At 41.8% G+C, this 72,089-nt stretch overlaps 1 protein-coding gene across 8 annotated transcripts; it reads right to left on the bottom strand.

Moving 5' to 3' along the window:
* Nucleotides 1–16,436: 16,436 nt before the first annotated feature.
* Nucleotides 16,437–58,946, bottom strand: PNPLA4 (patatin like domain 4, phospholipase and triacylglycerol lipase). Of its 8 annotated transcripts, none has more exons than XM_073354407.1 (9): nt 58,723–58,946; nt 56,107–56,455; nt 54,703–54,820; nt 45,001–45,185; nt 39,633–39,727; nt 39,314–39,449; nt 27,719–27,784; nt 20,467–20,619; nt 16,437–17,255 (listed from the first exon to the last, which is right to left on the bottom strand). In XM_073354407.1, exons 2-9 carry the CDS (start codon nt 56,263–56,265, stop codon nt 17,124–17,126), a joined length of 1,044 nt encoding a protein of 347 aa, XP_073210508.1. In that variant the 5' UTR covers nt 56,266–56,455; nt 58,723–58,946; the 3' UTR covers nt 16,437–17,123. The 8 variants fall into 8 exon arrangements, with proteins under 8 accessions (XP_073210508.1, XP_073210575.1, XP_073210519.1 ...); XM_073354474.1 differs by lacking the exon at nt 58,723–58,946 and adding an exon at nt 44,468–44,611 and having other exon boundaries at nt 56,107–58,697; XM_073354418.1 differs by lacking the exon at nt 58,723–58,946 and adding an exon at nt 57,602–58,694.
* Between the last annotated feature and the right edge of the window lie 13,143 nt (nt 58,947–72,089).

The raw sequence follows: 72,089 nt of genomic DNA on the forward strand, positions 1-72,089 counted from the left end.
ATAGCTTTCTCTGTAAGTAACCATTCAAAAATAAGTATTACAAAACTAAGTGTGACCCTGGGGTATTTCTGATGAAAAAGGGAGGGGGGAGTATGTGGGAACTCTGTATCAGGGCACTCCTCAATATCCAGCAGGTGAAAGGCTACAAGTAGAACCCAGATGCCTGGCCCATTTCACGTGTGATTTGCAGGAGAGACCAAGGCATGTCTTTAAAAGAAATGGGGTGCTGCCCCCCACCACCTGCCCTGTTACCTTCGATGCCTTTAGGCTGTGCAGCTTTGGCTCAGAGTCCTGACACCACTAGTCTCACCACAGCATAAAAGTCTCACCCTGAGCTACCACCAACCCACTGACTCCTTGTAAGGTGACCCCAACAGCCATTCTGGTCCTGAGTCTCCCCAAAACCTTCTCCTCTGCCGTGTCCATTCTCTCTTACTGAGGTAACACCAAGTTCACTGCTCCCAAAGAGCCAGGACACACAACAGCTTGTTAGCTTGGCTGGGGTGATAGGCTTCAACTTAATACACCATACTAAGATGGCAAAAGTAAGAATAAGTTTATTAACAAAGAACATAGATTTAAGTGATTTCAAGCAAGACTGAAAAAGATATGACAGGGTTACAAACAAAACTAACACATTCTAAAGTGTCTAAAAGTTAATTCTAACAAAATGTAGCTTTGCCTAACATAATCTCTTACTCACACCAAGAGTTCAGCATTCTCCAGCTTGCTTATCCACCTTTCCTAGCTACAAAATTCTGGCTTGCCCTGCTCCCTATCAGCAAGGAAGCAGCTACTGCTGGGTGGTCTTGGTCCTGCCTTTTGGTCCTTGGAGAGCTCTATACAGCGAGACATGAAACTATTCATTTTAATCTTGCTTTTCTCTTCCCAGCTCACTCGGTCTACAGTCACAGGACCTCTCTAAACAAAATACATTTAACAGAATGCTGGTCCTTAAAGGTGCAGAATGTGGAGCTGGGATGTATTGGACCTGTGCCCGCCCTGAAAGGGCCCAGACAACCAGTGACATTTCTTGACTGTACAGCATTTTTCTTTTCAAGGCCAGTTAAGAATATACGAGTAGATGTTCAAAGACTAAACTTTACAGCAAAAGCTTGAAAGAGTACCTCTTACTTCCCAAACAACTCCCTTGTCCCAAACACCATTGTGAAAAGAAGACTTGTGCAGTGTAGCAATTTTGAAGGTCAACAAATTCAAGCAAGGACAGGATTGTATTCCTAACAGCACCTTATTTCAATGTGACTAGTTTGGAATGTGAGGATGTGTCCGGTTGCTTCCCAGCTTATGGCTGCCTCTGCTGCTTTAGACTAAGAACAGGGCCTCAGACTGTCACAGTAAGAGAAGGCCCTTACACCAGCAGACAGGGATTTTGATTCTTTTTTTTATACCTCTAGAACTAGCCAAGTGATAAGAATACACCTATATTCTTAGAGTATAGGCCTTTACAGACAGGCCTGAATATCTATATCCTAACACCAACTTCCAGGGTGCATCATATCACTGTGCCATTTGGCTTTTATTGTTGTTGCGCCTTTCTGATTTCATGGCTTTTTTCCTGTGCTGATTGGCCAGCTATAGATGGCGTGTGGTTGGGTTTTTTGTTGTTTGTTTTGAGTTTTTGGCTCAGGGGACAGGGCAAGGAAGGGGCCCCATAAAAGTTTTCTGCCCTGTCCAATGGAACCGCTAGGCCCACTCATGTGGCTGGTGATCTGAGTCAACCTTTTTCCACAGCATAAAATTCACTGTCACAATTAGCAACCTTTACTAGCAGTCCCAGCAGAGGCCTAGAAATGAATTTTCATGGAGACATGAATCACTCCGGATCAAGGCTGAGGCATATTGGTGGGATGGTGTGGGAAAACCTACAGGATGCCTTTGCATTTTCTGTGCATAAAAGCCTGTGGTTTCAATCCAGCATCTTTCATAAGCCCTAAATCATCCCCCTCCCAAATACAGTTTTTTAAAGTTCCTAAGAAAACCCCCAAACCGCTACCTTTTTTAAAATGATAGTACAGAAATACGTTTTCAAATAGTAACTGGGGGGAGAAAAGTATTTAATAAGATCACAAACACAATCCAGAATATTAATTCAGTCACTTCTTAGTTGTACAATATAAGCGAACACTTTTCCTGTTGCCTGGAAATGCTTTGCATTTAGGATTGGTACTATATGGTTGTGTTAATGTAATGTATTTCATTGCAAAATTTTAATGCAGGAGCAGTTTTTAGTAATACGTCCTGTTTTTCTTTCTGCACACGTTTTTAGATAGAAAGTACCTCCAAAAGTCCCCAAATTCCATCCACTCACCCCCCTTGTGGTGTCAGAAAATTATATAAAAATTAGCCACTGTATGGTAGCCAGTATATCACCCTAAAGTCATCATGATAATCTTGATATTCTGCCAGTTTTTAAAGGTTAAAAGGATAAAGGATTGCATAAAGGAACTGAGTATCTTTTAGACAGGTTTCAGAGTAACAGCCGTGTTAGTCTGTATTCGCAAAAAGAAAAGGAGTACTTGTGGCACCTTAGAGACTAACCAATTTATTTGAGCATGAGCTTTCGTGAGCTACAGCTCACTTCATGCAGCCGATGAAGTGAGCTGTAGCTCACGAAAGCTCATGCTCAAATAAATTGGTTAGTCTCTAAGGTGCCACAAGTACTCCTTTTCTTTTTGAGTATCTTTTATTACACTTGCAATGTTCTCAGGCACATCGCAAGTAGCACGGAATCCAAACACAAATCTTGGGGAGCCATTCTTGTTAAGTTGGGCTGATGGTCTCTAAGGCAATGGCATATCTGATGACAATGTGTTATTTATTGCTTAATGATGTGGGTTTTTTTAACAGATTCTTCAGTGTTGTAAAAAGCATAAGAACAACTCAGGAAATACAGAGGGCATCTGTACTTTGCCAAGCGAATGGATTTATGATAAACCGTCCAGGGCTGTTAATAATGAATTTAATCAAGAATATGAAGATATGAGACTAATGAGGACTTTTACTCACAGTGGAAGTAAGATATGAAAAAGGTGGATGCATTCATAATTGGATTAAATTAGTACATGTAGTAAGTACTTTTCTACCCCCACAAAAAACTTGGTTAATTTAGAGTTAGCGTTGCTGAAGTGAATTTCATATCAAAACAATCACTAAAAATCAAAGAAACCACCAGTTAAGGCAACATGAACATCAAAGCCCATCTCACTGTATATGTCTTACCACCCAAAGGAACTCAGAATCCTCTGACAGATCTAATTCTTCTTAATCGCAAGAACAAAGGTAGAGCATGAACTTTCACCTTCGGTTAGATTATGGTGCATTCCCCATGAGCACAAGTGTAGTGGCAAAATCTGCAATGTGTTATTTCTCCATTAAAAAGTAGGATGTCAGATTTAGAATTGTGAGTTGGAGTGTGCTTGGGAGGAAATCCCATACCTAACACCAGCCTACTATTTTGCCCCTACTATATTTCCCTCTTTGGTGCCCCCTTTCACCTCTTAACTCCTTTCAACCTCTCCCACTCTCAGATATCCAGCCATTTCCCTCACTCTGATCACCTTGGATATATACACCTCCCAGCAAAATGAAACAACAAAATGTAGCTTGTGAGGGAAGGAAAAAAAACACCACCTACTTTAAAATTACTGGAAACATACTGATGTGCACATAACATACCTGAGTGAATGCATGAGCTAAGTCCTGTAACCCTTGTCCTGTCTTCCCTGATCCTCCTTACTCACTCATGTGTCAGGTCCAAAATTAGCTTGTAAGCTCTTCTGGGCAGGCACAATGTCATTTATATTTTCTAAGGTACCGAGCACACTTGTAGAGCCTGTATAAATAATTTAGTGAGGCTGCTTAGAAATAGTTTACTTTAATTTGCATTAAATTTGCATTAACTACTACTTGAGGTAGTCCTATAACAGAATGGATAATGGCTGTATATAAATGACGTGGGAAAAATTAATACTTCTGGACAAAATCTACTCAAATTGCCCTGAAAGAAAGGGCATTTTTTTTTGCATAAGTTGATATTGTTTTGACTCTGTATTGATGAGCAGATATCACACCAAGGAAAGTAACCATTTTGGGTCAAAGGAGGAGATTACTATAACTGAATGGCAGAAGCTACCACAGACATTCTCTCTAGAGCAGCAGTTCTCAAACTGTGGGTTGGGACCCAAAGTGGGTCACGACCCCATTTTAATGGGGTCGCCAGGGCCAGCCTTAGGCTTGCTGGGACCCAGGGCTGAAGCTGAAGCCCAAGCTCCACTCTCACCCAGGGCAGAAGGGGGTCGTGGAGCAATGAAGTTTGAGAACCCATGCTCTAAGAGTGTCTTCTGCTTAGCAGGTTTCAGAATGGTAGCCGTGTTAGTCTGTATCAGCAAAAAAAACGAGTAGTACTTGTGGTACCTTAGAGACTAACAAATTTATTTGGGTATAAGCTTTCATGGGCTAAAATCCACTTCATCAGGTGCATGCAGTGGAAAATACAGTTGGAAGATATATATACACAGAGAACATGAAAAAATAGGTGTTGCCATACCAACTGTAATGAGACCAGTTAATTAAGGTGGGCTATTATCAGCAGGAGAAAAAAAAATTTGTAGTGATAATCAGGCGGATGGTCCATTGCAAACAGTTGACAAGAAGGTGTGAGTAACAGTAGGGGAAAAATAACATGGGGAAATAGTTTTTACTTTGTGTAATGACCCATCCACTCCCAGTCTTTATTTAAGCCTAATTTAATGGAGTCCAGTTTGAGAATTAATTCCAATTCTGCAGTTTCTCGTTGGAGTCTGTTTTTGAAGTTTTTTGTTGGAGAATTGTAACTTTTAGGTCTAAAACTGAGTGACCAGGGAGGTTGAAGTGTTCTCTGACTGGTTTTTGCATGTTATAATTCTTGATGTCTGATTTGTGTCCATTTATTCTTTTGCTGTACAGATTGTCCAGTTACTCATACCTTCTTGTCAACTGTTTGAAATGGGCTATCCTGATTATCACTACAAAAGGTTTTTTTTCTCCTGCTGATAATAGCCCACCTTAATTAATTGGTCTCGTTACAGTTGGTATGGCAACACTCATTTTTTCATGTTCTCTGTGTATATATATCTTCTGACTGTATTTTCCACTGCATACATCCAAGGAAGTGGGTTTTAGCCCACAAAAGCTTATGCCCAAATAAATTTGTTCATCTCTAAGGTGCCACAAGTACTCCTCGTTTTTTTTCTGCTTAGCAGACTCTCAAAGTGCTGTGTTCTCTGACTGGGGTAAAAGACTAAACAAATCCCCACCATGCAATAAATCATGGTGATTTTGCAATATTTTGTAACACTAAATTTAATGCCAGTCTAGTGAGGCTTTCTGCACTATTTGTCTAGGCATTTAGGTGTTTATCTTTTATTTAATTGTGCTCTCTCTCTCTATTTGTAAGCTTGCCAATAAAAACCACTTTGCTTTAAGCCAAACTAAATTGAGAACCTGACTATTATTTGGGAAAGCTGCTGTCTGATATACTCAGAGGAAAATGAACATTGACTTTGGGGAAAAGGAGAGAAAAATGAAAGAAACTTTGCCTACGCATTGGGTCATGGGGATGGAGAAGACTTATCTTCTCCAAAGTGGTGGTAGGCAAGTCACATACAATCATATTTTCAAATTTGTGTGCCTAACGTTAGTCAGTTTGTCCTAAAATCATTCCTAAACATTTTCTTTTAATAGATATGTACTGAAATACATGTGTCAGCGCATCTGCAAATAAGGTTCTTAGATTTCCAACAGACAGTAATTGCACCCATAATTGTGTTTGCAAAAAAGGGAGCCTAGTTATAGAAAATGGGTTTTCCCAGAGAGACTAGATTCTTTAGCTGTGTACTCCTGTACCACATAAAGTTCCCAGTTTTCTTCCAGAACTATTCCTAATCCTTTGAATACATTTTATTCTCTAGTATTTATGAGCTCTGGGCCCTTTATCCCCAAATCCAGCTGACTGACTACAGCTTGAGGGCATTAGTCATAGTGGAAAGTCATTTCCCAGGTTTCCCTTATCTTCACTAATTCACAGAGGCTGATTTTCTACTTCTCAGAACCTTTTCCACGAACCTAGACACATTTGATAGGTCATTAAGGCTGCTAAATGAAGTTGGCCCTTAAAAAAAGCTTTGAGGAGCCCTGCAGTGACTTCACACACTATGGCAGACAGAAATGATTTATTATGCCACAAGTTAGAAAGGCTTACCTTGTCAGGAATGAAGACCAAGAGTCTTCAGTGATTTAGTGCCTGACAATAGGCCAAGAGACATTAGATCTGTCTGATCCGCCTACACAGTTAGCTCCTCTCTCCCCACAGTAGTGCAGAGTTCAGCATGTCATTTGCATCTTCCACACTCCTAATCAGATACTGCTTGCTGAAATCTTCTGAGTGAAATTCACCCTTGTGCAGACAGCACACAGATCTCAAAATAGTCCTCTGCACAGAGGTGAATTTCACCCTTGGAGAGAGGCAGAAAAACTGTCAACAGGATATTTCATGGAAGAAGAGACCAGCAGAGGGTGCCAAATATCCCTGTTGTGGATTGATAGTTGCTGCTCTCCAATGGATGATATACAAAAATTGAACTACTTGTTCCGGAGGGGTGTATATTCTCTCCTTAGTTATGGATGAATCTCAACAAATAACTTACATTTTGTGAGAACCATTCATGTAGTGTAGTATAACAGAGGGCCATCATACACCGCTCTGTGCAATTCACCCTTTCTTTGTTGTGCATCTTATTCTGAGACAATGAATGTATTTACTAATTCTCAATGACAATTTTAGTTTAATGTAACTAGTTCAAGTGTGCAGCGATGTTTAAGATGTAGCTCTTAAATTTTAAAATGTGAGTTTTGAAACTTGAAATGTAAGAGATCTCAAAGTATTTTCATTTTGTTCACTTGGGTGATACCATAGTGATATTATTTAATACTAGAACGTGTAAGGTACAGTAAAATATAGTCATTCAGGGCCAGATGGTTGTCCCCATTACTCCCATTGGTGAGTAGTTATTTACATGAGTATTCCCAATGAAGTCAACAGGACTATGTAACTCACGAATGTAAGTAAGGGGGTCAAAATCCAGCCCTTAACCAGAACACTGTTAAACAAGAACAAACAAGGTCAAGCAGTTCAGAATTTCGAATATAACTTTATAGGTACAAACTGATTTATACCACAGAGAAATCAAATTCAGGCTCATCTGTTCCTAAAGCTGACAGATTTTATTTACTCATTTTCTACCTGTGTAATTGATGGGCACTGTGATAAATAAACACAAAATAAAGCCAGTCCATAAAAGTAGTTCTTCTGCTAAAGTTCTGATAGTTACAGGTCTGCCCCAACATATAAGTAGGTTTCAGAGTAGCAGCCGTGTTAGTCTGTATTCGCAAAAAGAAAAGGAGTACTTGGGGCACCTTAGAGACTAACCAATTTATTGGAGCACGAGCTTTCGTGGGCTACAGCTCACTTCATCGGATGCATTCAGTGGAAGGTGCCACTCGTAGTCCTTTTCTTTTAACATATAAGTAGGAAGCTGTGAAATCTCTGTGTTTGAGGGACACCGCGTATTCATCAGTCAAAAAAAGTAGTTTTGAGTGGGGGAAGGAAGTGGAATTCTTTGGTGTGGCTCAGATGTGAACACACTAATATTCTAAGTCAATAAAAAGGAGCTAGAAACCCCATCTGATCTTATTTGAGTATCTGATTTGCTGACATAACTGAGCCTGTTCTCTGACCTCTCCTCTTGGAGGTTTTGCCTCAGACTCCTGTGACAGACCCAGACCAGTTGGGTGCAGGAGTCTGGTCCTGTTGGGATCTGCTAAAGGACCTTCCCCAGCTTACGGGGAAGATCCACAAAGTCTGGGATCTCAATTAATTGCAGGGGACAATTAAAGATATAACAGGGACAGGAGTGAGGTCACAGGGCTAAACAAAGGGAACCCGACGGGGTAACCAGAGAACCCCAGACAACGCCCACTGCTCCTCAAAGCTATCAAGGGAGTCAGCGGACGCTAGCCAGAGGATCTCCGCCTGGAAGCGTGAGTGGATGGAGTATCGGAAATAAGCCCAACAGTCACAGGAAACCCCATCAGCCAACCTCCTCTCTCTGGTCTTATAGCTGGCCATTTTGGCCAGTGCTAGAAGGACGTTGACAAGAAGGTCCCGTGCGCTGTTTCCTCTAAGCTGTGCGCATGCGCCCAGAGATCCTAAACCCCGTGCACATGGCGAAACACCGCACACATAAAATTTTGCACAGAAGCACAACAATTTGCACAGAAGAAATTTTTTGCGCACATGGCCTGTCAAAAATTTGCACAGAAGAAACTTTTTGCGCACACGGCATGTCAAAAATTAGAGGGAACACTGGTCCCATGGATAGGTAGATAACAAGGTGAGGGGAAAAGTGAAGCCAAAAACGTAACAGGATATCTAAGAGGAGCTGGAATAGGAGCTGCAACCTGGCGCATTCCAGATACATGTGAGCCAGGGTCTTCATCAAGCTGCAAAAGGGGCAGGTGTCCGGGATGGGGGTGAACTGCACCAAGAACACAGCCATGCTCACGGCTCCGTGAAGGAACCGCCAACTAATATCTCCGGCTGGCTTCGGGACCAAGGTGGAATATAGGCTGTCCCAGCAGGGTTTCTCGCCCTCCAGAGGAGCTAGGAGGTCCTGCCACTTTGTGTCAGGGCAGGACGCGAGGATGAGGACATGAAGGGTGTGGAGCGCACGCGTGTACAGATGTCTCCTTGGCGCGGTCCGGAAACGAATTGGCTGCAGTTCGTGCAGCTGGCTCACGGTGAAGGGGTAGGATGGCTGGGTGGGGCCACGGGGCAGGGAGCCGTGAGAAGGTCCGGAGGGCCTGGGGTATAGGGTGGGCGCCCTCCCACAGGACCCGGTCGAGGTAGACCCAAGCAGTGGGCGGCAAAGCAGCCCTCACCTCTTGAAGTATGCACCAGGAAGAACAAGGGCTGGAGAGCCTCATGCGCTGAGTGAGCATCAGGGGATCCAGCCAGTCTCCCCACCCCCTTGGTGGCCACCACGGACCTGGTCACCAAGACCAGTTTCCAGATCCGGAGGAGATCCTGGTAGAAGACCAGCGGCCCGCAAAGGTCTCATGGAAGACCTCTCAGATGGAGATAAAGGAGCTGCCGGTTGTATCAGAGTTCTTGGAAGCAGCGCCAAAAGGTGTGCACCAGCATGCTCCATGCTGGACTACCTGCACCATAAAGGAATCTCTCCAGGGCCTGGAGGCGAAGACATGGACCTGAGTGCGCAGGCACTTCAGGCTCTGTCCTACCTCCTCCAGGGGCAGGTGGAGGATCCCTGCAGAGACCCAGTGCAGTCCCAGCCAAAAGAACTCCAGAACTAGCATCCGGAGATTGGCCAGGAAACTCAGGGCTGGGACCAGGGTGTTGAGCTGGTGCCAGGACTAACTGATTAAGCACCAGTGCCCTCCCTCAGAGGGAGAAGCACTGGAGTAGTCCTGTCCACCTCTGCAGCCGCTCTGACACCCTGCCCTCTAAACCTTGCCAGTTTTCCAGTGGAGATGGGTGCGTGGCAGAAAGGTAAATGCCGAGATAGAGCAGTCGACCCACGCTCCACCAGATGGCCTAAAGTGTGGGTAGGAGGAAGCTCACCTGCCACCTGTCCCTGACCACCAGGCCAGAGCTCTTGACCCAGTTCGCCTGGGCGGAGGAGGCTGCCAAGTAGATGGCCTGGCAAGCCTCCACCAGCACCAGGTCGCCTGGACCACAAGGAGCACATTGTCGGCATATGCCGACAGGACCAGCCACAACTCCAGCTCATGGAGCACCAACACCGTCAGCCGCCGACAGAGGAGAGAGAGGAAGGGCTCGATCGCCAGAGCATACAGCTGGCCTGATAGCAGACACCCCAATGCACCCTGCACCCGAAATTGACTGGCTCGGTTAGGGTCCAGTTGAGCCTGACCAGACGCTCCATGGAGGCGTAGTGCACCTGGAGAAAACCCACGAACTGGGGTTCAAAGCCGAACACCCACAGAGTGCCCAGGAGATACCTGTGGTCCACCCTGTCGAACGCCTTCTCCTGATCCAGGGACAGAAGTGCAAACGACAGACCATCCCTACACCTGAGCTCCAAGAGATCCTGGACCAAATACAGATTATCAAAGACGGTATGATCTGGGACAGTGTAGGTCCAGTTGGGGTGGACCATGTGTGCCAGCACGGACCCTAGCTGCAGTGAGATGGCCTTCGCTACAACTTTGTAGTCTGTGCTTAGGCGCGAGATGGCACACCAATTCTGAAGGTCACAGGTCACAATTCTGAAGGTAACAGATGGCACCCCCTTCTTTGGAAGCAAGGTGAGCATGGCTCACCTGCATGACAAGGACTTGGCCCAAACGATGACAAGGTCTGGGCTGAAGACTTCCCAGAACTCCATGGTCAGAACTCCATGGTCAGCCCGTCTATGCCCAGGGATTTATTCATGGGCATGCGGTGGAGGGCTTCCGAGAGCTCGGCCAGAGTGAAAGGCAGCTCTAGCCATCCCCGGTTGCCCTCGCTGACCATTGGGAGTCCATCCCAGTGCACTCTGCAAGCATCAGGATCGCTCAGATCCATGGAGAAAAGGCTTGCGTAGTAGGCCCTGGCCATGGCCCTCCAGCACATCTCCTCCGGATTCATGAGGGGGGTGCCGTCCTTTGCCAGAGGGCAGGTGACGTGTTTCTTAGCCCCCCTCTTTTTGTCCAGGGCATAGAAGAAGTGGGAGCCATGGTCCATCTCCCGAAGGAGGTGGATTCAGGATTGAACAAAGGCACCCCGGGCCCGAGGGCCCTCGAGGGCCCGGAGTTCCTCCCATTTCTCCCGGCATGCTCCACAGAGGGATGGATCTTCGGGGCTGGTGTCCAGACGCCTCTCCAGCTCTAAGACCTCCCATTCCAACTGCTCTATTGTTGCATCTCTCCGCTGGCTGGCGCACTGGGTGTAGTCACGGCAGAAGAGCTGGGAGCACACCTTCCCCACATCCCACCACTCCCACACTGAAGCAAAGGTGCGCCTCTGCCCTTGCCAGGCCAGCCAGAACTCCTAGAAGGACATCACAAAGCCCACATCCTCCAGCAAGCTGTTATTAAAATGCCAATAGGTCAGCTGCGGCCTCTCCACACTGAGAGAGGCCATCACGGTCGCCATGTGGTTATCCAAGAACAGGGAGTCCCCACAGACACAGTCAACACCCCCACCACAAAAGCACAGTTTGAAAGTTACTCAGTCTTAGAAGGCCCCCTCCATGGTGGTCTGCAGAGTCTCTGCATGCTTCCCCAGCAGCAACCAATCCTCTTCCTCCTCAAGGCTCCAGCAGCTCCCAGGCAGCAAACACAGCAGCTGCTCCAGCAGACAGTCCAGTGGCCAGGTAGGAGGGACCCTTCGCAGGTGGTAGTGGTGCTGGTAGGACCCACAGCAGCAGCAACAGCTGGAGCTGGGACAGGGGTCCCTCACGCCTCTCCTCTGGGGAGCAGCCCCCCCCAAGGGGCTGCAGCAGGATCAGCAGCAGTTGGGGGGTCCACCAGCCAGCCAGCAGGTAGCAGGGAAGGAGAGGAGGGGAGTAGCTGGAGCAGCAGCAGCGAAAGCCCAGGGCCTAGCAGCAGCAGCTCCCTACCTCCCTTCCGGCTAGAGAATGGCAGGAGTCTGGTCGAAGGAAATCACGCTGGCCACTGGAGGAAGAGGTTTCTGTTTCCCGAATGACCAGGACAGGGGCTGCCCTAGAGCAGTCAGGAAGGTGCTAGAACCAATTAAGACAGACAAGTTAATTAAGACACCTGGAGTTAATTAAGAACTTACTAGAATCAATTATTGCAGGCAGGCTAATCAGGACTCCTGGTTTATAAAGGACCTCCCATGAGTTAGTGTGGGATGTGCAAGGAGTGAGAAGGTGTGCTGCTGGAGGACTGAGGAGTACAAGCATTATCAGGCTCCAGGAAGAAGATCCTGTGGTGAGGATAAAGAAGGTGTTGGGAGGAGGCCATGGGGAAGTAGCCCAGGGAGTTGTAGCTGTCACACAGCTGATACTGAAGATGTTGTAGATAGCTGCTATCCACGGGGCTGTGGGCTGGAACCTGGTGTAGCGGGCGGGCCTGGGTTCTCCCCAACTCCCTATCTGACACAGAAGGAGTTGACCTGGTCTGTGAGACACACCAGAGGGAAAGGTCTAATTTGTCAAGGGATCTGGCCTTTCCCCTACCCAGTAGGTGGGACAACAGAGACTGCGGAGATTGTTCTCCATTTCCCCCATGCTGGCCAGTGATGAGGTTAGCTGAGTGAATGGCAGGTATGAGCCTCTGGCAAAAGCAGCCAAACTGAGGGCTGCCATGAACCTCTGAGGTGAGCAAACCTGCCAGAAAGCACAGGACCCACCAAGGCGGAGGAAGAACTTGGTCACATTCCATATGGCTAAACTGAACTTCTCTACTTCTATCCAAAATCCTCTCTTCTTCATTACCCTCAGCAACTCACATGTCCTTCCTGACCCAAAGGTTAGTAAAGAAAATACAACTGTTCACTCCCTTCTCTGCCTCCTCACCAACAGGATCAGTATAGGATTTCCTCTGCTATACCTAAAATATCAAGCTATTCCCACACTAAAATATTTGACAAGTACTTGATCATGTCACATCTAGATTGTCCTCATCTTCAAAGCCCCTCACAAATCAGCTCTCCCTTTCCTCTCTATTCCCATCACTTTTCATTGCCCTCCAACCAAATCTAAGCACCACAACTAACCAACCAGTAATCATTTCCCCCTTTCATTCTGTTATGGCTTCTTCCCCGCAGCCGTCTATGCCTGAGAAACTCCTGAAACCATCTGAGTCTGTAGATTAGATACCACAATAAGACTTGTACCTATTCCCCTGAGTGACAGCTTTTCTACTTTTGTATTTCTTACTTCCATTGGTTAAACATTTATTTTCTAGTCCCATAGGCTGGAAGCCATTAAATCAACTTGTATTTGTTTAAATACTTTACAGTCAGTTCACTTTGGTTTTGTATGATCTCTTGTCTTAACACAAAGAAAACAAAATGAGAGAAAAACAGGAGAGTGTCAATGCTTTTGTGCTTGTGGAACTATGTTTGACACATATTCTAGACAGACATGTAACGAGAAATCTGGATTTAAAAGTGACACAAACTACCGCTCAGTAAGACCAGATCCTATCTTGAAACTATATTTAAACTTAAAAGCTAAAGAAAATTGCTCACCATTCCCTTAATGAAATCCAGAAAACTTCAGCAGAGTTACCTGAAGAAACCATAGCCCTTTCCCAAAAAACAACTCATTCGAAGAAACTTCAGTTACATATAAAAACCTACCTCTAAATAATCTATTTCAAATTTAATTCTTGATATATTCAAATAAATAAATACATATTTTTGAATTAAATATTAATGGTGAGATACAAGAACAGTTTTATATTTTAAAAATATTTAAAAAAATATTATGAAGATATCACTGTTCAGCACTTTAAACACATTGGGTGAAGTCCTGGGCCTATTGAAGTCAATAGGAGTTTTGTCAGTGATTTACTGGCAGAAGAACTAAATAAATGCACAGATATACTGCAATTATTTTAAACAATGCCATATTGGTTGAAACAAGGGTCTATAAACTCAGAGATCTGTGTCTCATTTTGAGTTCTATCATAAATTTTTTGTGTAACTTTGGCCACATAACATAACATCTCTTATAAATTTATTGTAAACTGTTAGACCAAATACAGGCCAGTATATCAATTAAAGCTCCGAGCAATTTCTGTCTTTCTCCAGAGTTTTCTTTATTTAACAAAACAATTCAACTCCATGTCAAATGTTTCATAGACTCTATAATTCCTTGCTGAAACCCTGGATCTGCTCCTTGGCCTTTTCCAAAGCCTCTCCCCATTTAGGCTTCTACCTCTTCTTTCTGCATGTATCTTCTAGTAGACCTTCCACCTGCCTGGTCACAGAGGACAAAAGCTCCAAATTCCAGCCTGTCTCCTTCTCTGACTGAACAGGCCCTTCCTCTTATAGTGCTGCCTCCAAGTAGTCACATGAACCTAGTCACCTGACCCAGTCAGTCAAAGCCTTCAGACAGGGCACTTTATTTTATATGTACATGCTCCAGGACCAGTGACCTGTTATATTTATCTATTAAAAATGGAGGGAAGGGAATATTAGCACCCTATATCCTAGGGAGCAGTGTGAGGCTTCAGTAAATAGAGGTTGTGAAATACAGTGAATTATTAGGGCCAGTCACTAGAACTCAATCTCCTGGCTCCTATATTTGATCACAAATTTACATTCCTGCTAGGTTAAGCAGTGGAATGTTGTCAAAAAGTAACAGACGAAGGTTGTCAGAAGTGCTAACAACTCATACCCAATTAACTAGATATACACAAAGGGTGAATCAAAAGCAATTGTAACTGGAATGTTCAATGATTCAGTAACAGCTGGTTTCCTGCCAAATTCTAATGTTCTGCTTCACCCACTTCAGTCCTATCGCTCTGCACATAAAGGTCACAAAGAATATTTTTGAATGGGAAAAGTGCACTTTGAAAGGTGGAAGGCACCTTGGATGACAGTAATCATGAAATGTTGTCTGTAACTCGACTTTAGTAAGGCTTTTGATACTGTCTTAAATGACCTTCTCATAAACTAGGGAAATGTAGCTAAGAAGCTACTTTAAAGTGGGTGCACCACTGCCTGGAAAACCATACTCAGCGTAGTTATCAATGCTTCACAGTCAAACTGGAAGGGCATATCAAGTGGAATCCCACAGGGAACTGTCCTGGATCGGGTTCTATTCAAGATCTTCATATATGGTTTGGATAATGGCATAGAGAGTACATTTATTATGTTTGAGGATGATACCAAGCTGGGAGGATTGCAAGCACTTTGAAGGACAGGATTAGATTTCAAAATGACTTTGGCAAACTGGAGAAGTGGTCTGAAATAAATATGTTTACATTACATAAGGACAAATGCAAAGTACTACACTTAAGAAGGAATAATCAACTGCACAAATACAAAATGGGAAATGACTGTCTAGGAAGGAGTATTGAAGAAAAAGATATGGGGGTTATAGTGGATCACAAACTAAATCAGTCAATGATGTAATACTGTTGAAATACTATCCATGGGACCTTCCCAGATCCGGGAAGGGCAAAATTTGCTGCTTTAAAGAACATATAAGCAACATTTATATTTATTTTTAAGCTGGTGTTCAAAGAAATGGTGTTTTATCTCTAGTTAAAGTAATTTCTTTGTGCTATAAATGAGGCAACACAAAAAACACTTGAATCACAACATTTTGTTTACACCTTCCAGTTATTAATTTATTATTTGCAGACTCCAGTCTCAATTAGTCTAAGTTTCAACATAAATATTCTGTGATTGTGCAGTATTTTCTTTGCTAGGGCTTGGTTTATAAACAACTGTAGTAGATGCTTTCAAATTCTCATCTATATATTTTCCATTACAGAGACAGCAGGATATTTGCCATTGTTCATTTGAACATTATATAATTTACATACAGTTTAATTTTTATAGTGCAAATAGACTAATCACTGCATGTGATCCAAGCCAGATTTATTTTTAAAGAACAAGGAATGTTACTGAAAATGCATACATAAATATAAAAAAAAGACTTGTGACCATTTCATAATATATTAGGGTCTAAAGGCTTGATCCTTCACCCAATGAAGTCAACAAAAAAGCCTTCAGAAACTGAACCTGTTAGTTATTGAGCTACCTGAATTCCAATTAACTCTAATGGGAATTGAGACCCTCAGGAACTGGCATTCTGTCTCTGCCAACCCTATCAGAGTAGGTCTTACTGAAAAATCACAACTGTCAGAGCTTGTCAAAGAAATCTTGCTGAAATCAGTTTAGATTTCTTTAATTAGCATCATGTGAAATAGTATTTTAGAGATATGGTAGAGATATTGGACTAGACTATAGTTGGAAATGTATGGTTTGAATATCTAAATACTAACATTTGAGATATATGCTGATCTCAGCAGAACATTTCAGATTAGGTCTCCAAAATGTTGCCTCTTAATTTCCATAAATGATTCACTAAAAAGTTATTAGGGAACCTCTTATGCCCTGGGCACTTCATCCTGCTCACATTTAAGTAAATGGAAAACCTTCCATTAGCTTCAATGGTGCAGGATCACGCCCTTAGTGAAAGGGAAAAACATGCATTTATGCAAACTTTTCAAAAATATCGATCATTTGTCCAAAATGGATCAATGAAGTATAACACCATAGTACTGAGAGATTTACAACAAAATAAATACCCGACAAATTTCCAAACATAAATTATTTTATTAAAATTTAGTAGACAAAGAACCACTGCATAAATAAAATTAATAATATCTGGTGCAATCTTTTTTCCAACATATTTTGCAGAAAAAATGTTCTTAAATTTTGGAACAGATGGGTATTTCAGGATTTTAAAAGTCCTAGAACTGATTTAAAGGACAAAAAGTTCTAATGGTGAAAAAATACATGTATTATAATTAAAGAAATGCAATTAAATTGTTTTGTTTCTCAGAGTCTCTTTGTAATTGGAGTTCATGCTTGAAATATTACAACCAGTCAATTACTGTGCACAAAAATAAGATTAACAGAGAAAGTACACAACTATTCAAAGCTTAAGAGAACTAGATACAGTGCACATTTTCAGGACACAACCTGAATGAGTATCTCATATATGATTGTCAGCAATCACATTTTCGGTATTTTATGAAGTAATACACTAGTCTGTTCTGTACATCCTAAATGATGACCTTCTTTTAATTTTAATAGATTTTACTATTATACCTATTTGAAACAGCAGATCCTTTTACCATGTAAGTACAGTTTTCCATTCTGACATGCTGACCAATTTTAGCAAAGCACCTGGATATTTTCTTGACAGATGCGATACCTCTGGAATTTGTATTTTAATAAACAAAAATCATGGCAGCAATATCTTGGGTTCTGAGTGACATATGTACTTTGTTTTGACAGCTATCAGACATTGTTAATTTTCCATGCACATAATCTATTCAAACCAGTTTTCCTTTAGTAGAAAATGTACAGCATCATCAAATCCATTTTGGTACAGTGATTCCATCTTTTTCTGGCTTGGTGGGAATAAAGCTTGATTAAGTCTTACCAGGTTGGCCACAGACAACTGCAACAGAGAAGTATTCTAAGTTAGGCAACTGTAAGGACAAACTATTGTATTTATTTTTCTTGTTCTCTTCATCTTTCCTACCCCCTTTTAGGATAGATAAATGATGTTTCCAAAATCTAAAGACTATTGAAGACCTCGGTTGATCATTCTGATGGTGTAATGATTGTCTGGTTATAGGCTTGCTCTCCCTCCTTATATTTTAGATTCTTTCACTAAGACCATTTTATTTGTAGCTAATTTAATCCAATAATAAATAAAATTACAATGAGTAAGATTAGACATTTATTAGTTTAAATGATTAACTCATTTAATATATATTTTATTTCTTACACACTTCACAAATGGTGCAATATAGAATAATAATTACCTTTTATTTGAAATAAATAATTAATCAAATGTTGCAACCATGGAATCTCTAAGCCTCTGGAGCCTTGTTTGAGTTGACTAGGGCAGTTCAAAACTCTCAAAACTATTGTTTCAGGTTGACTGCAGATTCAGACACACATCACTGCATCTGTTTACTTGGTTAACATTTTCAAGGTTGTCTCTAACTCTGAGGGCTAGAAACTGTTTTAAGTGACACCGGAGATTCTGGAACACAACTGTGGTGCAGGAAGTGACTTCTGTGGCAAATTCCAGAGATGCAGAATCACAGAAAACAAAGGGCCTCCAAATAAACTCTTTAGCATGTACGGATGAGACACCAAACTTTGTTTATTCAACCAAGACTCAGCTAGATGACTCAGTTGGTCAATATCAACTTATTTTCTATATGGATTCATGGTGCAAATAGTAGCCAAGTAACATGTGAAAGATAGCATATACATGTTAATTTCACCTACAAAGTCATCTTTCCAAACCATTCCTACTGCTGAAATCCTTGTCCATATTCTAATCATCTTACCTTGAATAATGCAACCTTTTCCTATCTGCCCTCAGTACTCCCTACCTCCATTAGTTCATAATGCCATTGCCAAAGTAATCTCTCTCTCATCATTTCATCCACGTCCCTGAATCTTTCCATTGGTTTATTGTATCTCAGGATGATTTCACTCTTGTATAGAAGACTAGCACATCACTAAACTTCTAGTTAAGACCTATTTTAAGTCTTAATTAGGACTTCGGTGGTACAAAGGCCTTGTGCTGGTCATCTGCATAGGAAAGAATTTGTCATACTGCATATGATTCAAGTTCCTCATTCTCATCACAAGTAAAAAAGGCAGAAAACACTGCAAGTGAACTGTTGGCTGAATGCCTGGCTTGGATTTGTAAAACACTGAACCACATAGCTCTGGGAGAGAGGACTATACGAACAAGACAGCCTGCATCTCACAAGCAGGGAGCTAATCTTCCCAGTTGGAAACTAACTGGGCCAGCTAGGAGGGCAAAATAGGAGGAGGAGGCAAAAATGGTAGAAACTCAAATCCAGTGCATCATAAATAAACTGAACTGATGTGACATAGAATATGAAGACACAACATTTTTCAACTGTTCTATGGTAGGAGTCTGGACAACAAGCAAGAGAAATTGGAAGTTTCCATTGGTGAGAATAAATTGGATATAATTGGCACTACTGAAACAGAGTGGGATGATTTGCATGACTGGAATGTTAAAATCACTGGTTATAACTGGTTTAGGAAGGACAAAATGGGTGAAAGAATTGGGGTGTGATATTAAAGATACCATTACTTGTTTTAGAGTTATTGGTAACTCAGAAGAGAATAGGATCTTGAATGCATATGGATCAATGGGCTAACAAATAAAGCCCAGGAGAGTTTATTCGTGGGGATCTGTTATAGACCACTGAATCAAACCAGAGAGCAGGATCAGTTACTTCCTTAAGCACCTGTCTTTAATATGAGGAAGGAAAAATTGTGCTGTGATGGGGGACTTTAATATCAGCAATGTATACTGGAAGTCTCAACCAACAGAAAAAAATTATCAGAGTGTCTAAAAATTATAATTTCCTAACACAAAAAGTATTGCACCCAAAAGGAGTTAACTCTATTTTGGACCTCATTATGATGTGTCCACATTTTGAAAAGGATGTGTGCACAAAAGAGCCACAAAATTTATGACAGCTTGAGAAAATGCTTTACAGTGAGAGACTAAACAAGCTTAAGCTGGTTAATTCATCAAAAATAAGATTGAGAGGTGACATCATTACAGCGCATAAACGTAGAGAGAAAATACTGGGTACTAAAGGGCCCTGCAGTCTAGTGGAGTAAGGCACAACACGAACCAGTGGTTGGAAGCTGAAGTCAGACAAATTCAAATTAGAAATTAGGCATACATTGTTAACAGTGAGGGTGATTAACCACTGGAACTAAATACCAAGGGAAGTGGTGGATTTTCCATCTCTGGAGGTCTTCAGATAAAGCCTGGATGCCTTTCTGGAAGATATGCTTTAGTCAAAGACAATTTATGCTTTAGTCATACCAAATTACTGGGTTCTATACAAGGGTAACTGGGTGACATGTAATGACCTGTGATACACAGGAGGTCAGACCAAATGATGAGCCAGTGATTTCTTCTGGCCTTAAACTCTATGAATCTATGAAGAAGGTCCTTACGCCTTGTGTACACAAGGAAATCGATCAATCAGAGTATAAGGTTGCCACCTGTTCAGGTTTTCCCATGATCATCCTTTTTTGAGATGGCTGTCCTGGAAAATCTGTAAGTGTGCTCAGTACACATTGCCAGTTGTCCAGTTTTGTGGGCTCAGGATCATCCTGGATGTCTTGGATTTTTGTACCTCAGAGGTGACAACCCTACTGGCACAGCTACTGCAGAAAAACTCCTTGTGTGGACACTATTCTGGAATAATTACTCTACTTTGGAAGTTGTAGGTCATGCTGTCTAAACTTTCCCCAGGCCTTTAGTGGAGGAATTGTATTAGGATAGAATAACTTCTTTATCTTCTTCTATGTCTCCTTTTTTTTCTTAACATTGCTCTATAGTATGGAGTTTGTAGCCCTTTTTAACAAACTGTGCATGTGCCAATTGAGCACATTTTATAAACTGAAAATCCAACACTTCATTTTTTTTAAAAACACCTAAAAAAGATTAGGTTCTCAATCCCCATAAAAAGTCAATGGGAGTTGGGTACCAAACTATCCTAGCTGCTCTTGAAAATCACATAAAACAGCTAGCAAAAATAAAAATAATAAGGCTATCACCAAAATTAGTTTAAAAACAAGTCACTCACCATTAAGTCTTGCTTTGCAACTTTAATATAGAGATCTACATGTCCTTTGTCTTGTGGACAGATATCTAATCGACCACTGAAAGGAGAAACAGTGACTGTTCGTCCCACAGGCAGAATAGGGAGGCCATTGGTAAGGCCACCATCAATCCATTTCTATTGGGAAAAAAAGTCAGAGTTTGTTATGTGCTGACTAGAGCTGGGTCAAATTTTTCATAGTGAATATTTTATTTGTTGAAAATGCCGTTTTGGTCAACCTGAAACTATTCATGAATTTGACATGAATTCACTGAATAGTTTTCTCCCTAAATATATTTTTCTGAATAGAAGAGGAGGCGGCCTTTCCCTTATAACTGCCAGCCCACTAGTTTGATCATTCACCTAGGATATGGAAGACCCAAGATTAAATTTCCCCTTGACCTGATGTAGAGAAGAGATTTGAACTTGTTCTCCCTCATTATGGGAATGTTCCCTAACAAATGGACTGTGGGATACACTGAGACAGATATCTCATAATCTTTCCCACTACGTATAAATAATGAAGTAGGCACTGGAGTGGGGACTTGAATTTGGGCATCCCACATCGTAGATGAGTGTCCTAACCACCAAGCTACAGAAATATTCTTACTTACTCTTTCTGGCCCAACGACTATTCTCTGTTCCAATGAATAGGACTGGGCCAAAAGGAGAGAGAGAGAATATCTCTGTAGTCTGGTAGCTAGGGAATTCATCTACAATGTGGGAGACTCAAAACAGATTATTTTTTATTTGCCATTTTTTTTTTGGCAAGTTTTGAATTCAGTTCGACCCGAATCAATTTTTTCAATTTTTCAAAACTGCTAACAAACAAAAGTATTTGCCCAGCTCTAGTGCTGAACCTTCTTCATTGGCCCCCTTAGATCACATAAACAAAAAAAAAATGTTAAACATGTTGAATATATACTGTCCTTCTTAGAACACTATAAAAGCAGCAGTATGTTTTCCTTACTACCAAATAAACCAAAATTCTAAAGTCTGGACAACACAAAGAATCCATTGTTCAGTGGGTGACATTATACACACGTATAAATTTATTAGTGAATGTTTCATATATACTTGGTAGTCTGGACTTGTCTTAAATCTTGACTTAGTGCTAATTTTGGTTTGTTTGTTTTTTAGTTAACAGATTAATATGAACATACTCATATCAGTAAAATAAAAACCTCAAAAGCATGATACAACAGAATTCCTCAGAGATTATATAGAATTTAGAATACTAATAATTTACAATTTTGCACATTGATATAATGTACATGTGTGTGTATATATACATCTATAAACAACAAATGTTTTATTTATATGTGCATGCATATATCTATATAATAACTATAAGATCTAAAAGGGTATTATAGATCAATTACTCTAAACAAAACAAAAAAAAATCACCACACTTACACAAATGTGTAGCACAATGAAAATATGGATGCAAATGAACTTTTTGCAGAAAGTTAAAAGATATAACTGGAATTCCAATTTCCATTGTTCAAGATGGAATTTCTATCTAATCATACATATGAGTGCTTTTATATAACAATTCTTTTATTTAAACTATTTATTATTTTTAAAAGACCAGTTTGTTCAACTAGTTAACAATACAAGTAATAACTACAACAGAAGGTACTGCTGGTTTTATTTATGAGGGCTATGAGCAGCATAGTGCACAAAAACTACGTAAGTGGTCAATCAAACTATAGTTACAGATAAGAAGCCAACATAAGAGAACTTGTCTATCCCATCCATGAGACTTCTCATTACTTCCAGAGGAGCAGTTCATTGGTATCTATCATAGAAAGGATGTAGATAAAACACCACTAAAGTGTGTAATGAAGTTATTACTGTCATAGTGTTCGAATAAACACATTACAACTCACAATCAAATACTTCTGGGGAAATTCTGCACCATTGTGCAATGCAGAATGTTGCAGAAATTAACACTGTGTATGCAGAATTTCTTTTCCCCCATACAAATGGGCTGCAGTGCTGCTAGCCACCAGTAGGGGATGCTGGACCTGGCAGAGCCCAGCTCGCACACAGAAGGCACTGCTGAGAGGAGGAGGAGGAGGGAGCTAGAGGGTTCCTGGTAGCTGCAGTTCCCAGCATGCCTTGAGGGAAGGAGAGGGCAATGCACAGGAAACTCCATGCAAGTCTGGGACTGAGCATCAGGCTGTATGGAAGGGGCTGTGGGTATCTGGTTAGGAGGGACCCGCAGCTAGGGTCTGGGGGAGGTAGGGGTTTTGGGTGTATTGGCTAAAGGGGCCCCCGCAGCTGGGCCTGGGGGGGCAGGGTTGTGGGTGCCTGGCCCTCCAGCTTGGCTCTGGGGGGGGGGGGGGGGGGCGGGGGAGGAGAGCAGAGAAACAGGAACTGGGTTGTCATAGGGGTTTTTTTTAACTCTCTATTCCTGGGGGAATTTTGTGTGTGTCTGTATTGTTACAGACACACTTGCTGACAGGTATTTTGAAATAAATTACCAAAATAACTGAAACTAGCATGATTACATAGCATTATTTTGACAAACAAATTGAAGAATTTTGCAGAATTTCAAAATATTGTGCACAGAATGTTTAATTTTTTGGCGCAGAATGACCCCAGGAGTAAAGCTAACCAGTATCAAGTTTTTAACACACAAATACAAATTCAGACGTAGTTTCAGAATTCTCAAACAAATAATTGAACACTAACGAGATTGTATACATGGCCTTTGTCACATGAAGTGAAACCAGTCCTTAAATTAGGAGGACACTGCAAGACCCTTGCAATAATCAATGATGTGACTAATGTATAGCAAGCATTACCTCTGGCTATAATATCTGTTGGTTCAGCATCTCTTCTGGGGCTCTCCATATTCCACCATTTGGCTGCAAAGCTACCTCCATAGTGGACTGGTCTCTGCTGTAGGCCAGCCTATTTTTCAGCTCTACAAGGGCAGTTGTCCTTGGTCCAGCTCCCTATCTGCGACCAGCCATGTGATTCTGTAATCTGGCCTTCCCTCCATAGCCAACTCCAAATCTGACAATTCCAGAAGACTGCTCCCTCTCTCACATGCCCACATATTGTGACTCTATGATGGTCTTCTTTTTGCCTGGTCCCCCAGAACAATTGGGTTGTCACCAATAATGTATTACTTACTCTACTGCATTTCTAATAAAAATCTCTCACCCTAATTTATTTAAATTCCCATTTTTCTAACAGTTTAACATCTCCAGCTTTGTAATTTCACAACTCAAACTTTCAACTTTTTTTCTCTAATTCTGTTTACACTGCAAAATGCCCCTCCTCAAAACGTCAACATTTGTGATACCATACACATAACTTCTAAAAGGGGCTGAATTACAAATCCTTTGTTCCATAGTCTTAAGCACTGCAGTCCCTGTTCCAGGTAAGTTCTATGCCATCACACAAAAAGAAAAGGAGTACTTGTGGTACCTTAGAGACTAACTAATTTATTAGAGCATAAGCTTTCGTGAGCTACAGCTCACTTCATCGGATGCATACAGTAGAAAATATAGTGGGGAGATTTTATATACACAGAGAATATGAAACAATGGGTTCACCATGCAGACTGTAACAAGAGTGATCAGGAAAGGTGAGCTATTACCAGCAGGAGAGCGGGGGGGAGGGGGAGGAACCTTTTGTAGTGATAATCAAGGTGGGCCATTTCCAGCAGTTGACAAGGACAGTAGGAGGGGAAATAAACAAGGGGAAATAATTTTACTTTGTGTAATGACACATCCACTCCCAGTCTTTGTTCAAGCCTAAGTTAATTGTATGCAGTTGGCAAATTAATTCCAATTCAGCAGTCTCTCACTGGAGTCTGTTTTTGAAGTTCTTTTGTTGAAGAATTGCAACTTTTAGCTCTGTAATCGAGTTACCAAAGAGATTGAAGTGTTCTCCGACTGGTTTTTGAACGTTATAATTCTTGACGTCTGATTTGTGTCCATTTATTCTTTTATGTAGAGACTGTCCAGTCTGGCCAATGTACATGGCAGAGGGGCATTGCTGGCACATACCACATTGGTAGATGCGCAGGTGAACGAGCCTTTGATATTGTGGCTGATGTGATTAGGCCCTATGATGGTGTCCCCTGAATAGATATGTGGACACAGTTGGCAACGGGCTTTGTTGCAAGGATAGGTTCCTGGATTAGTGTTTTTGTTGTGTGGTTGCTGGTGAGTATTTGCTTCAGGTTAGGGGGCTGTCTGTAAGCAAGGACTGGCCTGTCTCCCAAGATCTATGAGAGTGATGGGTCATCCTTCAGGATAGGTTGTAGATCCTTGATGATGCACTGGAGAGGTTTTAGTTGGGGGCTGAAGGTGATGGCTAGTGGCGTTCTGTTATTTTCTTTGTTGGGCCTGTCCGGTAGTAGGTGACTTCTGGGTACTCTTCTGGCTCTGTCAATCTGTTTCTTCACTTCAGCAGTTGGGTACTGTAGTTGAAAGAACGCCTGATAGAGATCTTGTAGGTGTTTGTCTCTGTCCGAGGGGTTGGAGCAAATGCGGTTGTATCGTAGAGCTTGGCTGTAGACAATGGATTGTGTGGTGTGGTCTGGATGAAAGCTGGAGGCACGTAGGTAAGTATAGCGGTCAGTAGGTTTCCGGTATAGGGTTGTATTTATGTGACCGTCGCTTATTAGCACCGTAGTGTCCAGGAAGTGGATCTCTTGTGTGGATTGGTCCAGGCTGAGGTTGATGGTGGAATGGAAATTGTTGAAATTATGGTGGAATTCCTCAAGGGCTTCTTTTCCATGGATCCAGATGATGAAGATGTCATCAATGTAGCGCAAGTAGAATAGGGGACGAGAGAGGAGGAAGCGTTGTTCTAAGTCAGCCATAAAAATGTTGGCATACTGTGGGGCCATGTGGGTACCCATAGCAGTGCCGCTGATTTGAAGGTATACACTGTCCCCAAATGTGAATGGGGTTATGGGTGAGGACAAAGTCACAAAGTTCAGCCACCAGGTTTGCCGTGACATTATTGGGGATACTGTTCCTGACGGCTCACCTTTCCTGATCACTCTTGTTACAGTGCGTATGGTAACACCCATTGTTTCATGTTCTCTGTGTATATAAAATCTCCCCACTGTATTTTCCACTGTATGCATCTGATAAAGTGAGCTGTAGCTCACGAAAGCTTATGCTCTAATAAATTTGTTAGTCTCTAATAAATTTGTAAGTCCTCCTTTTCTTTTTACGGATACAGACTAACACAGCTGCTACTCTGTAACCTGCTATTACACAGTATCTTTAGAGCTATGAACATTGATTGAAAATGCAAAAACTTCTGAATAAGTGGTTCAAAGTGCAAAGATAGGGGAAATTCTGAAATAGTGAGCAATGAAAACCAACCCAGAAACTCAAACTGAGGATGCAAAGCATGAGGACTGGGCTTAATGGAAGCTACATATACCAGTAAATGTAATTTTCAAAATATATTGCATCTGCAGAGCCATTCTTTAAGAGTTACATGCTTTGCTTCATAAGCCACAGAACCATCACCAAGCAGTAAAATTTTTGCACGTCTCATCCACTCTTTAAGAATTCTGGAACAGACGGTGAAAGACCCCACACTCTCTAATTGCCTATAAATTCCCCTCCACATCAAAGGCAATAATCTTCTGTTGCTCTCTACTTGTTGATCAGCAACAAGTTTCAGGAGGAAGACTGAGTACTCCTAAACAAATGAAGTATTACTTCCCCCGAACTGTCCACATATTTAGCTTCTGAATTGAGAGAACAGAGCTACAGAAAAGTCTGAATTGACCACGAAGCAATAGCTGTGCATATTTCAGTGACTGGTATAATATATAGGCAAGCAGCAGTGGCTGCCCTTCCTTTAGTGGAATGGAATCTAAGTCCTCTTGGACAATGTTAACTGAGCTACACCAGGTAACTTCTGAACTGAAATGGCCTAGCCTTTCAACTTCTTGCCAAACACCAAAAAAACTAGGTAGATCCACACTGCAAACTTCTTAGTGTAGAGAATATATAAAGCTAGCCCCCTAGCAGGGGTAAAATAGCATTGTAGACCATGAGGGACTGATTAGACACACCTGACGCCTGTGCGTATGTACCCAGATATATAACCTACATGGCTCTATAGTTGCCCAAGCAGTGCCTCCCCATCTACACTGCTCTTTTTAGCAGTGTAGCAACCTGCTGTCTCCCCCCTACTGGAGCCTTCTCTGGCAGCAGAGAAAGACTCCAGCAGTGGGGAAAGGCTCTGCCAGCTCTCTGCTGCCCGAGGCTTTCCCCACTGCCTTCCCCTTGGCAGAGCCTTTCACTGATATGTGTAGCTACACACTACAATGTGGACACACTGTGGTACTGTGGTTTTGCACTGTGGCATGTAGCTACACATACCCTATGTGCTGCCACAATTGATGCAGTATAGACATAGCCTTAGATTTACAAAGAGATTTTGTCCCTTTCAAGTAATAGAGAGTGCTTCTGACATCCAGTGTATTTACCCTAAATTGTGAAAACAAGATCAACATCCAAATGACTCCATCTGGCAAAAAGTGAGGCTGCTACTGAATTTCTGGGGGACCTTTCGTCATGGTCTGACCCCCCTGACTCAGGTTATTGCCTAGGGTGGTGCTCTTATGTGCCAGATATGATGTCAGTGGAGTTGAATTGTACAAAACACTATTACATACATCATTCCCACAACCAGGAAATGAACTCAAGCTTTCTTTTGGCAGCCAGAAACTAAATTGCCAAAGATGAATCCATTTCAATGAAGGGCAAAATGATTTATTTGAACTTATTCTGGAAAAGATCTGATGGGAGGAAAAACACTAAACGTAACATTAACATTTTGGTACATCTCAACTGAATCCAACTACAATGTTTAGAAGGAAGAAATTACCTAGAGATTTTTGTGCGTCAAACAATACTGTAATCATTAGCAGCCCAGCAAACTACATAAACAACTGGATATTATATTAACATTTTAAGAATGCTGCTTTCAGGTCACTACCATTTCCAAATGCATAGTGTCTCTGGCATTCGCTATGTTTGTATAAGAATGGATTGCAATGACTTCCTCGAATGCTCTTTTCATCTACAGTGTTAAATATATAACCCTCAGTGTGTAACAAAACAACAGGCTTGTGATTCTCCCTTCCCTCCACCCCGCAAATTCATCTGAGATTTTGATGTCACAAATGAAGAGCGCTTTTGCAATTAAATACACAAGTCTTCAAACATCACAATATTACCTCTCCTTTATATTCCACTGCTTTAATTCCTGCATACACTGGCACAAAACTGCTGGCTAGGAGGACCTAGAGAGGAGAAAAGAAAAAAAGGTGACATAAAATAAATCTGAAAATATTAATATTTTCTTTTGTGTGTCATGTAATCTTCACCAGTCAATACAATAATCATTATTCAACATGTTAGCTCCATCTACTTCACAATAACCATTTAAAAACATATTCATCTCAATATCTGCTATGTACTATATGTCAAAATGCTATTAAGAGTTCAGGACTGTTATTTTAGTTAAATTATAAATAGGAATCTCAGAGAGTGCACATGGTACAAATCAATTATTCTGTCATTGATTTAATAAAGTTTGGTTCAGAAGAATCCGAACTAATTTTAGATTTACTTTATTCTTTCATGTTGCTACAAAATCACAATTTCTTAATATAGATTAAAATCTAAATATATGTAGATTGTAAACAAACTGTGTGTTATTCATAGTTCAATACTGAAAAGTGAAGCTAGAACTGGCGAAAGACAGGCATTTAGCAGATACTTTGACATAGTGTTTTTCTTTCTAATACATCAGTTTTTCTGAATAATAATGCAGTATGATACAAATTGCACTTTTATAAATGATAGCCTTAAAATTCACATATGTATACCATCCACCTAAATTAATACTTTTTCTTTTATTTTTGTGTGCTGAGCTATCACAGAATGACAGCAACAAGTTACTAGTTGAACTTACATTAGGTTAGACTAAATAACCGACTGGATTTTGGCTCTCGTAAAAGTGATACACAAAGATTACACTCACATGTGCAAAAACAACTCAATTTAAAAAAGCAGCCAAAAAATAATATCTTTGTATTCTACTACAATTCTTCGTAATTATTGATGTTTTACTATTACAACCCTTTTCACTGCTAACAGTAGTTACAATCATCAGGGCCAAGTGTTATGGACACATCAAGCATATAACTAGTCAAAAATTACAAGAGCAGAGTAGTTCCCAAGGCAACAGTTTGTAGTTTTCTAGCTTAGAGAAATACACTGCAATGCAGCACACGCCTAGAGAACTAACTCTACACTTTTCAGCACTGGCTACTGTAATAGAGAACATGCATTCACTGCAGATTGCTGTTCACCTATCTTCTCTCCAGAACAAAGGACATAAGTATTCTACTCTATTCTACATAGGTTTTTATACTGCACTCATCACCATAGTATCTGAGTTCCTTCCGGCAGTGCACTAAGCAACGTGACTACACATTTGTCATGTTCAGGTCTCTCATCCACTCTCCAGGGGGAGAAACAAGTGCAGTGGAGTGTCTTGTTTTGGTAGTTTTTTTTTTTTAATATACCTGTTGCTAGATGTTTATATTAGAGAAGGCAAAATAAAAGAAATATGCCTCGCACTTGGAGCAGAAAGTGGAGAAGTCTGTGATGTTCCTTAGTCTTCATTTCACAGTCCTGGACTACCACCCAAGAAAGTTCTACTTCCTGCACAGACAAGCTACACTCTTACTGTCAAGAGTTACATTGTGTCATAGGAATGGAGTTGTTGACATGATCTTTTTGATATCCCAGACCCATACCATGGAGTGCTTTGAGGAGAAGGACTGAAACCCTGAACTTGACACAAAGTTCTATGAGAAACCAGTGGAGGATAGGTCTGATATGCTCACTGTAGGCTGTGCTGCTGAGAAGATGCCCTGTACCGTTTTGTACTAGTTGGGGTTTCCTAAGCGCTGAAGACTTCACACCCAACTATACTGCATTGCTGTAGTCCAGCTGAGAGATGAGGAAGACATCAATAACTGAGGCAAGCTGTTTGCCCACCAGGATAATGCAGTCTCCTAGCCAACCAGAAATGGCAGAAAGCATTACTTGTGGCTTTTGTTATGTGAGAGCTCAGAGTCACTGAGGAATCCAAGAGTACTCCTGGACTACAGACTGAATTGACCAACTGTAGATATGAACCTTCAACCAAAGGAGACTGTAGACTGGAAGCAAACTCATCAAAATACTTTCCTTTGCCCATCTGCACCACCTATTTCATGCTCAGATTCAGTTTCAGACAGCTGAAGTTCTCTGCTTTCTTCTTCAACAAAAATAGCCCACCAATTTTGAATATTGACAGATTTAGCAAGATATTAAAAACTGGCGCTTAAATGATGGCCTTTTAAATTCATACTTTGAGATCTAAACAAGTAGCTGGATTTTAAGCAGCGCCAATCGAATCCAACAGATGCTCAGAAACACAGGGAAAGAAGGAACCCTACCACACATGCCACTGGTTGGCCCATCCACCCCCTATGGATTTTAAATAAAATATTTTCAAATATTAATTGCCTAAAATACAGAAGATTGTATGCAATATTTTAAGAGGTTTTGGGGAAGAACCCCTTCCCCAGCTACCCCAAGAATCCTCATTACTATTTGTTTTCAGATCAGCACACATTCACAATCATGACCAAGTCTACATGGTGGCATTTAGAAGAAAATGTTGGAAAGCACCAGAGATGTGCCCCCTCCCAGCTCGACATACTGTACACATGCACATTTTTTTTTTTGGCAGTGTATAGGCCTGTTTGAACACAAGAACTTCCTTTAGATGTGTCCTTCTCTTCCTCTTATTCTGCTCTGTGACCATGAGATGATACAATGCTACACTGACATCTGACATCAAGACCCATGAAGGCAGTAACCAAATATAGTGAACTCCCTCTACTATCCTGATCTACCTTCAACACTGGTCACCACATGATCTCTTTTTTTTTTAAGTGGGTTTTAGTGAATAAGAGAAAATCGTGAAACAAATATTTAAGAAGACAGCAAAGGGACATACATACGTTTAAGGAATTCTTTTTAGCAAAATTTACAGAAACACAGGGGGCCAAATTCAATAGCACCTTCTTCATCAGGATGGGTTAAGTAAATGTTTTGGGTCAATTTTCTGAGGACCTGTTTAGAGATGAACCCAAGGACCAGCCTGGAAAGAAAGCAGAGCAGGGCCAGGGAATCAATACTCAGCCCAGTAAGAGTCAACCCTGTTGTTTTTATTATTATTGCCATATGGTTAAACCTTTGGTTTGTGAGGGCAGGATTTCCAGGTTAGGACCAGTAACATTATTGCTATGGAGGAAGGATGTTACATGCTAGGGTGTTTACACCCTAGGTCGAGGGCATTATGTAAGAGATTTGCATAGCACCCACTCCCACCTGTCTGCCATGGGCTTTCAAAAAGGGATGACGAGAAGAATTTTTTTTTCTAACTTTGCTTTCAATTAAAGCTTCCAAAACCCTTAAAGACTAACAGGCATGACTGCTATACATTTTTGGAATTACAGCTTTTTGTTGTATCTGCAATGCCTATGTAATGCTGCATATGTATGCTTTGAGTAGCAAATTATTGTCCCATACAGCAATAACGATATCTACTTTAAGTACTTTTTCATCCCATTTTCTCGTTGGAAGGCCATGATTCTTCATGCAGCAGGCATTCTTTTGCCGTGCCTCACCCTGGATTTTCTGTTTCCAGGCTGGGGAGGGGGAGCCGGTAGGAATCAACTCTGCCCCAAATAAGTCTGCATTCTAATCCTAAAGTTTGTTAATTGTGGTCCTTATTTTGTTCCACTCCTGGAAGGTGCTGCATGAAAATTAGGGCTGTCAAATATTTAAAAATTAATTGCAATTAATCACGTGATTAAAAAAATTAATTCCAATTAATCATGGGATTAATCATGCTGTTAAACAGTAACAGAATACCATTTATTTAAATATTTTTGATGTTTTCTGCATTTTCAAATACATTGATTTCAATTACAACACAGAATACAAAGTGTACAGTGCTCACTTTACATTTATTTTTATTACAAATATTCACACTGTAAAAAACAATAGAAATAGTATTTTTCAATTCACCTAATACAATAGTGCAATTTCTTTATCATGGAAGTTGAACTTACAAATGTAGAATTATGTACAAAAAAATAACTGCATTATTATAAAAACTTTAAAGCCTACAAATTTACTTAGTCCTACTTCAGCCAATAGCTTAGAAAAAAAGTTTAGCTATAATTTGCAGGAAATAATGTTGCTTGCTTCTTGTTTACAATGTCACCTGAAAGTGAGAACAGGCGTTCACATGGCACTGTTGTAGCAGGCGTTGCAAGATATTTACGTGCCAGATATGCTAAACATTCTTATGTCCCTTCATGCTTCAACCACCACTCCAGAGGACATGTGTCTATGCTGATGACGCGTTCTGCTTGATAATGATCCAAAACAGTGCAGACCGACGCATGTTCATTTTCATCATTTGAGTCAGATACCACCAGCAGACGGTTGATTTTCTTTTTGGGTGGTTCGGTACTGTAGTTTCCCCATCTGAGTGCTGCTCTTTTAAGACTTCTGAAAACATACTCCACACCTCATCCCTCTCAGATTTTGGTCGGCACTGCAGATTATTAAACCTTGGGTCGAGTGCTGTAGCTATTTTTAGAAATCTCACATTGGTACCTTCCTTTGCATTTTGTCAAATCTGCTGTGAAAGTGTTCTTAAAACGAATGTGTTCTGGGTCATCATCTGAGACAGCTATAACATGAAATATAGGGCAGAATGCAGGTAAAACAGAGCAGGGATGTACAATTCTCCCCCGAGGAGTTCAGTTACAAATTTAATTAACACATTATTTTTTTGAAGAGCATCATCAGCATGGACATATGTCCTGTGGAATGGTGGCCGAAGCATACAAGGGCATATGAATATTTAGCATATCTGGCACGTAAATACCATGCAACGCCAGCTACAAAAGCACCATGCGAATGCCTGTTCTCAGTTTCAGGTGACATTGTAAACAAAAAGAAGGCAGCATTATCTCCCATAAATGTAAACTGGTTTGTCTTAGTGATTGGTTGAACAAGAAGTAAGACTGAGTGGACTTCTAGATTTTTTTTGTTCCATAACTGCACTCAAAACCAAAACAATTTAAACTTTAGAGCCTACATCTGTAAGTTACACGTTCTCGATAAAGAGACTGCACTACAATCCTTGTATAAGGTAACTTGAAAAATGCTATTTCTTTTGTTTATCATTTTTACAGTGCAAATATTTGTAATACAAATAATATAACGTGGGCATTGTACACTTGGTATTGTGTTGTAATATATATTTGAAAACACAGAAAAACATCCAAAATATTTAATGCATTTTAATTGGTATTCTATTGTTTAACAGTGTAATTAATCACAATTAATTTTTTTTGAGTTAATGGCATGAGTTAACTGCAATTAATTGACAGCCCTAAGGAAAATGTTTTATGGAACAGGAATTCAAGACAATGTTTTAGCTTTCTGGGTAGAGAGAACTTTCTGAGACCCCCCTGGTAGCTTACTAAACCTCTACACTCACCAATGGGCTGCTAAGTCACTGTGATGTGGGTGTACCCCACACAGGGCCTGAAGGGGTTACTGTTGGCCTGAGGCTAACTAACATACCCGGCAGCACCTTGTGAGAGAGACAGCCAGGCTTAATTGATGATGAAACCCAGCTGGGGAGGGGCTGGGTGGTGATTAAAAAGCCAGGAAATTTGAAACAGAAGAGGGCTGCAGGAAGAGAGTCTGCAATCACTCTCTGGAGAATAGAAGAGTGCAGGGAAGCATCAAGGACTCTAAGGCCTGGTCTACACTGGGGGGGAGGGAAATCAATCTAAGATACGCAACTTCAGCTACGAGAAAGCATAGCTGAAGTCGACATATCTTAGATCGACTTAGAATCACTTACTTTGCATCCTCGCGGCACAGGATCGACAGCTGCCGCTCCCCCGTCGACTCCGCTTCCGCCTCTTGCCATGGTGGAGTTCTGGAGTCGACGGCAGAGAGATCCCCAATAGATCGATCACTACCCACTGATCCATGGCCTAAGGGAGCAGACTTTGGCTGTGAGCTGGAACCTAGAGAAGAGGGAGGGCCGGGGCTCCCCTACCAGCCATTAAGGAAGTTGGGGTGAAAGCCCTTGAGGTAAGGGGCATAAAGAACCCAGAGACAGATGGCAAACTGGTTGTAAAGTCACTGGATTACAGTTAGGTTGGATTCTCTGTTTACCTAGATAGGGTGGAGTAAAGCTTGACCTCGCTGGAAGGCCAAATTTTGGGAACAGAGACCACTACACTGACAGAGCGACTGTCAGCAAGGGGTACTATATGGGGAAAGAGCTTCTGTATCATGCCTGGCCACAAGAAAGCAATCGTGTAGCAAGTGAACCCCTTCACAATCACCAGGTCCACTGCATACACTGATGGGACCCTACCACTTGCAAGGAAAATTACTTTTTTTCCCCATTCTCGTATTTCTGAAATATTAGAGCGCTTCCCTTGCATGAAACAAAGTCTAAGCCAGTACTGGTAAATATCCCTGAAATATGACTTTAACCCACCATCTCTCAGCTAGATCCAACTTTTTTCTTTTAATTAAAGTAAAATCAATGTTACTTACCACAGTGTGTGTGTGCACAAGGCTCCCAATGGTAGACAAGAAAATGATTATACGTGAGAATTCATGAAGGAATGATATATAAGCATTCCAAAATATTGCAAATTGTGTGGTTGTGTACAGAAAGAAAGCAAAATGAGGAGATTCTCTTCCTTCCCCCAATGGCAATATAATTAATTTACTGTTTCATTCCATTGGCAGGCACTTTCTCACCTGCTGGGCCAAGCCTCTCACCTAGAACTCTGAGTGTCACAATTAGCCAGCAACGGGATCAGGAGGAGGACCAAGGAGGAGCAAACAGCACCTTGCTTTTAGGAAAACTAAGCAGGAGAGAGGCACACTCCATGAGGAGAGACAGCTCCAGAAGCTCCTGGATAAAGAGGGTGAACAGGGAGCAGGACCAAGGGCTCATGACCAGAATGATGAATATGTGCACCAGCAGCATGGTTCAGCAAGCTCTTGTGCTGCTCCACAGCCACTTCATGGCACAGTTCAAGCACCAATCCATGTGCCAGCTACAATGTCTGTAGCTGCATAGATACATGTAGACATTACAGGTCATGACTCAGAATGGTTGGGCAGTGGAGTTTGGAAGGGATGGTGAGAGAAATCACAGACAGGATTTCTCTTCTAAAATACTGACAGTTTTATGTTTGAGAGAGAGAGAGCAAGACCCCTGCCCAACAGATGTACCCCATCTCTGAGAAACAGGGAGGTGGCAGAGCTTGCAGTTTTTCTTTGCCATACAGTAAGTATTTTCAGTCAGCCATAAACCCTCCAATTTCCTGATTTAATGTTCTACCAACACTTATTAATATTAATCATATGGTCACTGTAGCAGTTATTCAAACACTCAGCCAACTCAGAGAAACCAATCACTGCTGCTGGACACAAATCTATGATGCAGTCTTAATCCGCTCTTAATATAACATATGAAATGCACATCAGGAATAAGACGCAGATCATTGTCTCCCAAGGTCAGGGGTGGGCAAACTACGGCCTGTGGGCTGGATCCGGCCCACCAGCCACTTTAATCCGGTGCTCGAGCTCCCGCTGGGGAGCGGGGTCTGGGGCTTGCCCCACTCCGGAGCTCCAGCTGGGAAGCAGGGTCGGGGGCCACTCCCGGAAGCAACGGCATGTCCCCCCTCTGGCTCTGCATGCTGCTCCCATCCCAAGCACTGTCCCTGCAGCTCCCATTGGCCGGGAATCACAGCCAATGGGAGCTGCAGGGGTGGTACCTGCAGATGGGTCAGCACGCAGCAGAGCTGCCTGCCCGCGCCTCTGCCTAGGAGACAGAGGGGGGACATGCTGCTGCTTCCTGAAGTCACTTGAAGTAAGCACCACCTGAGCCTGCACCCTGAGCCACGTCCCCATGCCCCAACCCCCTACCCCAGCCCTGATACCCCTCACGCCCTCCAAATCCCTCAGTCCCAGCCCAGAGCACCCTTCTGCACCCCAAACTCCTCATCCTCAGCCCCACACCAGAGCTCACACCCCCAGCCGGAGCCCTCCCCCCCATTCCCCATGCCCCAGCCAAGAGCCCCCTCCCACACCTTGAACTCCTCATTTCTGGCCCCACCCCAGAGCCTGCACCCCCAGCCACAGTCCTCGCCCCAACTCCAATTTCATAAGCATTCATGGCCTGCCATACAATTTCTATAGCCAGATGTGGCCCTTGGGCCAAAATGTTTGCCCACCCCTGCTCTAGGTAGGTCACAACCTGTTAAGCCATCAGTTAGATGCGTCAGAGTGGGCAAAACATGATGCCAACACAGGCCACCTCTCTCCACTCCCATCCTGTGTGTCTTTGGAAACACCGCATAAATCTGCGCTGAGATCAAGAAGTAGCAATTACCAGCCACATTCTCCTCCCTATTCTCAGAAACTGGTAAAACAGCTTTTCTCAGACAATCCAAGGCTTTCCAACACATCCTCATTTCCCCGCTCCCTCAAGAGCAGCAATCCCTCTCCTGTCCTCCTACCACAAAGTCCTCTGTACCTGGTTCCTCCCCACTTGATATAACCAAAATTTTGGTTAGACCAGCCTGCAAATAACATGAGTTATTAAATCTTTACTGCACAGAAACATCAGTGGGTGTTCACGAACGGCAATGGCATTGGCACATTCCCTCCAACCCATCAGGCATGCATGAAGCGGCTTCACAGAAACCGTCATGTTTTTTCTTCTTTATTGGTGCTTACGCACTGTAATCCTATTAGACTGCACAAGCAAATAAGTGAACCTGTTCTTAAACATCATTCACTGGAGTCCCTCAGAAACTTATTGGGTGCCGTACAGTACCTTGGGTAAAACTAGACTCACTGCAGCCCCAAAACCCTCTGACGCCTTATTTACCCATTCCTCTGCTCCCTAATACTCCTCTCCTCCTGCTCTAGGAAGCAGTCACCTGTCTATTCCCCCCCTCACCCTCCGCCCCAAACACTTGGATTACTCGCAATAAAATTGCCACCCATGACTCAAATTAACACATTTAAGGATAAGATAATCACAAGGTTTCTGTGAAGCCGCTTCATGCATGGCTGGGTAGTTCGAGGGAGTGTACCAATGCCACTGCCGTGAGTGAACACCCACTGATGTTTCTGTGCAGTAAAGATTTAATAACTCATGTTGTTTGTGACCAGTTGTTTCTGTTAAAATATAACATGCTTCTATTTTATGGGGAGGTTTATTATGAACACAGCAGAATAATAAAGAGGCTGGTCAACCTCCAGCCACTCAGTCCAAAACTCCTTTTATCTTAGTGGAGGCTTGTGGTTAGCTCACCCTTAAATGTGTTAATTAAAGAGTGAGCTCACAGCCATCTATCTCCACAGGGCCTGTGATTCCTCCAGTCATTGGTATTTCTCAGTTTAACAGTACAAGGCAGAAGAAAGAAATAACTATTTTTTATTTTGGGGAAAGTGAGGTATGGGATGGTGCAGGAGTGCAACAGAGCCCATCTGGCCAAGTGTAGCACAGCCCTAGGGCTTACCGAGCCTGGGCTGAGTGTCCAAAGTGCACAGGAGTTTGACAAACTTTTCTTGAGTTCCAAGTCTGCCAAGGGGTTGGTATGGGAACCCGTGCCCGCCCACTCCACTGGGTTCCAGCTCAGGGCCTTCAAGTCAGGTAAGCAAAATCAGGATTCTTCGACTCTGACAATGCCCTGATCTTTTTCCTACCTTTCCCTGGATCTTTGCAGGCTCCCCACCCTGTCGATCAGTTAATCCGCTCCTGGACTGTTGTTTCTGGGAAGCTCTTTAGTAGTTTGCTGTCAGGAGCTTTTATCTTCAGCCTGCTCACTTCTCTGGTAACTGTCCCGCCACTCTGCCACCCAGCTCTTTTATCCTCCCAGCTGCTTCAAGGCTTCCAATCGGTAGCAGCCTGCAGTGCCTGTATTAATTCTTTGGTTGCTGGGCCAGTATGGGATTCATTCACCCCATGACAGGGGGTTTCTTTCACTCAGGAACCACTCAGTCAAATGACCCCAAATTTTGATTACAATGTTATCCTGCATCCCCATGACACAAACCTAATTTCAAAGCAATCTGAGTAACCAATCAGATTTGAAAGCACTTACAGTGTTGATAAGTGAAAAGTAATGCACATTGGAAAAAATAATCCCAACTATACATACAAAATGACTGGCTCTAAATTAGCTGTTACTACTCAAGAAAGATCTTGGCAGTCACTGTGAATAGTTCTCTGAAAACACCCGCTCAATGTGCAGAACTAGTCAAAAAAGCTAAACGTCTTAGGAACCATTAGAAAGTGATAAATGATAAAACAGAAAATATCACAATGCCACTATAAAAATCCATGGTATCCCCACACCTAAATAATTAATGCAATTCTGGTTGTCCCATCTCAAAAAAAGATATATTAAAATTTGAAAAGTACAGAGAAGGGCAACCAAAATTATTAGTGATATGGAGCAGCTCCATATAAGGAGAGATTTAAAAAACTGTGATTGTTCAAGCTTAGAAAAAAGAAGACTGAGGAGTGATATAATTGATGTGTATAAAATCATGAATGGTATAAAGGCAGTGAATAGGGAAGTATTATTTATGCCTTCACATAACACATAAACTAGGGGTCACCTGATGAAATTAACAGGCAGCAGCTTTAAAAGAAACAAAAGTACTTGTTCCCATAATGCACACTCAACCCAAGTAAGTTATTGCCATGGGTTGTTGTGAAGGCCAAAACTATAACTGGGTTCAAAAAATAATTAGGTGAGTTCATGGAGGATATGTCCCTCAATGGCTATTAGCCAAGATGTGCAGGGATGCAACCTCATGCTCTGGGTGTCCCTAAACCAGAAGATGGCACTGGATGACAGAAATGGTTCACCTGATAAATTGCTCTGTTCTGTGCATTCCCTCTGAAGCATCTGGCACTGGCCACTGTCAGAGACAGGACACTGTGTTAGATGGACCATTGGTCTCACCCAGTATGGCCATTCTTATGTACAAGAGTTGAGCTTTAAAGCCCATAAAATGGCAGGAATGTAAATCTTGTAGGCATTTTTCTGTATTGTTGTATGCAGTCTGTAAATAATGTACATTTTCTTAAATACTGTTCTCAGTTTGGGTCTCACAAAGATTTAGTGGGTGCTACACACAACTTTGGGTAAAACTCAACAGACTGAGACCATTTGATCTGCATCACATCAATAGTTTGAGCTCCTGCTCTGTACAAAAACATACTATCTAGAAACTTTTTGAAAAATGGCTAGTTTTTTTCAGGGTTTGTATCTCTGGAACTCCTAGCCCAAATTTGGGTCACTACCCTTATCCTGCACCATCATGAGGCACACCAAATTTGAAAGGAATCTGATTAAGCATGTTGATTTTAGAAGACTTAAAAACATTGACCTTTAAACAGAAGTTGTGACACAACCTTAACTATAGTGGTGCTGCTGTGCTACTATATTTTTGCTTGCCTTGGTTATGTGGGCAGTCCCACTGAAGTCAGTGAGATTACTCAAATGAGTAAAAGGAATAGGATTTAATCAAATTACAAAAATAATAAAAAAAAAAAAGATGTCCCAGACTTTGGGAGACAGGCATGCATTTTCATTTACAGAAGTGATATGCAACTTTGTTACCTTAATGAGGTCCTCCCTGGAGGAAAAATTTGAAACCAAATAATTTTTTCCATTTTTAGTGTTGGTGATTGATACAAAGAGACGATTCTCTGCTATCTCATGAGCATTAGAAGGAAGAAAAGACTCTATACCTGCCCTGTAATAAAGAAAATGATTAACATTATTCACCATTAATTATTGAACAGCTTATAAATATTTCAGAAGTGGAAGAAAGCTGAGCTTTCCATAGTACAAATAGCCTTCTATACTTTCTCACTATTTTCACGAATTTTGAGTTTTATATAGAATTGAACTTAGAAAAGTTCATTAAGATACATACCTAAGTCGTGTCATGAAATCATAACCTGGTGTCACTGCACCAAAGTACAGTTTTCTAATTTCCTCTGCAAAGTTATAGGTAAACACTTCGCATTCCTGAAAATTAAAATGCTTGGTATGAAAGGTTATGTAGTTATTAAAAACCATGTCCACCTGAATAACACCAAATGTTAATTATAAATAATTGTAGTGTAATGGTTTATCCATAGCATATTAATTGATGAGCATTTACTTTACCAAAAAGGAATTACAAGATAACTGATGAAGTCTATGTCTGCTCACGTCCCATTACAGACAAACCAGATGTGAATAAGACAAATTAATTACTTCTCCACACCACACCATCTCACTTGTGTATACCACATGGGAAAAAATGTGAAAGAAAGTTTTATATATTTATATATTCATAGAAAATAAACAGCATACCTTACGGATTTTTTCTTTCACCTGATATATATATGTGTGTGTATATATATATATATATATATATATATATAAAAATCCAAAAGGTATGCTGTTTATTTTCTATGAATATCACCCATTAGATGAGGAATCCGCTGACATGTAACATTGCAGAAGTTAGCTTTTATATCAGGGAATTTCAATGGAAAGCGACATCTTAAAATTCACTTAACCAATAAAGATACAGTTGAGGTATTTCACTACAGCTGTATAAAAAGAAAGATTGAAAAGGTATTTAAAGGCTCCTCCCTCACTGATGCAAAAGCAAAATTTCTGCAGTTGTTGGGAAAATTAACAAGCACTGGTGACAACTGAAGTGGGTAGGCAAAACTGACAGATAAAAGACATTCTGAGAGTAAATCTTCAGTAAATACAAGCAATTTACATTGGAATAAAGGTAATATTGCATCTGATCCACAAGGGCCAGTTCTCTGAAGCTGCTGAACACAATTACTTTATGTACAGTAAATATATTTTTGTGACAACATATTAAATTCATATTTACTTGCAAGTATGGAATATACTGCTATCTCTCACCATTTTATTGAGAAGTCTTGCAACATCTAGTGTTTTTCTTAAAGTTCCAGGTCCTGATGTCATGTTATAAAGGTAAGAATATCAATTTTTTAAAAAAAAACCCTAAGTTTCCAAACCTCATTGTTGCAGATCAAAGCTTAGAAATATGAACCCTAAAATGTCAGAAGCTCAACTGTCAGAAGGCAAATAAAAAGAACCCAATATTTATTTGCTTTTAAGATGATTTTCAGAGGGTCTAACTTTGGACTTTGAATGCTTGAGATTAGCAAAACTGTATTTGTATGAATTCCTATACCATTTTGTGAAAAGAGTTATTCCAGTTCTAGTGTCTCGAAGAACCTGCTATCCAGTTTTCAAAACTGGTTTTCAAGAGACATGTTGTACCTAAATGTACTTTAAGTGTTCAGTTGTATATTAGAGTGGTCTATAAATAGCTTAGAGTTTTTTGGTTAATAGCTTTCTGCATGATGAAATACTAAATTTGTTGCAATAAATAAATAAATTAAAAATAGAGTCTTGGATCAACCATTTGGAGACATCTGGTTACAGGGATTTTTGTTCGTTTTTTTGGGTAACATGTTATAAAATCAGTGCTCAGAAAAGGTAAAGATTGACAGCCCTGAAAACAGAAGGCATGCTATCCACAGAAGAGATATATACCATTGGCAGCAGTAAAACTTTCCCATACCTTGCATGTGTCTTAAATCTGGCCCACCTAAGTGCCCGAGGAAAATTTAGTCTCCCTACTCAGGCTCTCTGTATAGACTGGCAACATATGTGTGAATTAAATGCCAACTGTGATAGATTTGTACTAGAAACAAATCTTCACTATAACATGTCTGAGACCAACTTATTTCTCACAGGTCAAACAGATATCAGATAGGAACTACTGACAAATTGCGCTCTATAGGGCATTACCAATTCCAAATCACCTGTTCATTTCAAGTGAATAAGTGTGGACACACTATGTATTACAGGCTATTGTTTTGTATGACAGGATCTAGTCATAATAAGAATTATTCACTTTTGCCATCAAAAAGAACATCTCCTGTTGACAACTACTCAAAGTTATGGTCATAAGATATTAAACTATTCAAAAGCATCAGTGTGACTTAGGAGCCTAAGTTCCATTTGCAAAAGTGACTTAGTATTGATATGCCTAAAGATGCAGAAACTAATGAAAGTTAAGTGCTTAACCTGCTTAGGAACTTTTGAAAATCACATTTGGCACGTGTCACATCCCAAGTGAGTGCCCTAACCACTGGGCTAAAGCTTACAAGGGAGCTAAGCCACCACCACTTCTTCACTACCAAAGTTGTGAATCTAGTCCTCCTTTCCTTTGTTTTAATCAAAAAGCCTGAAAGTAAAATGAAATTTTTGGGTCGAAATGTTTTGTTTTGACATTCCTGGAATATTTTGATTTGTAGGAAGTTTTCAAAAAACATTTTCCCTTCAATGCAAAACAAAACTTTTTTTTCATTTTTTTTTTAATTTTACAGCAAACTGAAAAAATCCATTATTCACCAAGCACTAATTACAGCTCACCTCACTTTTAGACTCTCTCCTCAGATTCAGAAACCCACACAAGATCTCTGTAATCAGGGGTGGGAGAAAGTCCTAATTATTTGTCTAACTTAGCCATATTTGAAAAAAAACCTAACTTGTCTAACAAAGTTGCTTTTATGGATATCAAATATGTCTATGTTGGAATGTTCTTTGTAACATTCTTTGTTCATGGTTTGGCTCAGTTGGAATTTTTTGCTAATGGTAAGAATATAGAATTACAGTGACAGAAAAGTTGAACAGAAATTTCAATAGAAATGCAACATTTGAATGAAACACATTCTATCCACAAGACTGAACTGTCTTTGGGTAACATCCATGTAAATTAAGAGATACAGTAGAACCTTGAGTTATGAACATCTCAGGAATGGAGGTTGCTCATAACTCTGAAACATTTGTAATTCTGAACAAAGTGTTATAGTTGTTCTCTGAAAAGTTTATAACTTAATACAGCTTTGAAACTTTACTATGCAGAAGAAAAATGCTGCTTTCCCTTTATTTTTTCATAGTTTATGTTTAACACAGTACTGTACTGCATTTGCCTTATTTTTTCGTCTCTGCTGCTGCTTGATTGCGTACTTCCGGTTCCAAATGAGGTTTGTGGCTGACTGGTCAGTTCGTAATTTTGGTGTTCGTAACTCTGAGGTTCTACTGTATTATTTTGTCCACTGGAGGGCTCACATAATTTTCCATTCGTGCAACAGAAACAGAATGATGAAAAAGTTAATTTTTAAAAATGTAAAGAAAGGCTAGAGACCTCAAATAGTGTTCTCTAATTCATATAATGATATCTGTACATGCAAAATTTCATTAATATCAGACAATGTAATATGTACTTTATTTCAATAAAAGAGCAAAACCAAAACTTTTGGGCTTGTGCTGGTAGTCAGTGAATGATCATTTAGTTTCATTTTTACATTTTGGGTTGGATTCTCCAGTCTACTAAGGCCACTTTGGGCTGCATAAGAAGTGCAAAGTGGCCTTCAAGCAGCCGAGGTAGTGGAGAATTGCTGCTGCAGAGAACTCTCCATCAGAAAGCTCTGCTGCTCCACTCTCTCTCCCTCACCACTTCCAGCCTAAGGAGGAGGGGATATTTTGGAGGGGTAAAGCCTGGGTGGGACAGGTAGGGGGAATGGCAGAGCTCTGCCATGCATCATCCTCCATTGGTGTAAGTTCACAGCGACAGCCCGAAATTGAGCAGGGCTACTTGGCCCTGAATCAGAAAGCCATAACTGGCTTCCTGCAAACATGCCCTCAATCATCCACTCTTTACTCCACCCAATCAGACCTTGGACAAAATAGAGAATCAAAGCCTGTAACTGTATGCGCTAATATCAATCAATTAAGAAAGCACCTGTAAGTTCCTTATATCTCCTTCCTTACAAGGACAGCAGTGCATGCTTACTGAACAGTGTCTGCAGTTGGCTGTGACTGTCAGCCTAGGACAGAAACTGATTACCACTCTACAGCAAACTTTAATAAATTAAAAGCATATCACCAGCAAAAATCTCACTCATCACTTCCCTCATATTGTCCCCTAAACCCAGGTTTCTCAACCTTTTTCTTTCTCAGCCCCTTCTGCCCCCAACATGCTACAAAAACTCCAGAGTCTGGGTGGTGGTGGTAAGGATTGGGGGCTCTGGGCTTCAGGTTCTTCCATCTGGGCTTCTGCCCTGCAGGACATCGGGGCTCCGGCCCCTGGGCACGGACCTCGGGCATAGGTGAAGTTTGACTTCTATTTGGGGTGGGAGTGGGGCAGAGCCAGCAGGGCTCAGGAAGGGAGCACCAACTCCATCCCCAACTCACCTCGGCAGACCACCCAGCTTGTCTGGGTTGGGGGAGGCGCAACCAAAAATTATAACTGAAAGGGTAAGGGGTTCAGCTCAAAAAGTTTGAAAACTGCTCAGGGTGCAGGGAGAGGGGTTCTAGGGGCTGTGCCAAGAGACACACACACACCACTACTGTCGCTGCTCCCCGAAGGCTCTGCAGAACGAGATCCCCATGCCCAGGCAGCTCTTACTGGTTGTACAAAAGGAGCTGGGAGCTGAGGAGCAGCCACAGCCCTGGGCACCAAGAGAAGACAAGGGAGCGCTGCACTTCCTCCTCCATGAAACCTGTCAGAGCAGCAGACACCCCACACTGCCCAGTTCCAACTTCCCACCACCAACCCGGCTAGGAGGCGGGGCTTCAGGGGTTGGGGAAGAGCGGTGTGTGGAGCTGCCGCTGGGACTGCTCTGCTACGGTTAAGGCACTGCAGTTTGGGGGTCAATGCACCTCTGATCTCCCCACCAACTCTGCCCATGGGCTCGGGGCTTCTGCTCCACAGGGCACCAGAGCTTGGGGCTCAAAGACCCCCTGAAACCGGCTCATGGATCCCCAGGGGGCCACAGATCCCCGGTTGAGAACTGCTGTCCTAAACTACAAGGATACAAATAGTGTATGTGCGTGCACACGTGTATGTATGACTTTACATATATCAACAAATCTTTATACATATGTGACTTTAAAATTATACAGCTAAAATATAATCTTATTATTTAAATTGAGCACATACTTCGTTAGTTGGTAAGTATTTTTAAAAACTGTATGAGGAATATACACAGACTTTCTTTGTTAGGGAAAACAAAGAGTTGTGAGCTCTGCTCCTAGACAAGAACTAAAATAACAAACAAACACTCACAAAATAAAACAGTCAACCAAATAAAAATAGTGCCAGCCTAAAAACCTTACTTTAGGAATTTAAGGTTTTTTTTTTTTTTTTTTTTTAAATTGCTACATTCTAAATGGATTAGTTACTTTTCAATTACCTCTATGTTTTCTGGCATTGTTAACAGAACTGTGGCAACCAGTGATCCTGCAGAAGCTCCTGCAAAAGCCTTCACAACCTTCAGTAACTTCTTACCATGCCTGCAAAGAGCAGATGCTGCCCCCAAGTGGTATATACCCAGAAACCCACAAGCTGCAAATGACAGGTTGAGATGTTTCATTTTTGCTGTGGAAACAAAATTTTGCTATCAGGAGATGGATCAGTTAAATGCTTTAACACATTTATTTTTTGCTATATAGCACACACAAGCAGAATATCTAAAAACAGCTGGCTTATTTTCAAAAGAGCTGAGCACCTTCAACCCCCAATTAATTCAACAGGAGCTTGTAGGTGCACAGCATCTTTGAATTTCAGGGAAATTGTGTTCAAAATGCTGCTTCGTCAAATACTGCTCCATTTCTATTGTTCCAACTGGAAAATTACTTTTATCCACAATAAGATATTAATAAAGTGTTTTTATAAATGTTGTATTCCTTTGTTAAATTAAAAAGTTTAACACAATATATTGAGTAGATATGTTTTCCCATATTTGGCTACTTAGTAAAGACAACTTTAAAAAAAATAAAATAAATGATTCTAGTCATTTTCCAGAACTGTTTGATGGATTGGTACAGTTTAAACCCATATTGCTGCTGGCTGACATGGTTAAAATTGCTCCGAATTGTAGGTAATTACATCTGGTCATCATATTCACTTTTAATGCGCAGTACTGACTCTAAAATAGTCCTCTTGGAAAAACACATTTTTCCCTTTCATTATTGGAATTAATTTACTTTAGAAATGCTACCATCAGCATCCAATAATGCAGAGACAAATGTCTGTAAAAGGCATTTCTTATTCAGAGAAAAGAAAACACATGTTATAGTTGCATTTGTGAGAAGACAAAAGAGACACAAACTATAGTTTTAAAAAAAGTAAAACAAAAACCACCACACGTTGATTTCAATGGGACTACTCAAAGAAGTAAAGTTAAGCAAGTACGTAAGTGTTTACAGGATCAGGGCATCTGCCTACGTTAATGCTTAGCATGGCATCTAGAGCACTTAATATTAAACACGGCGTTAACTAGAGTTCAATTGCCCAATGTGTAACAAAGGAATCTGAGTATCAGAGAGGTAGGTGTGTTAGTCTGTATCCACAAAACAACGAGGAGTCTGGTGGCATCTTAAAGACTAACAGATTTATTTGGGCATAAGCTTTTGTGGGTAAAAAAAACATTTCTTCAGATGCATCGTGGGTTTTTCCTCACGAAGGCTTATGACCCAATAAATCTGTTAGTCTTTAAGGTGCCACCAGACTCCTTGTTGTTTTTAAAGGAATCTGAAATCTTTTACAGGATTGAGTCTACTCTCAGCTTTAGGGAGGACAAGAGTCCAAAGCAATATTATTAGAACCCTTAAATTCAAAGCTGTGTTTATACAAGGGAATTTTAAAAACAAAATTCCCACCAGTTTTACCATGGGCTCAACTGAACCTGCAGCAATATTAGAGAGAAAAAAAATTTCCCCAAATTTATCTTGAGTAGACAAAACCCTAAAGATCTAACTTCTTACATACCTCCAGAAACTTGCAAGATTCTGCTATTGCTGATCATAAAAGCCATATACTGTATGGAAGATAGTTAAAATAAGCAATAAAAAAATAAGCAAAGTATGCCACAGAAGGCCTCACTCTTATGATTTCAGACCTTCAGCAAAGGATTAGGAAATGAGTGTTAAAAGGGAATGGAGAACAAAGCTAGATCATATTGTTCGAGTTACTCTCCCAGCCTCAAGATACCTTTAGCTCCTAAAACACAAAGGTCTAGACGAATGCCTAATGAGAACAGATTTGTTACTCTAATTAACTATATCTTTAAATTTCCTTTGTAAATTATCTTCCTCTTTGCACTACCAAAACCCAGTAATTAGCTTATGTATTTTTTCTCTATATAATCCACTTATTTCATACAACTTCTTCAGTATGTTTGGACTGCACTTGTAAATCATGCAAAAATAAAAGCTATAAAACTAGTTCTCTTTGAATATATTGCATTTTAAAGGTAAATTTATCTGAGGGTGCCAAGGCATGCCAATGTTACTACAATAATAAGGTTGTTAAACCTCAGTGTGCTTCTCAAACATATGTTCACATAAAGTTACAGTGATGGATTCCCCCCTGGGGTGCCACCTGGAACTGGGGTACCACTGAGCCTCCCTGGCCCTGGGTGGTACCCCAGTTCCAGGTGGCACCCCAGGAGGGAATACTGTGCTTTATACTGTGCTGCTGTGATCAACCTGCACTTTCACCAGCACACATACTGGTAGGTACACACTCAGCTGCAGTTACATTCAGACGCTGTGTCCAGCCCCTACATGGGAAGGTGCCAGCTAGGGAACATCCCAGCTACTCAGGCACGCACCCCCTCTGGATTGTAAACCCAAAATAATACCATCTCGCGCTGCACAGGGAACTTTACAGCATAAGATCATGAAATTCGTCCCCTCCCTCAGTGTGGAGAGGAATACACAACAGTTTTCTGCCCCAGTTATGACTCCCACACACTGGTTTTAGATAAAGCAAAAACAAGTTTATTAACAACAAAAGACAGATTTTAAGTGATTATAAGGGACCGCAAACAGATCAAAGCAGATAACCGAACAAATAAACAAAAACCGCAAACTAAGCTTAAATATACTACATAGATCGGATATGAATAGCAAATTCTCACCCCAAGTGAGGGTACATGCAGGCTGCTGTTTCTTAAGGGGCAAGCTGCATTAGTTTACAGCTTGGAATCCCCAGGTGTTCCGTTCACAGGCTAAAAACCCTTTAGCCTGGGTCCAGCACTTCCCCCAGTTCAGTCTTGGTTCCTCAGGTGTTTCCAGGAGTCACTTTGGTTGGGAGTCAGAGAAGAACCACAGTGATGTCACTCCCCTGCCTTATATAGCTTTTTTATATGGCGGGGAACTCTTTGTTTCAAAGCTTGGTTCCCCCATGCCAATCAGTAGAAAAACACTGATATCCCATGTCATAAATATAAAGGGAAGGGTAAACCCCTTTGAAATCCCTCCTGGCCAGGGGAAAGCTCCTCTCACCTGTAAAGGGTTAAGAAGCTAAAGGTAACCTTGCTGGCACCTGACCAAAATGACCAACGAGGAGACAAGATACTTTCAAAAGCTGGGAGGAGGGAGAGAAACAAAGGGTCTGTGGCTGTCTGTATGCTGGGTCTTGGCCAGGGATAGACCAGGAATGGAGTCTTAGAACTTTTAGTAAGTAATCTAGCTAGGTATGTGTTAGATTATGATTTCTTTAAATGGCTGAGAAAAGAATTGTGCTGAATAGAATAACTATTTCTGTCTGTGTATCTTTTTTGTAACGTAAGGTTTTGCCTAGAGGGGTTCTCTATGTTTTTGAATCTAATTACCCTGCAAGATATCTACCATCCTGATTTTACAGGGGGGATTGCTTTATTTCTATTTACTTCTATTTTTATTAAAAGTCTCCTTGTAAGAAAACTGAATGCTTTTTCATTGTTCTCAGATCCAAGGGTTTGGGTCTGTGGTCACCTATGCAAATTGGTGAGGCTTTTATTCCAACATTTCCCAGGAAAGGGGGGGTGCAAGTGTTGGGAGGATTGTTCATTGTTCTTAAGATCCAAGGGTCTGGGTCTGTAGTCACCTAGGCAAATTGGTGAGGCTTTTTACCAAACCTTGTCCAGGAAGTGGGGTGCAAGGTTTTGGGAAGTATTTTGGGGGGAAGGACGCGTCCAAACAGCTCTTCCCCAGTAACCAGTATTAGTTTGGTGGTGGTAGCGGCCAGTCCAAGGACAACGGGTGGAATATTTTGTACCTTGGGGAAGTTTTGACCTAAGCTGGTAAAGATAAGCTTAGGAGGTTTTTCATGCAGGTCCCCACATCTGTACCCTAGAGTTCAGAGTGGGGGAGGAACCTTGACATCCCAAGATTCAGACCAGCACCAGGTGACCTGATCACATGTCCCTATAGTGTCACAGCAGCCATCACTCGGAGGCTGTTTGTAGTGTCCCCAGGAAGGCCCCCAGGTGGGAGATAAGCTTCTTCTAAGACCTATTGTTTTCTCCTAATGGCTCATTAACCTGAATGGGCCATCTAGACTGAGAGCCTCTTGCTTAGTGGATTTAAGATTAAACTCGATAAGTTTATGGAGGAGATGTTATGATGGGATAAGATGGTTTTGGTAGCTAAATATTCATGCAGGAGTGGTGGGTGAAATTCTGTGGCCTGCGCTGTGCAGGAGGTCAGACTAGATGATCATAATGGTCCCTTCTGACCTAAATATCTATGAAATAGTGAGCGTTCCCCAGGTATAAACACTTTTGTAATACAGATACATAATCAATATTCTTAACTTCAGATACAAAAATGATACATGCATACAAATAGGATAATCATATTCAGCAGATCATAACCTTTCCAATGACATCTAACATGACTTATCTTGCATAAAACACATCAGAACTATGTCATAATTATATCATAATATCACTGAAGAATTTGGGGTGAAGCGTGACAGTTACACAGTCACTATGGACAGATTTGTTTGATCCTCATTAACTCATTACCTAAAGGAATATTTGAATTCTCTAGGCATTAAGACTCTTTGTTTTCCCAAATTTAGTTTGCATGCCTCTAACACATCCTTTGTGTACAGTACAGGTTTCAGGGCTTCATATGGTCATGTGATGAATGATCAGAAGAATAAAGCATTCCGAAAGAGAAGCCCCTAACAGAAGGTTAAATCCTTTATGTTAAAGGATTAAGGTTAAATCCTTCATTTAGTACGGATTAAAAACAGGAAGAGGAGAAAGATTTCCTCTTTGTATACAGGTTTAAAAATACCTGAAAAGCTCTTCTTGAAAGTCTATGAAAAAGCAGCAGAATACTTTCAAGAAACAGACAGTTTGATATATTTTATACATTGAAGTCTGTACTTTGTTTAAACTTGTATGTTGAATGTCTTCCATACAGACTGGATCAGGTAACACAGAAATGAATCATTAATGTATGGGAGATTTTTTGTCTAAAGTGTAAGACCTTCTTTAAAAAAAAAAAAAAGTTTATCGTTTAGATGGTGTTAATTAGAATTCACTGAAAAAACACTTCCTACCTTATCTCTATTTTTTTTGTGGGGGAATATATAGAATCTGTAATTTACAAAATAATAGATGGCTATTTCAAGAAAGATGAGATACACTGTAAACCAACTAGCTGTATAATAAGCAAATTAAGTGATATGTGAGAAAAGTAACTGGAGAATATATATGAATATTTTATGTAGAATTGTTGAGACAATACAAAGAAAAAATAAATGCCATAGAAAGTGTATTTTAAGAAGAAAGTGTAGCAGGGAGAGAGCAAAATAAGATTTGTTCTGAAATCAGAGCAGCTTTTTTTGGTAACACCTACATATGTAAGAGATAATCTAAGCCTAGTGTGTACTGAAATGGTGACACTGATGCTTTTTGAAGTGCAGGGATGTAGAAAAAGAGAGAGGAAAAAATGATACAGACTAACTAAAACCAAAAGCTGTGGTCTGTCATGGAGCTCATTGGGAGGGTCTATTTTCCTCTACATTTCTCCATAACCTTAGTGGCAACTTTCAGAATCTTATTTTAGTTTCCAAGATAAAGTATTTACACTTTATGTAACTTTTTTGTTTCCTCTTTAGTCTGTAAATTAATAAATACCTCCCCTATTTAATCTACATTGAATTTGGCGTTGACTGTTGTATCTGGGAACATCAGATATTTGTTGCTTGCCAATGTTTTCAAAGAGAACATAATTGTGCATTTAAGGGATGCAGAAACAGGTAAACGTGACTTAAGTGCAGATCCATCTTAGGGTATGTCTTCACTAGGACATTAAAGTGCTGCCACGGCAGCGCTTTAAAGTGGCTGTGTAGTCGCAGCACCAGCGCTGTAAAAAATACCACCCCCATGAGGGGAGTAGCTCCCAGCAATGGTGCACTGTTTACACTGCCACTTTACAGAGCTGAAACTTGCAGCTCTCAGGGGGTGTTTTTTTCACACCCCTGAATGAGAAAGTTTCAGCACCGTAAAGTGGCAGTGTAGACAAGGCATTAGTGTTGTTGTAGGAACAGAGGGAAGAATCATAGAATCATAGAATATCAGGGTTGGAAGGGACCCCAGAAGGTCATCTAGTCCAACCCCCTGCTCAAAGCAGGACCAATTCCCAGTTAAATCATCCCAGCCAGGGCTTTGTCAAGCCTGACCTTAAAAACCTCCAAGGAAGGAGATTCTACCACCTCCCTAGGTAACGCATTCCAGTGTTTCACCACCCTCTTAGTGAAAAAGTTTTTCCTAATATCCAATCTAAACCTCCCCCACTGCAACTTGAGACCATTACTCCTTGTTCTGTCATCTGCTACCATTGAGAACAGTCTAGAGCCATCCTCTTTGGAACCCCCTTTCAGGTAGTTGAAAGCAGCTATCAAATCCCCCCTCATTCTTCTCTTCTGCAGGCTAAACAATCCCAGCTCCCTCAGCCTCTCCTCATAACTCATGTGTTCCAGTCCCCTAATCATTTTTGTTGCCCTTCGCTGGACTCTCTCCAATTTATCCACATCCTTCTTGAAGTGTGGGGCCCAAAACTGGACACAGTACTCCAGATGAGGCCTCACCAATGTCGAATAGAGGGGAACGATCACATCCCTCGATCTGCTCGCTATGCCCCTACTTATACATCCCAAAATGCCATTGGCCTTCTTGGCAACAAGGGCACACTGCTGACTCATATCCAGCTTCTCGTCCACTGTCACCCCTAGGTCCTTTTCCGCAGAACTGCTGCCTAGCCATTCGGTCCCTAGTCTGTAGCTGTGCATTGGGTTCTTCCGTCCTAAGTGCAGGACCCTGCACTTATCCTTATTGAACCTCATCAGATTCCTTTTGGCCCAATCTTCCAATTGGTCTAGGTCCTTCTGTATCCTATCCCTCCCCTCCAGCGTATCTACCACTCCTCCCAGTTTAGTATCATCCGCAAATTTGCTGAGAGTGCAATCCACACCATCCTCCAGATCATTTATGAAGATATTGAATAAAACCGGCCCCAGGACCGACCCTTGGGGCACTCCACTTGATACCGGCTGCCAACTAGACATGGAGCCATTGATCACTACCCGTTGAGCCCGACAATCTAGCCAGCTTTCTACCCACCTTATGGTGCATTCATCCAGCCCATACTTCCTTAACTTGCTGACAAGAATACTATGGGAGACCGTGTCAAAAGCTTTGCTAAAGTCAAGAAACAATACATCCATTGCTTTCCCTTCATCCACAGAACCAGTAATCTCATCATAAAAGGCGATTAGATTAGTCAGGCATGACCTTCCCTTGGTGAATCCATGCTGGCTGTTCCTGATCACTTTCCTCTCATGCAAGTGCTTCAGGATTGATTCTTTGACAGCTTCACCTCCCCTGTTCAGAGACTTCTAGGGGCTGGTTTGCCACATGGCACAAACTAGGGCAATCCCAAGGGCTGCCCTAACTGGTGCCCCTGTTATACAGAATGCCTATGGGCCATCGTAAAGACAAGGAGACAAGCTTACCTAGGCCATAGACCCTACCACTCTCAAATCAGTCCTTCCCGCCTCTGGATCACCCATGTCTCATACATCCTTCCTGCATCTTCTGTGAAGCAAGAACAGAGCAGACAGAGCAAACTCTATGCCTTGAAGAAGGCGTCTTCTTTACAAGGGATATTTTTTTGGAACAGGCTTACACCAGTATACCAGCACCTTTGCACCAACTTAGGTAACGAGAAAGGGTCCCAAAGAAATGACAAATCTGACATTCTGAACAGGTGGGCAAGGGCACAGAGAATTCTACAATGTACCATAACAAGGTCCCTAGGGTACAGATCTGGTTAGAGGAAAGCCAAAGAACATAAGGGTATTTATAAATTTGTAGTATTGGAGTAGGTAAAATGAAAAACACTCATGACTAAGCCTTTGTTTTTTAAAGTTCTGTCCCCTTTCCTCTGTCCCAAAATATCTATGTATCAAACCTATTCAAATTTAAAACTAATCCTTCCCCCACAACTCCCCTCCCCCACAACCATTTAAAGCTTCCTTTATAAGAACAGCAACAATTTTACCCGGCCTGTTTGCTGATTACACTGGACCACTGACCAATACAGGTGGTCACTAGTTCAAAATTCCAGTGCTGCAAATAAAAGGCTGTCAAGCAGACAGAGTCCAATGTCAGTGGCATAAAGGAACTGCTTGAATTCCTACTGCCACGAGCCTTCTTAAGTGTTCCATAGAACTGTTATTTAAAGATGTGCAGAGACCTTGAATGAAGTGTAAAAAGAACTGAAGATGCAGCTACTTATGTGTGCAAACTCATTTGAACTGGAAATGTATTTTAAGTGCCAAAGAAAAATCAATTTCTATGTAGTTGGTATTTCTTCTCTTAATCTGTCTTGTCTATTTAGGCCCTAATCCTGCAATGCAATACATGTGAGTGGATGAAGAATGTTTGCTCACTCATTGAGTCTGCAAGTACTGCAGGACATGTAACTTTACACACTAAACATTTGAGGGCAGGGCTGTCTCTTACATGTGTATGTACAGCAGCTAGCACAATGGTGCCTCTATCTCTGTTGGGCTTCTGGGAAATACTGTTACACAAATAATGGTAAAAAATATTTTAAAAATAACAACCCACAGCCTAACATTTGCTATAGACTTATTTCACCAAAATTTTTAACGAGAATTAACAAAGGAACTGCCAACAAATGGGCCATTTTTATGAACAAAAATATACTGAATGAGAGCTATCAAGCAGTTTAGATGAGACACGATAAATATTTGCACTAAATGAAAAGACTTAAAATATTACATTAGCATGCTGGATGGTTAGCTACCATGCATTGCTAGTTCAATAAACAAGCTTACAATTTAACTTGGACTTTATCTTGAGAAAATACGCGAAGGCATGAAAGAAGAGATGCAAGGTATTCACAAATTTATATTCACACTGGGGCAGCTTTCCAGGGATTGTAAAATAACTATCAACTTAATAAGCATCAAGAAATCAGATAGGAGTAAATACTTATGAGAGTCTTCCTTTGGTGTGTCTTCAAAACCACAAAAGCCCCAAGTGGTGAGCTGTATCAAACGCAGAGGCTCTAATTCAAAAACTACTGAGGTCAAAGAGAGTCCTTCCATTGATTTCAATGGGCTTCTGATTGAGCCCAAAGCTCACACAAAGACTCCATTACTAAGTCACCTCATGCTACCAACATACAAGCTAAAGTTATGGAGTAAAGAACTACAAAATAATACCAGATTGCATCCTTGTCATTTGGTAGACCGTTTCAGCTTCTTCTAAATCATCAGCCAATTCCCAATAAAGTATACAGAAAGAGTTCTGCTGACTTCAACTGGATTGGACCAATAGTGTATTGGTTGAATAAAATTTATTTTTTAAATTGCAGAATGTACCACAGTGAACCATAATAATTATTATTTAGTGCACTGTGGAAAAAATATAAAACTCTTTTTTATTAGCAATAAAAAATTCTTGTATGTTGTGGGGGTTTTTTGGGTTTTTTTTACAAAATACTTAACTCTATATTATACAGTAATTTGATGAAAAAAACAAGATATTTGGGGTTTAACTGAGAACAAAAGTATTAAATACCTTCCATCTTGAGTTGTCTTTCATCATATGTTGCTTTGGGCCCTTTCCCATAGGCTGTTTTAACTTTCTTAGCACCAACAGCGGTTGCCATGTCCATTATCAGCCATTCATTCTGTACCTGGGACACCCATATTAAGGCAATCAAAGGTTAATCTTTTGAAGGAAAGAATAAAAGAAATGGTTGCAGGAAAATCTCAGCTTATTTTTTTTCTGAAGTATTTAAAATAATGCTGTGAAAAATTACGATGTGCTTTTTAAAACTAGCTGGGCATGTTTTCCTTAGAAAGATGAATAAAAGCTCCATGTCATTTACATATTTGTACAGTGTAACACTCTTCCATAATATATAATATGCTATTATTTATAATAAACAACAGCATGCAGTAATTTACACTTTCAAAGCTGAAACTGATCTAAGTAAATGTCTAAAACTAAGTACAGTAGACCAGTGGTTCTCAAACTAGGGGCGCTGCTTGTTCAGGGAAAGCTCCTGGCGGGCCGGGCCAGTTTGTTCAGCTGCCGTGCCCGCAGGTTCGGCCGATCGCAGCTCCCAGTGGCCGCAGTTTGCTGCTCCAGGCCAATGGGGGCTGTGGGAAGCGGCACAGGCCGAGGGATGTGCTGGCCGCCCTTCCCGCAGCCCCCATTGGCCTGAAGCGGCAAACCGTGGCCAGAGGGAGCTGCGATCGGCCAAACCTGCAGATGCAGCAGGTAAACAAAAGAGCCCGGCCCCCCGGGGCTTTCCCTGAACAAGTGGAGGCCCTAGTTTGAGAACCACTGTAGTAGACTACGCCACTTACAAGCAGTATGTGTAGAACATGATGTGCAAACACCAAGATTAAGTTTATATTTCATAAATGATCTTGTCCACTGCTTCAATCATGTTTCCACAGCCTTAGGCTTTTCTCCTTGCATACCTTCCATAGTCATACTCAAATTCTATGCTCTAATCCTACCTTACCAAATCCTTTAACCTCTTTTTCTGGTCTTCATGCCTCATCCCCCCCACACATGAGGACTAATTCCCGTATTCAGTAAATCAAATCACCTCAGTTCATGCCCTCCTGCAAGTCTCTCCTAAACACTTATTTCTTTCAGCTAGTCTTCCACCTGTAATCATCTCATTTTTACTAAAACTACACAGAGGTTTTATTTTCCTCTTAACAAAGCTAGAAGAACAACAAGAAACCTATATGGCAAGTTACATATCTTCTGTTACTTCCCTACCTCTACCCCTTAGTCCGGTCATTTTTCTGAGTTAGTGTCCAAACCTGCAAACCCTTATGCGAGTAGTCCTCAATTCATCAAACCCTAAGACAGTAAACTCTAGTGGAAGGAATCTGGTCTTGTTGAAAGAGTACCATGAATACCTATACCATAGAAAAAATAAATTAAGTAGATACTTACTTTATATGTGGATTTAACATGTGTGGCTCTTACATGGCAGCAACCCAGAACACCCGTCCAAAACTGGTGAATTTTGAAAAATATGCTACCATGCAGTCCATGCTCTTTCAATGAAGGCCATTGCCTTTGGATGCTACACATGTGTTTAGTGGCCCACATTCCTCTACAAAGTAGCCCTTGAATCCAGATGGTGTAACAATGAATGGATGTGCTCAGAGCAGGATCATTTTACAGCCGCAGACTTGTAATGAATGAGGTAGTTACGCCACCACCAGATGAGTGTATTGTTGGACATTACAAGGTTATGCAAGAGAAATGTCCCATCATCCACTAATAATATTTAAAATATCTGGTGGAAAACACAGAAAGCCAAAATCAAGTTGAATGACAATAAAAAAAAAAGCTGTATGTCAAGGCCCTTACCATACAATGGGAGCCATGTAGAAGGTAATCAGTAACACATCATCAAACTGATCTATAAGGACTCTGCTTGCACAGATTAGATTGCAGGATTGGGCCATATTTTGCAAGTGACAATACAAGCTCTAGAGAAAGAAGGTGGGTGAGGTAATACCTTTTATTGGGCCAACTTCTGTTGCTGGAAGAGACACACTTTCGAGCTCAAGAACTGTGTAACCGTGTCTCTTTTATTAACAGAAGTTGGTACAAAAGATATTACCTCACCTGCCTTGTCTTTCAAATATCCTGGAACTTTTTGAAAGTGGATGGGCCTAGCCCATCCCCTTTTTGCCATGGACCTGCCCCCACCCCATCTCTCTGCCCCCTGTTGGCAGCCAGTGGGGAGCCTGGGCAGCTGTTGGATGCCATGCCACGGACCTTCCACCTGTCCAGGGTAGGGGGTGGAGAGCAGTCCCAGGCCTGTGTCTCTGCTCTGCGGCCCCCCGCCCAGAGTAGGTGGAGGGTTCCCAGCTCCCGGCCCACTCTGGCTTTCAGCTCGGCCGGAAGAGGCAGGGGCCCCTGGCCCCAAGACTTTTGGGAGGGCTCCACTGGCCCTGCCAGAAACCAACACAGCTACATCATTATAAATACACGCTCGAGACAATTACATAGAAGAACTGAAAATGCATTCCTTGTCTGGAAGTTAATTAATGCTAAGTGTCAAAAAAAAAAAAAAAAGATAATGTAGGAGGGAAGATTGCCTTGACTTCCACTTCAAATAAAACACTGTCAGATCCTGATAATCCACGATCATAAAGGGAAAGCATCATCTTGAAATGCAGTCAATTTCAAATGGGAGTGAAAGGCAGCTCAAATGGGAGGGATAAGTCACTACACCTGCCCATGAGTGCCCTTTCCAATGTAGTCTGTTGTCCAATCACATTCATTTTATTTTTAGAATTTTGGAGTGATTTGTTATTGCCTCAAACACCTGCATTGACTATGCAAGAGAAACTGTGTAACTGCCTATGCAGCGTCACCCAATACCAGGCCCAGCCTTGGGGCGGAGGAGCAAGAGGGGAACCTGGGTGACTACCTAGAGTGCAAGTGGTCAAGGGGGTGCCGTGCAGCAGAGCAGAGGTGCGCGCTGCTGGTGTAGTGTCAGAAACTCCTCTTGGGTGGCAGGAGAGCACCATGTGTGAGGGGCACCCAGATTTCTCCCCGGTTCCTCCCAGCAGAGGAACATGGGGGAGCGGAGGCGAGCAATGACACACAGATATGGCTCCCGCACCATGTTCCTCCATGCTCCCCTTGCATAATGACAGGTTTCAGAGTAGCAGCCCTGTTAGTCTGTATCTGCAAAAAGAAAAGCTACAGCTCACTTCATCGGATGCATCCGATGAAGTGAGCTGTATCTCACGAAAGCTTTATGTTCAAATAAATTGGTTAGTCTCTAAGGTGCCACAAGTCCTCCTTTTCTTCATGCTCCCCTCGGGGACTGTGATGGGGAGAACGAGGAGCAACAGCAAGGGCCCCCTGCATCTAGGTCACTTTCCCCATCTGGGCTGTGAGGCGAGCACCAGGAGCCGCTGCTCTCTGCCCTTCTCTTCGGCAGCCAGGTGGGGAAGTGACCTGGGCTGCAGGGAGGGAGCCCTGATGTTCTCGCTCTCCCCCCGCCCCCGCGGGGTGGGCGGAAGCAGCCGTTAGAGGGCAGCCAGCAGCAACGCCCGCTGCTCCGTGCATCCACCCCAGGTTCCCCGCGCGGGCGCAAGAGGCGGTGCAGGGGCTAGGGGCGACGGAGGGCGGGGAGCCCGCGGGGGGGCCCAGGGCACCATTTCCCCTAAAGCCGGCTCCGCGCAATACACGCACGGGGGGGGGGGGGGAAGGAAAAAATAACCCGAGTCTGAGCGGGGCTGTCACAGTCTCAAAGTCCGCTCGGAGACGCCCTGTGACCAGCGGGGAGAGGGGAGATTCCCCCCAGGCCACAGCGCAGCCCCCCAGCCCGAGGGGGTCATAATTGGGGGGGGGGACCCGCCGCCCCCGCACGCGGAGGCAGGACAGGACGCGCCGCCGCCGCCGCCGCTGGCTCCTAACGTCAGAGCCCCGCGCGGGTCTGGGCCAGGGAAGGGCGCTGGGGAGGCCCCCGCACCGCTTCTCCCTGCACGCGCTGGCCGCCGCCGACGCGCCTATTGTTCTACCAACTCGGCGCCAACGAACCGAGAGACGCTCCCCGGCCCCACGCCGCCCTCGCCAGGTCGAAACCTCGCGAGATCTCGCTTCCTGCCCGCTGGGAGGACGCCGACATCGGGAGCTCGAGTCGCGCACGCGTGGGACGCGTCAAGAGGCGAGACAGAATTAACACGATGCGCCGCTCTGCGCCGTTCCACTCGGGATCGGGCTCGCGCGCCTCACAACGGGGTCGGTGCGCGAGGACAGACGGCGCTCCCGCGTCTCGTGGCCCCTCCCACCCCCACCCGGCGCACGTGCAGTGTGCTCGCGTTGGAACGAGGCACACGATTTGCGACAGAGGAGGTCCTGGCAAAGTCCTCCGCGCCCCCGCCCCTCCCTCGCGCGCGCAGGGAGTGGGCGACTGGCCGGGGTCCTGCGCGAGCTGTGGCACGTGCGGGGCCCGGCAGGCGCTGGAGCCCCCGGGGCCTGAGCAAGGGGAGGGTCCGTGAGCTGGGCTGCGGGGCGGCAATGAGCCGCTGCATCCGGGCGTTGCCCCCCTAAGCTTCTTGCTTAAGGCCCGGGGGGGGGGGGCAGTCTGTCGGGTGCCAGGCGGCCCGCCCAGGATCCCCGTGCGGAGCGGCGGCGGCGGTGCATGTGCCCCGCTTCCTGGCGGTTTGCCTGGGCTTTGTGGAGTCGGCGACTAGCAACGTTCTGCTGCTTCGGCCCTTTGAGGCCAGTCAGTCTGGGTCAGAGGAAGCAGCCTCCCAACAGGCGCCTGGAATCGATGTACTCGCTACAGTTTTATTTTGAAATGGCTTCTGCTGCCTGATGTAATGTGAAGGAACGTTTCCTTGGCTCCAGCCCCACCCACTGGAGGCAACCCAGCCCCTCAGATACTGTTCTGGACTAAATAAATTCCGTTATCAGTTAATGGCAAACACGAGGCTTCTGAGGGGCCACTTTAAGTGCGAGTGATATTTTACACAAGCTCCCTCCCAACCTAAATTTGATTTACAATATGCGGATGATAGATGTGGTGATTTCCCATTATGTTTTTAGTATGTGTAACAACGAAAAATGATTTTTATTTACAGCTTCTGTTGGTTGAGTTTATTGCTCACCCCCGGGGACTCCTGCCATTCCTCTATTCCTGCTTCCTCAAGTTCCATGTATACCATTTTCCCATTCCCCTCTATTTGAGGGACTTCCTGAAACCCCCTCAAGTCTCCCCCCAGCATGTGCCCCTCATTCACTCCTCCCTCAGACTTTTCAGTGAACCTGCACCCAATCCTGACACAGCACAATGGCCAGAGCTGTCCCAGAGGTCTGTGGTGAGCAGGGGGGTGAATGGCTGCAGGGTGATCTTCCACCTCTGTGCAACCAGTGGCTTGTGCTTCCCACTGCCATGTTAGTGCTGAGCCTCCACATTTATTTATTGACAAAATTGGCAGAATTTTATGCCTGGCAGGATCCAACTGTTTAGAGACTCGGGGGGAATCCAGGAGTGGGTTGAAAAGGTTCTGTGTGGGGCAATCTGGGTGCGGGTGGTTCAGTGGTGGGAGGGTCTGGGTGCACGAGGGATCTGCATGGTCAGGGGCTCATTGTGTTTCTGGGTGCAGGGCCAATGGGACTCTGCAGGGCAGTTCAGGTGAAGGTGGTTGGGGATCAGCAGGGGGGTCTGGGTGCTGGGGGACTCCAGATGCAGGGGATGGGATGGGGGGCAGTCTGGGTGCAGGGGGGTCTGGATGCATGGAAGTTGGGTGGACATCTGACCTGAACCTGGCTAAGGCATCCCCAGGCCCCCAGCCCCCAGTGATTTACCTATCCACTGGCTGCTCTGGGCACCCTAAATGACTTGCCCGTGCTGCTGGGGAGGGGCACGTGACTGCTTTTGTGGGTTCCCTTTGCGTGCCTGTCAGAAAGTCATTTTTCTGTGAGGAAGCAAAGAAATCTCTGGGGGTCATTAATTCTACGTGCATGCAGTGGTGCACAATTCACTGAGGAGTAATTATTTTAAACATGATGTAAATGCTTAAGGAATGATTGAAAATTACATTTACCATACATTTGTTAAGTATGAACTTAAACTGCCTAGAAAAATGTAAATTCTGATTTGAGAGAAATGCTAAAAGCGTCTTGAAAAATGTTATATGTGGTTTAATTTGACACATTTTTCAACAACTCAGGTTGTTTCTGAAAGGTGTATTTCCCATTTAAAGTATATGCCTCATTCCTAAAACATAAGAATGGCCACATTGGGTCAGTCCAGTGGTCCATCTAGCCCAGTATCCTGTCTTCTGACAGCAGCTAGTGCCAGGTGCTTTAGAGGGAATGAATGGAACAGGGCGTTTATCAAGTGATCTGTTCCCTTTTGTCCCATCTCAGCTTAGTCCAGTGAGAGGCTTAGGGACATCCAGACCATGGGGTTGAGTCCCTGATCATCTTGGCTAACAGTCATTGATGGACCTATCCTCCATGAACTTCTCTAATTGTTTTTTAACCAAGTTATACCTTTGGCCTTCACAGCGTCCCCTGGCAGAGAGTTCCACAGGTTGACTTTGAGTTGTGTGAAGAAGTACTTCCTTTTGTTTGGTTTAAACCTGCTGCCTAATAATTTCATTGAATCTTGTGTTATTTGCAGGGGTAAAAACACTTGTTCACTTTCTCATCACCGCTGATTATTTTATAGACCTCTATCATATCCCTCCTAAGTCATCTCTTTTTCTAAGATAAACAGTCCCAGTCTTTGTAATGTCTCCTCATTTGGAAGCTGTTCCATACCCCTGAACATTTTTGTTGCCCGTCTCTGTACTTTTTTCCAGTTCTTATATATCATTTTTTTTAAATGGGGCAAACAGAATTGCATGCAGTATTCAAGGTGTGGGCATTCCATGGATTTATATAGTGGCATTATGATATTTTTGTCTTATTATCTATCCCTTTCGTAATAGTTCCTAACATTCTTTCTGCTTTTTGACTGCCACTGCACATTGAGCAGATGTTTTCAGAAAATTATCCACAATGACTTCAAGATCTCTTTCTTGAGTGGTAACAGCTAATATGGACTCCATCATTTTGGGTGTATAGTTGGGAGTATGTTTTCCAATGTGCATTACTTTGCATTTATCAACATTGAATTTCATCTGCCATTTTATTACCCAGTCACCCAGTTTTGAGAGTCACTTTGTAACTCTTCACAGTCAGTTTTGGAGTTATTCTCTTTTGGACTTATCTTACTATCTTTTGGACTTACTATCTTTTTTCCAGGACATTTATGATTAGATTGACCAACACTTGTCCCAGTACAGATCCTTGGGGAACCCTGCTATTTACCTCTGTCCATTGTGAGAACTGACCATTTTTTCCTACCTTTTGTTTCCTATCTTTTAACCAGTTACTGATCCATGAGATGAACTTCCTTCTTATCCCATGACTTCGCTTTAGAGGCTTTGGTGAGGGACCTTGTCACAGGCTTTCTGAAAGTCTAAGTAAACGATATCCACTGGATCACTCTTATCCAGATCTTTGTTGACCCCCTTCCCCCCCAACCACAAATAATTGTAATAGATTGATGAGGTATGATTTCTCTTAACAAAAACCGTGTTGACTCTTCCCCAACAAATGATGTTCATCTGTGTGTCTGATTCTTTTCTGTACTATAGTTTCAGCCATTTTACCTGGTACTGAAGTTAGGCCTACCAGCCTGTAATTTCCAGGATTGCCTCTGGAGCCTTAAAAAAAAAATGGTGTTACATTAGCTATCCTCCAGTCAGAGGTGATGCAAGGGAGGGGGGTGCATGCAGGGTCATGTTCCTCCCCCCCAGGTTGCTCAGTCACTTGATGCAGCTGGGCTCCTTGTGATACAAGAGGCTTTTAGCTGCTTTTTGCTGTGTAAGGAAATCAACAGTACCATGGAAAGCAGTCAGGCCAGGCAACTCTAAACATCCAAAGATGGGGCAGAAAACATTGTAGAAATCATCTCTCCCAATTAACATAACAAAGGTGGTGACGGTGTCATAATGCTTAAACATGTATAGAAATGTAGTTCATTTCAGATTTAAGGCTTTTGATAAGAAATAATAGTTTATAGATAGAAATCTAAAATAGAGGATTTGGACTGAATTGACCAATGGCAGACAGAAGATTATGGTGAAATAAAGTTCAGCAAGGCGGGGCTGAGCTAACTCCAAAATGTCTGAACGGAGGGGTGAGGAGAAACTTCTCAACTAGCAGCAAAAATGACAAGTAAAGCTGATTGGCTAAGCAGGTATCACCCCATGGGAAAGATCCATGCTAATAGCTGGAATTGAGAAAGCAACCAATCAAAGAAGGCCAAAAATTGTATATAAGGCAGAGAGCTGACAGGCTTGGGTGTGTGTATAAGTGGAAGAGAGCAAGCAGGAGCAAAGCAAGAAGGTAGCAAGAGAAGAGCAAGAGTTAGCAGTGAAGAAGCAGCAGTAGCTGACAGAACAGAAGGACTCTTGAGATAGTACAGAGGGATTATAAAGAAGGAAAGTAAGTATATAATTCCTTTTTAATTATAAGGAATGCATGAGTATGATTGTAAATAAAGGTGGATGCCTGCGTTTGAATGGATTTGTACTTCACCCATTTTATGAATGAATAAGCATCACTTATAGAATGTTATTGTTTAGCTTTCTTTAAGGTATAACATTGTAATGTTGCTTTATACATATGTATGGAAATCTCTGTTACACTGTAATAGATTTAATAGCATTGTATTAAGGTTTTATACACATGTATGAGGGGATCAATGTGTGCCATATTATGCAATGTATCTGCTATATGATCTGTGTAGCCTATGTGTATGATTCCTAAATGCTGTGTGTCCTGTATTTTAGTGTATTCTTTCTTGATAAGACTAACTGATTATTTTCTTTGAATAAATGTTATTTTGTTTTTGAAGAATTATTTTTAAGTGTTTAATCCTTTGAGCAGAAGGCTGTTATCTGTGTCTTCTCATGGGTTAACAAAACTAGTCTGCTCTGTGGAGTCAGTCCTCTGAGGGTTAGAGACAAACTCCTGGTAAAACCCTGGCAATTACTCTAGGGCAGGCCACCTGCTGTTACTCCTTGAAGCAGGCCAAATTGATAATTGGTTTACAGTTACAAACAGGCCACTATTGGGGTGCTTGGGGGGCCACATTTTGGGGTAACACCTGTGAGACAGCTGAGATGGCATACTGCGAGCTGCCCCATGCTGGGAGAAGCAAAGGTAGGAGGAACAGCTGGGAGCTGCAGGGAGAGGCCAGTGCTTTCCATGAAGAGGGGAGCACACTCCCAGCACACTCTGTCCCAGATTTTCCCAAAAACATGTTCTGCAATGTTCAGCCCTCTACTGGACAGTTCAGATAGTAAGGTGTGTTACCCCTGTGAGGAGTCACTATTCAACAGTTTGATTACTCCACTTAAAGTAACAAACAGTTCAGTTTAAACACAGCACTGGACTAATTTAGATTAAAAATAAAACAAGTTAATTAACAAAAGAAGACAGGATTTCAAGGGAATTCAAGAATAAGAGAGAAAGTTATAAATGGTTACCACAAATAAAAGTGAAAACATGCACCTAAAAGTCTCAAACTCAATCTATCAAGTTTTGGTTCAAGGCTTTGTTTACGATGCCATTTCTCACCCATAGACTTCGAGCAAGATGATGACTGACCCTCTCCTCGGTCAGGATCTCTTCAAGAGGCCCAAAGGTGCTAGTGCCTTTGTCATCTTAAGTGATAGATAACGTAATAGGTAGGGCTGTCTGATTTTGAACATGTGCTAATAACTTCATGTAGGGGAATTCATAACTTTACATATAATTTTGCTACATATATTTCACTATGATATTGATAAGTGAGTTGTTTCCGAATGATATCTCAGAAAGCATATTTTGTACAAAGATTATTACAAGAGCATGTGGGGCCTAAATCAAGGGGTAGTTTTGGTCACAATACCTATACCATTTCTCAAGAAAGGAAATTTATACAAAGAGCTGGCATGAACTATACAGAAGTTTCAAGATGGCAAGTGGAAAATGAAGAGGGATATAAAGAGAAAATCAGTGGGGAAAGACTTTTAATTTGAAATTCTTTTTTTACTGACAACCATTAGACATATTCAGAAGCGAATACATTTACATTCTGTCATCCACTGAACACCTACTTATTATGAACTCTGCATAGTAAATCTATATACAGTGGATGTAATATACATGGTTTGGGATTTTAGTGAAAGATTAAATACAGTGTCTTGCAACATTAATTCACATTGGCTTGGATTAAAATACTGATACATAAATTGAAGGACCATAAAAATGTTTATGGTAATGTATTAAAATGTGAAGAGATGACTAGTGAGGTATCAGAAGGATCAGTGCTGATCCTATTTTATTTAACACCTTAGTAAATGTTCAACAAGAGGAGATATAACACCAATGAAACTCACAGATGACACACTTGGGAGTTGCCAGTAAGAGTGCGGCCAGGACTGCTGAAATATTAGATAAAAGGAAAAAATAAAATGAGGTTCAACTTAGAATCATAGAATATCAGAGTTGGAAGGGACCTCTGGAGGTCATCTAGTCCAACCCCCTGCCCAGAGCAGGACCGAACCATGACTAAATCATCCCAGCCAGGGCTTTGTCGAGCCTGACCTTAAAGACTTCTAAGGAAGGGGATTCCACCGCCTCCCTAGGTAACGCATTCCAGTGTTTCACCACCCTCCTAGTGAAAAAGTTTTTCCTAATATCCAACCTAAATCTCCCCCACTGCAACTTGAGACCATTACTCCTTGTCCTGTCATCTGCTATCACTGAGAATAGTCTAGATCCATCCTCTTTGGATCCACCTTTCAGGTAGTTAAAAGTAGCTATCAAATCCCCCCCTCATTCTTCTCTTCCGTAGACTAAATAATCCCAGTTCCCTCAGTCTCTCCTCATAAGTCATGTGTTCCAGACCCCTAATCATTTTTGTTGCCCTTCGCTGGACTCTCTCCAATTTCTCCACATCCTTCTTGTGGAGGATTTCTTGTTAAAATACAAGCTCCAAAATGATTATTCATCCTTTTTTCCTCTGAATTAGAACTGATGATCTGGCCTATTTACTGTTCTGGTGGGAAATAATTTGGAGACCTGAATCATAGACAGCAGTAAATCAAAGAGACCTAGTGCCATAATAGACATGAAATTAGATACAAGTTTATAATGCAATACAGCATCAAAAGAACTCAATGGCATTTTGGGTGTCGTATGCAAAGACATTTTTTCTCAGAGCCGGATGATCCTAGTCATTGTCTCTTTCTAGCTGTAGGCCAATTGAACCTCAAGCATTACATTCAGATCTAGGCTCTGCATTGCCAGAAAGAGAAAGACAAAATTGGAAATCAGATAGGAGCAGGAAAAAAATAGGAGGTAGGGGCCTAGCTGGATAGACTCGAAGCCTAGGGCTGTCAATTAATCACGGTTAACTCATGTGATGAACTAAACAAAAAAAATCATGATTAAAAAATTTAATCACACTTAATTGCACTGTTAAACAATAGAAGACCCATTTAAATATTTTTGGATTTTTTTTTACATTTTCAAATATATAGATTTCAATTGCAACACAGAATACAAAGTGTACAGTGCTCACTTTACATTATTTTTTATTACAAATATTTGCACTGTGAAAATGATAAAAGAAATAGTATTTTTTCAATTCACCTCATACAAGTACTTTCATGCAATCTCTTTATCATGAAAGTGCAACTTACAAATGTAGGGTTTTTTATTGCATAACTGCACTCAAAACCAAAACAATGTAAAACTTTAGAGCCTACAAGTCCACTCAATCCTACTTCTTGTTCAGCCAATCGCTAAGAGAAACAAGTTTGTTTACATTTATGGGAGATAATGCTGCCCACGTTTTAATTATGTCATCTGAAAGTGAGAACAGGCATTCACATGGCACTGTTTTAGCTGGCGTCACAAGATATTTACATGCCAGATGCACTAAAGATTCATATGCCTCTTCATGCTTTGGTCATCATTCCAGAGGACATGATTCCATGCTGATGATGCTTGTTAAAAAATAATGCGTTAATTATATTTGTGACTGAACTCCTTGGGGAAGAATTGTACGACTCCTGCTCTGTTTTACCCACATTCTGCCATATATTTCATGTTATAGCAGTCTCGAATGATGTCCCAGCACATGTTGTTCATTTTAAGAACACTTTCATGACAAATTTGACAAAATGCAAAGAAGATACCTATGTGAAATTTCTAAAGAGAGCTACAGCACTTGACCCAAGATTTAAGAATCTGAAGTGCCTTCCAAAATCTGAGAGGGATGAGGTGTGGAGCATGCTTTTAGAAATCTTAAAAGAGCAACACTCTGATGTGGAAATTACAGAACCCAAACCACCAAAAAAGAAAATCAATCTTCTGCTGGTGACATATGACTAAGATGATGAAAATGAATATGCATCGATCTGCATTGCTTTGGATCATTATCGAGCAGAACCCGTCATCAGCATGGACGCATGTTCTCTGGAACAGTGGTTGAAGCATCAAGGAACATATGAATCTTTGGCGCATCTGGCATGTCAATACTTGCGATGCCGGCTACAACAGTGCCATGCAAACGCCTAGCTTTCAGCTGACATAAACAAGCAGGCAGCATTATCTTCTGCAAATGTAAACAAACTTATTTGTCTGAGCGATTGGCTGAACAAGAAGTAGGACTGATTGGACTTCTAGGCTCTAAAGTTTTACATTGTTTTATTTTTTAATGCAGGTTTTTTTGTACATAATTCTACATTTGTAAGTTCAACTTTCATGATAAAGAGACTGCACTACAGTACTTGTGTGAGGTGAATTGAAAAATGATGTTTCTTTTGTTTTTTACAGTGCATATATTTGTAATCCAAAATAAATATAAAGTGAGCACTGTACACTTTGTATTCTGTGTTGTAATTGAAATCAATATATTTGAAAAAGTAGAAAACATCCAAAATATTTAAATAAATGGTATTCTGTTATTATTTAACAGCACGATGAGGGGGAAAGGAGTCCAAGAGGGCTGGCTGTATTTTAAAGAATCCTTATTGAGGGACAAACCATCCTGATGTGTAGAAAGAATAGTAAATATGGCAGGCAACCAGCTTGGCTTAACGGTGAAATCCTTGCTGATATTAAACACAAAAAAGAAGCTTACAAGAAGTGGAAGATTGGACAAATGACCAGGGAAGAGTATAAAAATATTGCTCGGGCATGCAGGAGTGAAATCAGGAAGGCCAAATCACACCTGGAGTTGCAGCTAGCAAGAGATGTTAAGAGTAACAAGAAGGGTATCTTCAGGTATGTTAGCAACAAGAAGAAAGTCAAGGAAAGTGTGGGTCCCTTACTGAATGAGGGAGGCAACCTAGTGACAGAGGATGTGGAAAAAGCTAATGTACTCAATGCTTTTTTTGCTTCTGTCTTCACGAACAAGGTCAGCTCCCAGACTACTGCATTGGGCAGCACACCATGGGGAGAAGTGGTTCAGGACTATTTAGAAAAACTGGATGAGCACAAGTCCATGGGGCCGGATGTGCTGCATCCGAAGTGCTAAAGGAGTTGGCGGATGTGATTGCAGAGCCATTGGCCATTATCTTTGAAAACTCATGGTGATCGGGGGAAATCCCGGACGACTGGAAAAAGGCTAATGTAGTGCCCATCTTTAAAAACGGGAAGAAGGAGGATCCTGGGAACTACAGGCCAGTCAGCCTCACCTCAGTTCCTGGAAAAATCATGGAGCAAGTCCTCAAGGAATCAATTCTGAACCACTTAGAGGATAGTAAAGTGATCAGGAACAGTCAGCATGGATTCACCAAGGGCAAGTCATGCCTGACTAATCTAATTGCCTTCTATGATGAGATAACTGGCTCTGTGGATGAGGGGGAAGCAGTGGATGTGTTGTTCCTTGACTTTAGCAAAGCTTTTGACATAGTCTCCCACAGTATTCTTGCCAGCAAGTTAAAGAAGTATGAGCTGGATGAATGGACTATAAGGTGGATAGAAAGTTGGCTAGATTGTCGGGCTCAATGGGTAGTGATCAATGGCTCCATGTCTAATTGGCAGCCGGTATCAAGTGGAGTGCCCCAAGGGTCGGTCCTCAGGCTGGTTTTGTTCAATATCTTCATAAATGATCTGGAGGATGGTGTGGATTGCACCCTCAGCAAGTTTGCAGATGACACTAAACTGGGAGGAGAGGTAGATACTCTGGAGGGTAGGGATAGGATACAGAGGGCCCTAAACAAATTAGAGGATTGGGCCAAAAGAAATCTGATGAGGTTCAATAAAGATAAGTGCAGAGTCCTGCACTTACGACGGAAGACTCCCATGCACCGCTACAGACTAGGGACCGAATGGCTCGGCAGGAGTTCTGCAGAAAAGGACCTAGGGGTTACAGTGGACGAGAAGCTGGATATGAGTCAACAGTGTGCCCTTGTTGCCAAGAAGGCCAATGGCATTTTGGGATGTATATGTAGGGGCATTGCCAGCACATCGAGGGATGTGATCGTTCCCCTCTATTCGACATTGGCGAGGCCTCATCTGGAGTACTGTGTCCAGTTTTGGGCCCCACACTACAAGAAGGATGTGGAAAAATTGGAAAGAGACCAGCAGAGGGCAACAAAAATGATTAGGGGACTGGAACACATGAGTTATGAGGAGAGGCTGAGGGAACTGGGGTTGTTTAGTCTGCGGAAGAGAAAAATGAGGGGGGATTTGACAGCTGCTTTCAACTACCTGAAAGGGGGTTCCAAAGAGGATGGATGTAGACTGTTCTCAGTGGTAGCTGATGACAGAACAAGGAATAATGGTCTCAAGTTGCAGTGGGGGAGGTTTAGGTTGGATATTAGGAAAAACTTTTTCACTTGGAGGGTGGTGAAACACTGGAATGTGTTACCTAGGGAGGTGATGGAACCTCCTTCCTCAGATATTTTTAAGGTTAGGCTTGACAAAGCCCTGGGATGATTTAGTTGGAGACTGGTCCTGCTTTGAGCAGGGGGTTGGACTAGATGATCTCCTGAGGTCCCTTCCAACCCTGATATTCTATGATTCTATGATTAATCACGATTAATTTATTACATTGTACGATTAATTGTAGTTAATGTTTTTAATCGCTTGACAGACCTAATATTTACCTAAGGTGGGGAGGTAGAGAAATTATGACAATCTACAAATATTTTAAGGAGGAAGTGGAAAGTGGGTATAACTGGTACTTTGCAGAAATAAAATGGCCTGTCACCAAAAGTGCGGGGATGTTGTACATTATTGATTCATAACTTCACTTTTCTATTATGCATTTCTGTTTAGTCTGGTTGATTGTAGGTGTCCTGTAAAGTATCTGAAGCCTTTAACTGATAGCCATCATTATCAATTGGAGTGAAGTGTCTTGCATAATCACTGAGTCAATTTTTCCCTTATGCAGAGAGCTAGTATAAGGCCTCTGCATCATTTAAGTCCTAAAGTAGGGCTTAAATGGTGTACAGTCCTTGTGGTGCTCTCTGCACAGTGGTGAATTTCATCCTATATAATTACCTATTGTTGCACAGAGACCTTAATGGGCTAACTGACAGAGTGAGTCAATATTTCCATTGAATAATATCTTGGAATTAAGTAAACATTCATTATAAGCTACTAAGTACAGGGGAAAAAATTCAAAATGTCAATCAATTTTGACTTTTCCATTAGAAATGTCCAAAAGGTTATCAATTTTTGTTATAGTTCCCTATTTCAGGAGCTCTCTGAAATACTCTGTGGAAAGTTAGTAAACTGATAACAGAGGCATGGGGGGGTGGGGAGACACAATTTGAAAATTAACATTTTTGGTATAGGTTACCAGAAGGTCATTTAAGCGATTTTTCAGATATTATATTAAGTTATTCCATGAGACAGTTATATATGTGGCACAGTGTGTCTGAATCTTAAACTCAAATACATGGCTGAGAATAAATGGTGTACAGGATGGAGTGGTAAGAAGATGGTGTGAAGAGCCTTTTGCAGATTGGAAACACCACTTATTTTTTTTTTTTTTTTGAAGAAAGGGTCTGATTTGTGGAGTTTATTCATGACCTGCACAGAGTCTGTGTATGTTCTTCAGGCCCGCAAAGACTACATTTTATATCGGTAACTCCACTGAACTAGTCCAACTGCTGAGTAATGGGTTGTTTTGTTTTCTCATATTAATTCAATAATAAATGATGCTACCAACCGCTGAAACTATAGGTAGTAACTTCCCTTGGGAGCCTTTAAATGGCCAAAACGATATTTAGATGTTAAATGTACAAAATATTCATAAGAACAGCCATAGTGGGTCAGACCAGTGGTCCATCTAGCCCAGTATCCTGTTTCAGACATTAGCTAGTGTTTGATGCTTCAAAGGGAATGAACATGACAGGGAAATTTTGAGTGATCCGTCCCCTGACATCCAGTCCCAGCTTCTCGCAATTGGAGGTTTAGTGACACCCAGAGCACAGAGTTGCCTCTCTGATAAATCTTGGCCAATAGCCAGTGATGAACCTATCGTCCATGAATTTATCTAATTCTGTTTTGAACCCATTTATACTTTTGGCCTTCACAACATTCCCTGGAAACAAGACTGTGTGGTGTGGCTTTTTAAAAAACTTGATGCCTATTCATTTCACCAGTTAACTGCAAGTTCTTGTGTTACATTTAGCCAAAAATAACACTTCCCTATTCACTTTCTCAATGTCATTCATAATTTTTTAGACCTCTCTCATATCCTCCCTTAGTCATCTCTTTTCTAAACTGGACATTCCCAATCTTTTTAAATCTTTCCTTGTGTTGAAGCTGTTTGATACCTCTAACCATGTGGGTAGCCCTTCTCTGCATCTTTTGCAATTTGGATATATCTATTTTGAGATGGGGCTACCAGAACTGTACTTTGTATTCAAGGTGTGGGCATATCATAGATTTACATAGTAGCATTATGATATTTTCTGTTTTATAATCTATCCCTTTCCTAGTGATTCCTAACATTCTGTTCGCTTTTTTGACTGCCACTGCACAGTGACCGGATGTTTTCAGAGAACTATCCATAATAACTTCAACATCTTTCTTGAGTGGTAACAGCTAACTTAGAGCCAATCATTTTGTATGTATGGTTGGGGTTATTTTTTCCAGTGTGTATTACTTTCTTCATCCAGACATATTCTCTCAGTAATTTTGAGATACAAATGTACTTTTTGGGTTATCTTCTCCATAATAAAGTGTTGCACTATGGACCAATAATGCAAAGCTCACTTCAAACCCACTAGCAGCCTAGTAGATAGGGGGAAAGTAGTAGACTCGATATATCTGGAGTGCACTAAGGCTTTTGACACTGTCCAGTATGACATTCTCATAAGCAAACTAGA

The sequence above is a fragment of the Lepidochelys kempii genome, chromosome 1 (genome assembly GCF_965140265.1).
Source record: "Lepidochelys kempii isolate rLepKem1 chromosome 1, rLepKem1.hap2, whole genome shotgun sequence".
In the NCBI taxonomy this organism is placed as follows: Eukaryota; Metazoa; Chordata; order Testudines; family Cheloniidae; genus Lepidochelys; species Lepidochelys kempii.

Bases quoted from the DNA above. Each gene is read 5' to 3' on its own strand.
- PNPLA4 (XM_073354474.1), bottom strand. From the start codon at position 56,265: ATGTGGGCCACTAAACACATGTGTAGCATCCAAAGGCAATGGCCTTCA. The intron at 20,620-27,718 runs GTAATATTGTGA...TTTTCCCAATAG, and splicing joins CAGTGGAATATAAAGGAGAG to AAATGGATTGATGGTGGCCT. The intron at 17,256-20,466 runs GTGAGTGACTTG...TCTCTGTTGCAG, and splicing joins TTGCAAAGCAAGACTTAATG to TTGTCTGTGGCCAACCTGGT.